The following is a 72089-nucleotide window of genomic DNA, read 5'->3' on the forward strand; positions in this document are numbered from 1 at the left end:
GGTTAAATAACGGTGTTTCAGGTCTAAATCAATGGAGTTAGGTATGATAAATTTAAGTTAGGAATATGATCACATTACCAAATTATGAATAAACAAACGGATTGAACGGTTTTATTATTTCCTCTTCAAAATTCCGTCAGGTGGAATGGGCAAAATTGAAATAAAGACGAAACACTGAATGATAGCGATAGAAGTGACAGATCTCAGCATTTGACATTTAGTATGGCACTTTGATAATCCTCATCTTGGCTGCATCACCATCTGGCATGAGGGCGGGGAGGAGGCACTGCTCAGCATCGAAATCAGCTGCAGAAAGTTGTGAACTCCATCATGGGCAGTAGCCTCCTCAGTATCTGGGACATCTTCAAGGGCCGATGCCTCAAAAAAAGCGGCAACCATCATTCCAGACCCCCATCACCCAGCTCATAGCTTGTTCGAATTGCTACCAGCAGGGAAGAGGCACAACAGCTGAAGGCACTCAATGATTCAGGAATAGCTTCTGCCTCTCTGCTATCAGATTTCTGAATGAACATTGAACCCATGAATACTACCTCTTTTTTCCCCACTACTTAATTTAACAAATTTCATGACATATGCCTACGATATTAAGCCTGATTCTGAAGACAGTCATAATGTGACAAAGGGAAATGGTGGTTACAAGGTAAATATTCCAGTAGGGTAAATGGGGGAATCAATTGCAGAGGTATATCTAGATTTTCTAAAGGCACTTGATAAATGACAGCACAAAAGATTACAAGGGTTTTAGTGACTGGGAGTACCACTTCATCTTGGTTAATAGAGTCATAAAAAAGGTTAAAAAAAAAATCAAAAGAGCTTGAGGTTGGCAGTTGTGCCATACATCTTTTTATTTGCATCAGCCAAATATAGGAATAGCAGGGTGGCATTGCAGGTAGTGAAGCTATCACAGGTCTAGGGCAGATTCTGATTTCAGGTGCCCTATTTGCATTATTAAAGATTAGGATCAGCAGTCTTCAGAGCATAGCTTTCACCTACAGAAATTAACAAGGTATTTTTCAATTCAAAACTATAGGAAATATTGCACTACATGAAATGCTGTAGAAAATACAAGCAAAACTCCCACCTTTGTTAGTTGTCTCACTTTAGAAAATTGCTGTTTCACAAGTCCTTCCTACCTCAGTTGGTTTGGTAACAGTGAAATGCCGCTAGTTAACCCTTAGTACGGAATGATACTTGAATGATTACATGTAGGTCTGAGGTCAATGGTAGTATAACCCTCAACAACTGCTCTAACTCATCCTTCCAGCCTACATGAACATACAAGTTAGTCTTTTCTGGGAGGAAAAAAAAAGACTAAATTAAAATTTAAAACATATGAACAGGTCTCCAGTGGCCAGCAAAATCACAAATGTTAGTAAAAGCATAGTATAACTTTGCTACTTCAGACATGAAATAGACAATACTGGCAACCATTTTTATAATTTGGGATTTGAAGGGAAATTATTACATACCAAGCTCTTTGTTCTGATGTAAAGATTTTTTGGTTAGAGTCTACAGATGGCAAAATTACTTCCTGCTCACCTTCAGGAACTTGAAATTAATTACAATAACCAAAATCAGACTATGCTGACATCAGCAGGATAATTAATAATTGAGCGTAGTTAATACAACATTCTTTGCATGTTTGACACACCAATCATTGTACTTATATACTTCAAACCTTTTTCTAGTATGAATGTTAAGAATGATAGTTATTAGTATATACTGCATATCTGTGTATACAAATTTCATTTGTCACCCTTGCTCACCATTACCCTTTTTAATTGAGATAGCAAATAAATAACCTCCAGAGTTCCTTTTGCAAATGTCTAGTTACAACTCAAATTTTATTTGCATGTAGTCTTCAGTCACATCATGTGTGCTACCCAAATCTTTAAAATAGTAATTTTGTTCATTATGCTCAAACTTCAGAGTATATTTATAAAGGGTACATCTTTTTTTTAAGAAATGTGTCTAGTGAAATATCTCACATCAGGTGCCTTTGATGAAATCCCAAGTAAGAGGTCAACATTTTAAAGTAATTGGCATGCCATTCTTCATGCCCAATGGGAGACAAGTCTGTCTTTCCTACAAAAGTATTAGGCAAGCTGCTTGCCATTTTACATCTTAAAATATTCAAATCCCATCTTTGGTATCCGACATATCAAATGCACGATCAACTCACTACTCACAACATGTTTCCAAAAAATTCCATACAAATTGTTTATTACTATGTACAGAGGCCTACAAAATTCGTGGGCCAAAACAATCTTACAAAGTCGTGATGCTTTTAAAATTTAAAAATTTATATCTTCAAGTTTTTAAAAATGCAACATGGTAACTGTAGAACACACATTTTAGAATAGCAAAACAAGAGAAAATGAACAAATGCAAGAATGAAAAAGTTCATTTCTACCTGTTTTATATAATTTTTCATAATTAAGTAAAATTTGAATCTTCATATGCAATAGTTTGCCAAACAAATCAGTCTCTTCCTATGACTGTTACATAATTTAACAGATCAAAAAGCCACCCAAAGTACTGGTAGTCCATTTATAATTTGTCTCCAGTCTGAATGGAATAATAAGTCTGATGTTTCATAGTACATCATAATAATGAAACATAAAAAGCAATAGTCACATAACTTATATGAAAGAAATATCTGCAGAGCAAACAGACTGGAAGCATAACAGCATGCTACAATAACTTAGCAATAGTTCCTGATACAGTTCAGCGCAATTCTCTGTGAGAACAGTTCGTAGCTTTTAAATCCTTGATGTTATTATGAATCAGTGATAAAATGAGCAATTCAACTTATAAATGATACAAAAATCTATAACTTCTTAATAAATTAAAGTGACTAAGCAATATTTAAATAGTTACCAAATATCATTTTCTATGAGTTACCTAAAACTATCTGCCAGCTGCAATGCTAGATTCATAAAATCCACCTTTGATGCTGAGCATTTTCTATTTAGGGAACTTTATGAGCTGTAATATTGATGCTGACCCCAGAAGAAGCACTGCTTTCATGAATTTGTGCATTTCAGGGTACCTTCACCTTTTCACAAAGATTGCATTTTCACTAGTCAGTAGGGTGTCATTGAACATGAGGTCTAGGCTTCAATATTAGTTTCCCAGTCTAGAAAGGGGAAAAAAGAAAGATAAAAAATGATTAAAGTGAAATACAATAAATTGCATTCCCAGAAAAAAAGCCATACACTTGTATAGTATATACTGTAAAAATGTATAACATCTGCTGCAGAATGAAAACTTAAAACAGGATATGGACTCAATACCTAGTTAATACAGGTCTACGTCATTATACAGTAAAAAAGCAAGTCTGAAATCAACTGATGCTACACTCACATGAAGATGTCAGAAGCATACCTGTCACATTGACTCAAAGGTTGCTTAAAGCGTCCACAATAAATGTAATAAAACTTGTGGATTCATTTATTCTTTTTAAACTTATTTGAATGGAACCCAGCAACTCTCAATATCTCAGGCTCCTCTTGCTAGACGTGACTAAATATTCAGTTGTTGCTTGCTAAGTTTCTGGGTACTGATTTCACAGGATTTGAAATAAATCTATGTAAAAACCACAACACAGACAACATCAAAAGGATAAAACTGTGTCCATTCCTCAATCTAAGGAACAGATTTATTATCCTGCAATAAAGTGACAGAGATGGTAAACCTCACAGATCATATAAAAAGCAATACAAGAGTAAAATTTCTTGCTGCGATTATACATGCCTTTGGTAAGACTTCATTTGGAGTACTGTGGGAAGTCAGCAGGTGTTGATTCACTAGTTTAATTCCTGTGACTTAATCTTAAAATACTGTCATATTGGAAATAATGACAGGTAATCTGAACAAGAGCCAAGAGGTAATGATATAACTATATTGGACCCTGGTCAGATCCCACTTGGAGTACTGTGCTCAGTTCCGGTCACCTCAAGGATGTGGAAACTATAGAAAGGGTGCAGAGGAGATTTACAAGGATGTTGCCTGGATTGGGGAGCATGCCTTACAAGAATAGGTTGAGTGAAACTGGCCTTTTCTTCTTGGAGTGACGGAGGATGAGAGGTGACCTGATAGAGGTGTACAAGATGATGAGAGGCATTGATTGGATGGATAGACAGAGGCTTTTTCCCAAGGCTGAAATGGCTGACACAAGAGGGCACAGTTTTAAGGTGCTTGGAAGTAGGTACAGACATATCAAGGGTGTTTTTTTTTATGCAGAGAGTGGTGAGTGCCAGCATGGTGGTAGAGATGGATACAACAGGGACTTTTAAGAGACTCTTGGATGGGTACATGGGTAACCCGAGGTAATTTCTAAACTAAGTACACGTTCGAATCAGCATATGTGGGCCGAAGGGCCTGTACTGTGCTGTAGATTTTCTATGTTTCTATTCTGAGAGAATCTGACAATGGATGGCAGGAGACTCATTTCCTTTATCTGAAGAACCTACAAATAAGGGATTGGTCTTAGGGTAATTGATTAGCCATTCACAGGAAAGATGAAGCAATAGTTTTAAACAGGGAATGAGAATTCTGCAGAACTTTCCACCCCAGATGGCTTTTGTTTTTCATTCGTGGAGTCTATGCAAGGTCAGAAAGATATTTTTATGGATATTAGGGGAAATCAGAGAATATGGTGGATTCATTTACAAAAGGGGATGATGCAAAAGCATAAATCATGATCTGATATAGTGTTGAAAAGCTGCAATACTTCTAACTCCAATTTTCAGTCATTCACCTGTTGTTTAAGTGATTTTCTAATCAGTGTCTAATTCATTATAAGCATCAGTTTAGGCACATTTCCACAGAACTCGGAAGGCTGGTACCACAGCTATGCATACCATATTGAGCATTTGTGTATTTTTTCTCTTAAAGACAGAAGCGACTGATGGACATCTGTGAAAACTGAACCCATTTATTACCCGTGGATAGCTGTACTTCATTTAGAACACCAACATTTAAAATCCAAGAATTAGTTATGTACATTTTCTTGGTTTTCTGAAAACAGATACTCACATCATCGCAAGACATATTGTACTCTGCCAAAACAGTTCGACATCTTGCAGCAATGCTGAAAGCAAATATGGTAAAAGAAATAACAATTCCAATTGAAATTAGTTGCATAATAGTTCACGTTCCTTGGGAAGTACCATGCAAAAAAGTACAAATACTGCAGATAATGTTCTCAACTTATCCAGAAGTATAGCAAAATCTAATAAATACAACCATACAGACTGTTAACTACTAGTATGTTCTGTATTGGTTAAATAATTGCACTCCCTTAATATTACAAAATATTGAAGCTCAAAAAAGATAAGGCTTATTTTCACAAAAGAATCAATTTTAAAAGTCAAGTATTAATTACAATTATCAAACACCTTTTTGTTTCTGCAAATCTCATCACTAACAATTTGAACAGTTCACACAAAGGATACATTGATGGTGCAACCACTCTTTTATGTATTCCAGCAAAGAATAAACCAATTAAAGTTATACAGCTGATTGTGAAAAATGGATGATTCCATAGTGATGTGAAAAATGAAACCTAAAATGACAAGGAAACAATTAAATAATTTTAAAATATTTTAACAGATAAAAATTAACTAGCATGTGTTAAAAAGACCCCAATTTTCTGAATTGTCAGCAACATTAATTAATATCAATGAAAAACAACTCACCTACATATTAACTTCATTTTAAAATTTTGCTGTGATTGGAAAGAGAAAGACTGTCCTTTCAAAATGTTTTACAATAAGACTCAAGTGGACTGTCTGGTTGCAAATTTTCTTTGAAATAATCAGCTTTAATTCTTTACTGCATAATTTTAATCATAGGAACAGCCAGTAAGCAAGTTTATTGTCAGGTTCAAGCCCAGTAGAATGTAAAAATTGCTTGATCATCAGTTAAGAATCATATTTCAAATACAAATTCCTAAATAGATACATTTTTTGAGACTAATTGCAAATTCATAATGGGAGCATTAAAATTTTAACATTGAGCACAAGGCAATTTCTAATGTCTGACATTCTGAAAACAATGTTAATAGCTTTGCAAACTCAATCCTGACATAAGAGTTACCTACAAGTTACTGGTATTTTTAAAACCTGAACAAGCACCTCTCAAAATTTTGATAATAGCATTTTATAAAAATTATTTGAATTTTAATTTGTCCATTTTGGATGGACTCAGCTATAACTTCCGAAGTGATTCTCCTCACATAAAGCCATTCATGTGTCGGTTATGCAGGAATGCCAGGTAGAAAATAGCTTTCCTGCATTTTTTGATAATGAATTCACTAAAGCATGGCAGTACAGGAAAGCAATTGCTCCCTGCAAAATGTTTTAAGAATTACTTATAAGTAAAAGCTTAAAATTACCTTTTGTGTTTCAGGATCTATTAACCAGTTCCAAGCACCTGTGGCTGTACATACTGAAACTACTATAAGAATCACTGCAAATAAAGAATAGAATATAAATTATTGAATTTTAAATGGATATTATTCACTAAAATTATTAATGTATATAAAGAGTAAAATTACAAATGTGCATTAGCTATTTTAAAGACATATTAGAGTCCAACTTTCACTGAATTCAATTCAGTCTGTACCTGACCAGGGAAAGGGCAAGAGCACAGAATACAATAAAGTCGGCGCATTTTGACAACATCATGTCTGTAGTAATTCCATCCTAACCAAGCTGTTCAATTCTAGCTAAGTACTGCTCTAACAAGAGAAAATCTGCAGATGCTGGAAATCCAAGCAACATACACAAAATGCCAGAGGAACTCAGCAGACCAGGCAACATCTGCAGAAAAAAGTACAGTCGACGTTTCGGGTTGAAACCCTTCAGGACTTTTGGCCCAAAATGTTGACTGTACTTTTTTTCTATAGATGATGCTTGGGCTTCGGAGTTCATCCAGCATTTTGTGTGTGTGTAAACACTGCTCTATTAGTCTTCCCTCAATATTACCAATGTGTTAGAAAGTGTTGTTGATAGTTGTATATAGTTGGGAATGGGTGAGGGAAGGGGAAAGTTGCACATCTATAGGTTTTACATGTCTACAAAAGTAGATCCGAGTCTGTCTTGACTAACTTCCCAAAGCTATTCCACCATGAAAATATGTCAGGAATGTGAAGCAATGGTCACTGATTGATCGGATGAATGCAGTTCTTGCAAAATGCAGGAGGCTTGACAAAATCTAAACGTTGGATTTGGCTGGCACCCATTCCAACACCATCACTATCCACCTGCAAGATGTACCTGCTCCAAAACACAACATGGCAATAAAACATTTTTTTTCTAGTTTGAATCATGCAATTCTATTTCTAATACAACCCGAAAGAAGGCTCATCGTTTGAAACAGTGCAGATATATATTGCACGTAATCAAATCTTAGTTGATTAGTTCACAAGGCCTCAATTCAGGTTTAACAAAATAATGCAAGTTTCTTTGTGGGAGATGTGTGCAGAGTAAGTAGGTCTTTAATATGTCTGATAAAACTGATGCTGTCCTGACTGATCTTATAAACAATTTTGTGTACATAAAAGGAGATAATTCACAGATTGAGAGATAATTCATCAGAGACTCTCCAATAAAAGTTCCGTCTCATCTCTGATAGCCACTGTGACAATGATTTCCAAATTTATTCCTGAAAAAAACACCTTTACCTTTTAGATTATCTCATCCAGTCAACCAGTTTAAATAGTTTATCTCTGATTAGTTCCCCATTGTAATTTGATAACTTTAATTTAATGATATTCCAAACATATGCATTCTAGGACATAACCCAAGGTTAATTACCCTTTCATTTAACCCTTTGAATCTAGGAGTAATTTCGGTAAATGCACTCACTTCAACGACAATAGAAGATGATCTCAAAGGGGCCCTTCAGTACTCCAGATATATATATGCATTATTTCAAACTATGAGCCTTCTTTTGGGGCACAATGTAGATAGCGCGAGGCAACAGACACAAAATGCTGGAGGAACTCAGCAGACCAAGCAGCATCTGTGGAAAAAACTACAGTCGCCATTTTGGGCCGAAACCCTTTGGCAGGACTCCTGAAATCTGCTGAGTTCCTCTGGCATTTTGTGTATGTTGCTTGGATTTCCAGCACCTGCAGATTTTCTCTTGTTAGAGCAGTACTTAGCTAGAATTGAACAGCTTGGTTAGGATGGAATTACTACAGACATGATGTTGTCAAAATGCGCTGACTTTATTGTATTCTGTGCTCTTACCCTTTCCCTACAACACCAACTGTAGTCTTCTCCATTGATGCCTGCTGAGTTCCTCCAGCATTTTTGTGGTGTTGCTGGGATTTCCAGCATCTGTAGGTTTTCTCTTGTTTGTGATTGGATAGTGATGGTGTAGGATTGGGAGCCAGTCAAATCCATACAATGACAGATTTACCTTCACCTTGTATTCCTTACATACAAAAGCCCCCATTCTATTATTTTTTAATATTTTCTGATTTGTTGATCATTACAATATACAGATAAAGTCTCTCTTTCCCAGTTATGAAGTGAATGGCAGTGTTCTGTCTTTCTCAAATCTAAAGCAGATGACCTTACACATATTTACACTGAAATTCCATTTCTTCTGTTTATCAATATTTCTGTTATTTAATGTACTTCCTGATAATATTGCTCTCTCTCTCTCTCTCTCTGAATTACTGGCAAATGTTGTATTTCTTCAAAGAAAAAATATTAAAGTACAAATATTTACAAAAATTGGGAAAACACCTGATATGTGCAGTCTAAAATATTAACATTGTACAAATTTATATTCTTATAGTTGGCCTTTAAGTCTTTGCATTTGGCACAGCAGTCAGATTCCACATGAATCTGCAGACGGGAAATACTGAATGCATACAAAAGGGTAGGTGTGGGGAAAATGTTCATAAGTGTAACTATAGCTTTATAATGCAATGATCTGCAGAAGTTTCTGAAACTTGTAACTGTGTTTGAATGATTTATTATGCCAATCTAATTGTGCAATAAAGCACTTTGTTTCAAATGGCACCGTACTGCTATTGGAAAATAATAAAGTTCACGACTTGTCAATGATAATAAACCTGACTCTGAAATAGAATTTCGACAGTAACATGTTCAAATCGGATGATTTATCAGCAACCAATTCTTTAACGCTTGGTGATGCATTTAGACATTATTAACGATAGTGATATAACTAACTAGCAAACAAAAAACCCATATTCACACCGGAACGATGGACAATAAAACATTCAGACTCCTAGTTACAAGTAGCCTCTTAATTTTTTGATGCTTTGCGTTTTGTTAGTTGTTGCCTTACTGACTCAGATGTATATTAGTTAACACAAATTACTTGTATATGATTAGTGTTCACCTGGTAATATAGCTTTGACAGTTTAGTACAGATAATAAAAAGTAGAGGGCAAACTGGGTCCCAGGGTCCCAAGTGCGCGCTGAGGGACAGATATTTGAAGTGCCTCCCTTTCAGGACCCCGCAAAGACCAAGCACCTCCCCGAGTTTGGACACTCACTCCGCCACCGCCCGGTCGCCGGCTGTAAGCAGGAGATGTACTCGGTCAGTCGCCTCTCGAAAGCTTTCAGGTCTGCAACACAAAAATAAGCACGAGTCAACAACAACGTGACCACAGCCCGCGTTCACCGCCTTCCAGAACGCCATCGGCTTACCCTCCGCTTGCTCCAGGGAGTTCATCGTCAGAATCGGCCGTCCGTCCGCCCGCCGCCGCCGCCGCTCTCGCCTCACGCCTTGTTACCAGACGCCACGGCCGATTGGTCGCTCGCAGCGACGGCGTCCGCGATGGAAGGGGCAGCCTGATTGGCGGAGAGCAGCAGTGACGGCGCGTGGCCAGTGCGTGCTTGTGTTTCTGCTTCCGGTGCAGGTTAGCAGCGAGGGAAAGGAAGCTCGGAAAGGTGAGTTGTGGTTTGGTTTCCCTTCTCCGCCCTGGACTTTTCTGCTTCAACAGCGCCCGTGGAATGGAGTCGCCTTCTTCTACCTGATGAACTTCGGGTGATTAGGTTTCTTCGCGGTTCGTTGTGCGCGATCTCGACCTGTGCTTGAGCCATAAACCTCCCTTTGTTGCTTTACATGGCGACGCGGCCTAGTTGCTGTTACCGTTGTCGTCGTAGAAGGCATCCCATTCTCCCCGGCCCCACGTCGCCAGGTCGGATCGGCCAGCTTTTCCACGCCCACGACCTCTCCCCATAGTCTTTTCGTGACCCTTCATCCAACGTCTGTGTCTGTTGGTTCGTCAGGCCTCTAATTCAATGTTAGTGAATCTGCTCACTGCAGGCGACATGTCGCTCTTCCTAAACCCGTGTTGTGAGAAAGCGGTTTTCAGCCGCTGTCATTTTTAAACTTACCTAGAACTAGCTGTTTTTTTTCAAGATGGTTTAGAAAAATAGGTTTTTCTTAAGGCTATTTATGACTGTTTATATAAATATCAACAGGTTCCCAAGTTCGGGACTTTTCTTTGGAAGACCAAATTCAGCATAGTTACTGAGTCAGATGAAATAGGAGCAATTGTACTGAAGTTCTGCACGCTGACTAGGACATCAAACCTGCCCCATCGTTTATACTGATCTATGCTGGCCCATCATGCACCATCTTAGTACTGCGAATTGTAGAGCTATAAAATTTACAGTCGTTAAAATAAAAGTGGTTAGATTTTCAGTAGGGCAGTCAGATTTGCCAGAACGGGTAAACTGTCCTTTCTGTTACCACTTTTAATCGTCTCAGGTCACTATGAGCAGTATTAAGAAGAGTTGAGGCTGCTGATCGGGAAGGTTATCATATTCAGGCTTTTAGAAGGTGAGCTCTTGTGGACGTAGTTATTTTATTTGCTGTTGCATAACTTTTTTATGGCAGTGTACTTTGCAGCCTTGGAGTTGTGCTGTTGAGTCAAATTTCACAATCGCCATGTTATATACATGACATAGTTATGTCATTTTGTTGCTTTTCCGTTTTTGAAGAGAAACCTTTAGAGGTAATTTTCTAGATGTTACAATGTTTAATTTGTGCTAAGTCCACTGCGGTGTTTTCCATTTTTACTTTAGATTTGCTGCATTTTATTTGCTTTTGTTGAGTTGTTACAGATTTCTTGGTAGTCTTATGGTAGGGAACTGAATGAGGGTACAGCTGGATCCCTTTCACCACTTGTTGCCGAGTTGCATGAGGAGAGTAATCATTTGGAAGAATGTACAGTATGTGGCCATTGTGCATTGGTGTCATTCGAAGGAACTAGATTGTGACATTGGGCTGGATCTACTATACAGCTAGTGGGCTTTTTTGTAAATAGATCTATTCATGTAATTTAAAAATAGCTTTCACTTCTAAAAATTTTCTAATACGTGTGGTATGTTCGTGTATGCATTTAAATACAGAATCAGAATTATGTTTGTTTTCACTGACATTGTGAAATTTGTATTGTGGCAGCAGTACTGTGCAAGATTTAGAAAGTTACTGTTAAATTACAATAAGAAATAAGAAGTGCAAAAGAGGAATGGTGGGTACATGGATCATTCTAAAATCTGTCAAAGGGAAAGAAGCTGTTTCAAAAATGTTAAGTGTATGAATTTGGTCTCCTGTACCACCTGCCTGATGGTATTGATGAGAAGAGGGTACGTCCCTAAATGTTTGATGCTGGATGCTGCCTTCCTGAGCCACTCCTTTGAAAGATTTTCTTGATGGTGGGGAAGATAGTGCCCAGGATGGAACTGGCTGAATCACCAACCCTCTACAACCTCTTCTGGTCCTATGCATTGGAGCTCCATACTGTACAGTGACGTAACCAGTCAAAATGCTCTCTATTGTACATATCTGCTCGAGTCTTACCAAATCTCCAAATACTCCTGATGAAGAACAGCTGCTGATGTGCACTCTTTGTGATTACATTGATATGTTGGGTCCAGGATAGATTGTTTGAGATGTTAGTGCCAGGAACTTGAAGCTGCTCACTCTTTTGACAGCTAACCCTTCAATGAGTTTGTGTGAGAAGCAGCATAATGGGAATAAAAATTGGGAAAGTGGAAGGAATATCTAGCAAGTTCATGGAAGAAATTGGTTTGAACATTAGATATTTCAACATCTGTAGCATAATTGAACTCTGTTTCAAGTCAAGTTTAGTTTGTCAAATGCACAAGAATGCTGAGGTTAGGTACAGTAAAAACTTGCTAACATTAGCATCACAGACATGTGGGTTCAGGCTACACAATAGAACATAAACATATAGTAATCATACCAGGTGGTGAACGAAAGGCTTTTCAAAGTTATTGAAAGGAGTACAGGTATAGTTAGAACAGATTTGGAATGCTGTTGGCCATGTGCTCATATTTGTCCCTTTAGTCTTTAATTTCCTGCAATTTTTTTTCTTACACACATGCTCACAACCTCCCGTTGATTCCTTTTGCCATGAACTTACACTACGGGGTATTTATTGTAGCCAGAGCAGCATATCTTTACAATGTGGGAAGAGATTGGTGCACTTGAGGAAATCCGCAATCGTAAGGTGAACATGCAAGCTCCACACAAATGCCAATCAAACCCTAGTTCCTGGAGCTCTGAGGCACTTTCTCCATCATGTACAGTGAGCTCAACATATAAGCTGAATTTGCAACATTATTGTAGAAGCAATCTGTTCCTTTATTAGAAAATTCCATTTACTTGGAATAGGAAAAATTTTTGGTCAGTAATTAAAGAGAACTGTAGCAATTTAAATTGCTCTAGCTAAAATGTGGCACAAGATTTTTTTTGTGTGAAGTTGCAGCAATGCAAATGGATGAGTCGGAACCGAAAATTTAAATTAATTTATTACGTCACAGATTTTGAATACAGTTAAAGAACATTTGCATGGTGATGTTCAGCTCTTTTTTGTGGCAACAAAATTATGGAGTTTTGTATTTGAAAAGCACTCTTTGGAGTTGTAAAATTTTAGCATCAGCTAGTCCAGTTACTCTATTTATGCAGTTAGTGTTGAAGATTAGCTTGCGTGATGTTAATAACTTTTCTTTGTATTGTTTAATTTGTAAAATTTGTGAGAACATTGCGCTGTTTAACATCCTACTAATGGCTCCATTTCCTTTTGATTTAAAATACCTCTTCTTTAGAATTGTAGTGTTGATGGAATGTAAAGGGGCAAAGCAAAGATCTAGGACTCTGAAAAATTCCAACCAAAATATGCAAACAGGTAATTTATTACTTGATGCTATTAAAGAAAAGACATATAAGTAATGCTTCCTCAACATTTCTTTTTGTAGGTTAACATGGCTACTTGGATAAAGCCTAGGGTGGCCCCAACACACAAACTCAGCGCAGATGGAACGTAAGGAAGGTTTAAAAATATTACCTACTTTTCCTGAAAAATCTGTATAAATGTCTGCATTCCTTTAGTTTTGGAGTTTTTTTTTCAGTTTAACATTTGCTTCAATCTTTAGAAGTTGGTTGAACAACCTAACATAGAAATCCCACCATTTAAAATGTTGCTAGTTTCCATTGGAGTAAAAGTGTACATCGATTGTTCTGACTGAAAACCACTGATCCGCTGGGTAGAGACAAATAAATACTGACCATTTTCAGCATGGTTTTTGTTAATTGCAAATACCTTGTTTTACACCTTTAGGCAGTGCGTAGAATGAGTATATTAAAATGGTTTCAGACCAAGTCCTGGAAATTGACTCATTTTGTTTTCCTTCTCTCTTTCAGTACATATGTAGCTGCAGAATACAATGTTCCCAGAGAAGCTTTGCAAAGGTATGTGAAAACAATTTCAGAAATAATGGGATAAAGATTATTTTGAATTTGGAACACAAAGGGTGAAAATGAAAGAACAGGTTTCCTGCATCAAATTGGATTCTTGAATTTTTACTAAGTGGAATGTGAATCTTTCTCTTTCCTGCCAGAGGGTTTGTACTCATGCTGGCTGCAAATAAGAACTTAATAACTAATTGTTGCAACAATATCCTTGTTGATGTGTCCTTGTTGTTTCCATCCTCTGGTTGGCCTTATGTGATTAGCATTCTTTTAAAATTGTGGAACTGCAATTTCAGAGTAAAATACAGAATCCATCAGTTACGCATTGAAAATGTTACTCTTTGAAAATGTGGTTAAATGGTAGAGGTTGAGAGGAAATTTGGTAGGTTTGTCGAGTTGGGGTATGAAGCTGATTGGATTGTTGTACTGGGAACCAGCATAGATTCAATGAACCAAGAAGCTTCCTTACTATAACAATTATGTTGTCAATGTCAAAATCAGCAAATGTAGGAGAATTGTATCAGGGCCTGATGTGCAGATCTGTGGGGCAAGAGGAAGGAAACAAAATCAAGTTCAAAAATGTCAAGGAATGGTGAAAAGCTTCAAGTCAGGGTAAATCAGGGTTCCCTACCTGGGGTCCACGGACCCTTTGCTTAATAGTATTGGCCCATGACATAACAAAAGGTTGGGTATGCATATTCCAAATACAGTCCTACCTGAAATTTCCAATATTTTCTTTTTGTTAATTTTGGATTTCTTGAATCTGCAGTTTCATGCTTAACAAAAAGTTTATCCATTTTTATCTAACTGTGGTACTAAAAAGATAGTCTTTTTCTGTATTCTAGTCAGTTTTGACAGCACTGCAAATTATATTTTGTTTCTGTAAAAATTTGTTAGAAAAGCCTTGTGTTGTATATTTTCCAGTGTCAACAACTTGATTTTAATAATGCCAGGTGCTTTGCTAGAAATCTATGGCTTGTCACGCCTGCAAACATGTCAATCACTACTGAAGCTGCATAATAATCAGGAGAGAAGGGCCATCTTGGCCATTTTTGCCATCTTAGGAAAATCTGGACAGCAATCTGAATGGCATGTATTTTCTCTTTCCTGCTGCATGTAACTGTTGGTTATCTTTTGTAGAAGCTGTGATCAGATAGTCGGATCAAAGCATTCTTGCATGACGCTGTAGTGTGGGGGGGGGGGGGGTGCCCTTTGAGATTATTGTTCCGAAGGAGTTGGGAATCCTACACATATAATGTTAGCTTTTCAGGTCTGAGTGCACAGCTTACTAATTGAAGAATGCTGTTAAAATCACAAGTAACCTCATGAACATTGCATTTCAATTTTAACATCAAGGATGGCAACTTTTTAAAAAATTCTCATCAATTTGTTGATTCTGTGTTGCTTGCCTTGGCAACAATGCACATTGTTGTGACAACTTTTCAGCAATGTGAATTTCTACACATGTTGGAAGCTTCTGTCAGTTTCACAGAGTAATAATGATTACTGTTGATAGTTTTGTATCATTAATACCATGAATTCCAGACATTATTTCATTATGAATACTTATTGAAGGGATCTGGTATTAGTATCAACACATTGAGATATACAGGAGCGTGAATGCTCATACTCAACAATTTAAGAACAGCTTCTTTTGTCAACGGTGATCAACCCGATGTAATGAAACAGGTACAACACTTGATTCTTTTCCGCCTTTATTAGTAGCAAGCTACGAGAGAGAGCATTCCATCTGAAATTTAAACACAAAATCAAAAGGAGTGAAAAGTCAGGAGAGAACAGCTGCTCAAACTGCAGCCATTCTCAAACCAGAATACACAGACTCAACCTTAACCATTATTTACAGGAATCCGAGACTCCCCAATTCCCTTAAAATTTTTATCACTTTCCCTCTACCATCAGATTTCTGAATGGTCTATGAACACTCTCATTACTCATTTTCTTGTGCTTATTTGATTTGTAAGTTTACAGTTTTGTGTCTTTGCATTGTACTGCTGATGCAAAGCAACAGTTTTTCATATCATATAAGACAGTCATGATAAACTTTATTCTGATTCTGAATCAGTCAGATTGGGAATATTCGAATATTCACGTCAGCTAAAATTGATAAACACCCTGTTCTAAAATGACTGAGGCTGCGTCCACACTAGACCGGATAAATCCGTAACTGAAGCTTTTTCTCTTCGTTTTGACCCTCCGTCCACACTAAAACGGCGTTTTCCTCCCCCAAAAACGGAGCTTTTCTAAAACGCCCTCCAGAGTGTTTAACTTTGAAAACGCTGGATTGGTTGGAGCAGTGTGAACGGGGTAACTGGAGAAATCTAAAAACTCTGTCATGACAGATGGTGACGGCAGTGTGCCATTTCATTGTTTTCTTGAACACAACCTAACAATTTCAGAACACACGGCAACGAGACTGAAGCCAGAAGAGTTAGAAATGTGTCCTGATGAAGGGTCTCGGCCTGAAACGTCGACAGTGCTTCTCCCTATAGATGCTGCCTGGCCTGCTGTGTTCCACCAGCATTTTGTGTGTGTTGCTTGAATTTCCAGCATCTGCAGATTTCCTCGTGTTTGAGAGTTAGAAATGTACTCACCAAATACTTTGACCCATAACTTACTGAATAATTAGTATACTCACTTAGCCCTGTTTTCTGTCCTTGCTCGTATGAAGGTGGTTTACCTATTTATGCAAGTACGTCTCTGACAATAGATGTGTAACAGCCTAATGTAACATTTTATGGAAATACAAGATAATACTGATGCAGACATGTTTTATACATTTAGCAAGGGGCTCTATTAATGCAACAGAGTTAGTCAGTTTTTCAATGTTCGTCGTCATTCAGGTCAATCTGTCCGTGAACTCCCTGTCGGTTGCCTCCATATGTTCCAATATTTGTTTTTTTTTTAGTTTTAAGTCCTCCTGCACAAGAGCCAACAGCTGTCCGTTGTTTAAGTTTTTCTAGTCTGTAACTGAAGAAACGCACACCAAGTCTTTCACGGCGAGATTCGACACCAAACATGTCATTTGTTTTCGGTAGATGTGTCCTGCACATGTGCAATAGGAGGAGATTCACAGAAATATCCATTTTAATGTGGACAGAAGTATTTTCAAAAACGCTTAGTGTGGACGCCTATCGTTTTTACGCAAAACCAGCGTTTTCAAAATTATCTGGTCTAATGTGGACGTAGCTTGTAAAATGCATATTAACTAATTCATGGCAAACTGCAGCTCACAGCATTTTGTTGGTGTTCTCTTGCTCAGAGAAATAGCTGTAGCTGCTGCTTTCTCTGCTTTTTTGAATAGACTGTTTTCTCAGACTCTGCTTTACAGTACAGTATATTGCTGTGAGTCATTTTTCCTCTCTTACACAACAGTGGCAGTGCAATCCATAATTAGTGTTTTACTCAATTATTAGCACTGTCAGCCATTTATCTCTTGGTATAAAACAAATCAGTTTAACCCATTAACGGTATGTTAAGAAATGTGAGCATCTTTCAATAAACATAGTATAATTTCTGCAAGAAAATTAACAGTTATAAAATTGTGGACAGTATAAATTTCAGGCACTTAAAACAATATAGATACTAGTCAACAACAAAATTATCAAATCATTTCTATCTAGTTTAGACAAAACGTCACCATCAGCAGATATTTTTAAATACTTGCCATGCAGTTGGTCTTAATTAAAATAATGTCAACAGTTGACCTAAGAAGTAGGGTTTGTATTTCAAAGCACCCTCTCAACATCAGCAAATCCAGAAAGAGACAATTACCTTTGGAGTTGATACTTACAGGTTTGAACTGACTATCTTTGTCTTAAGGCAACACGAGTGAATCTGCAGATGCTGGAAATAAATAAAAACACAAAATGTTGGCAGAACTCAGCAGGCCAGACAGCATCTATGAGAGGAGGTAGTGACGACGTTTCAGGCCGAAACCCTTCATCAGGAGACAGGAAACCCTTCCTGATGAAGGGTTTCGGCCTGAAACGTCATCATTACCTCCTCTCATAGATGCTATCTGGCCTGCTGAGTTATGCCAGCATTTTGTGTTTTTATCTTTGTCTTAATATGTCTTCCATAATTTATCCCTTAATTAAAACTAAAGCTCAGATTGCCATTGTAACTGTTGGGTTAAAATAGAATCATGAGGTTGCAGTCATACTTTACTTGATCCTCTAAGTATAGTTGTTTTCTCAGTCATGAAATGTAAAATTGCTAATTGTGCTTCCTAAAGTTGTCAGGTGAAGTTGCAACTTACTTGTTCAGAAGCAGAATTATTGTCAGTGAATAAGTTGCGAAGCTTACTGTAACACCTGCACTGTACTGCACAAACTTTGTTTGAGGCAGCAGTACAGTGCAGGCATTACGAATTACTATTAAGTTACAGTCAAAATAAATATAGCCTGCCAGAGGAACAGTGAGGTCGTGTTCATTGACTGATGGTAGAAGGAAGGAAGCTGTTACTAAAATGTTGAGTTGGGGTCTTCAACTTCATGTACCTCTCCCTGTTGGTAGCAATGAGAAATACATGTCCTGGGTCTGATGCCACCTTCTTGAGGTACAGCCTTTGAAAAATATCCTTGACGGTGGGGAGACTTGTGGTTGCTGTTAAACACCTCTGAAGCCCCTTATGATCTTGTGGATTGGCACCTCTACCAGGCAGTGATGGAGTCGGTCAGAATGCTGGCCACCATACATCGTTAGAAATTTGCTAGCATCTTTGATGTGACATACCAGATCTCCACAAACACCTTGTGAAGTTCAGCTGCTGGAGTGTCTTCATTGTCATTGTAACAATATAGTGGGTCCAGAACAGATCCTCTGAGAAGTTGGCACCAAGAAACTTGAAACTGCTCACTCTCCACTGCTGACCGGCTTGAGAGGATTCACCCCCTTGAAGGATGCTTTGACATCATCCTGTGAGACAGAGATCACAAGGTCACCAGATATCATAGGCATTTGCACAAGTGTAATTTTATTCTCCATTACAAAACATGCACTAAAAGCATTGACCCCTACCTTGAAGCATTACTGCCAATTATATTGTTAGGTTTCACCTTGTCAGAAGTAATGGCTGGTATGCATACAGCTGTGCTTCACATGGAGTTGCCTTTTTGCTGTCACGACAGTCTTCAATATGACTTGTTGAATGGCTATGGATCACCGGTCTTACATGCCATAGATGTGTACACAATTCTCCACAGGTTGTTGTAGCATGTTAACACTCAACAACTTGCTAAGTGTTGGTGCCCGACAAATGCTGACTTGGCCGATGACCCTGTATGAATCGTTACTCATTCCAATTCTTTGCAAATTTGCTATTTTGTTTATCTCTTGGCCCCATTCTGTACAAACTTGTACTTCATGGTTTCAAAAACAAAAAGCTGCAGGTTCTGGAAATCAAAATAAAACAGATAATGCTGGAAATGCCAGCCGGGTTAGGTAACACTTGTGGAGATTATTCTTCAGTCTGATTAATTGTTTGAGGAAATACACAGCCACATGATTGATATCCCCTCTTGATTGTAGTATGTTGCCATTGATTTTCTCTGGACGCAGATACTGTGATCAATTTATTTGCTCTTTGCTGCTGCTCTTCACCCATTCCCAGTCTTAAAATATCCAAAAGTTAAACAAATGTTTGACCCCCTTGATCTCTCAAATTTTCAGATTCATCTGTATGTAAGTACTTGTTGCTGAAGAGAATGGAAATGCTATAGAGATTGTTGAAAAGCTTGCATTGACAGCTGTCTTATTTACATTGGCTTTCTTGCAATATCATTAGTTAACTTCAGTATTGTGCATATTTTTGGTAAGTGTAACTTCATTTTATAGCGCTGGAATTTATCCTACTTCTGTCCTCTTTTAGAACTAATGAAGTTGTGGAATATTATGGTGGCTATCCTGAAGGTTACACTGCGGAGGATTACAACTACACCTGGAGTGGTATGATTAACTATTAGGCATCTACCTATTTGTAGCATGCTATAAGTATTGGATGGAAAATTAATAAGTAGCAAAGGAATAATTAGAGGAGGCATTAGGATGATGGAAAAGGTTGGGTGGTAGTCTAAACAACATGTAGGAATCAATACTACTACCTTCAACACACCCGACCTTAAACCAATGTTCTCTCATAATTTCTCCACGTAATCACTTCTCATCTTCTGTGTTCACTTTTCTGCTTGGTCACATGCACTTGAGTAGTTTTATAATTACAGGTAGAAGATTTTAATATGCCGAGTATTAGCCTGCTTGCAGTAATGGGTTTATTTGCAAGGGTACTTTCTTGGAGGTAAATGATTACCTTAGGTCAAAGTACTAGTACTGTATTCCTGTTATGGTGAAAGATGTGCTATTGCAGAAGCTGGATTCACTTAGTGGTTTGAATACAAGTTCAGGGTTTGCGAGATCAGGTGAAATTCAGTTATTTTGCTCTCAGAATCTGGGTTTTGCTAGTAAGACTTAATTGTCATTGAGACTATGGTAGTTGTGTTCCTTGAACCACTATGGTTTTTTATATGGGGAGGGTACTCTCAAAGTACTCTTTAGTCGATAACAATTATGGAGGATTGAAGTCAGAGAAGTGTGTCATTTGAAAGGGAGCCTACATATGTTTGTATTCCCGCATGTCAGAAGCTTTTCCACTATTGTAAGTGGTGCATTCAGAATCATCTGGACAAGTAACAGCAGTGTATTGTGTATGTGGCACATTCTATAAAAAGGAATAAGTGTTTAGAGTGGGTTGTATTTTTTGTTTGAGCAGGCTCCTATCTTTCGGGTGGTGTTGGTTATAATTGTTGGAGCTGACCTCTTTTAGGGAGTGTCATTAGACTTTTTCTTGAGTCTTATAAATGGTGTAAAGGCCCTGTGTTGTCAGATGGTGAGACATTTGCTCCAGGTTCCCAAACATCTGACCTGTTTCTGTGGTACTGGTGGCCTTCAGGATATTGGTTTGGTGGCGGGGGGTGGAATTGGTGGTACTGCCATTGAATGTCGGGGGTCAAGATTAAAGATTAGCTTTATTTGTCGCATGTGCATTGAAACATAGAGTGAAATGCATCATTTCCAATAAAACAAAGCAAGGATTGTGTTGAGCAGTCTTCCAAGTGTCGCCACACTACCAGCTCCAACATAGCATGCTTACAGCTTACTAACCCTAACCTGTACATCTTTGCAATGATAGGAAACTTGAGCACCTGGAGGAAACCCACATAAAGTTAGTTGACTGGTACATTTCTGGCACAAACATCTTTTTAATCCCTGCCAAAATTCTTGCCGCAAGAATGCATGTACTGTATCATTGCTGGGGAGATGCACAATCTGCACTGTATGTCTACAGTTCTGACCTTGTGGTGGAAAAAGAAGCCATTAATGAAGCAACTGCATGTGGTTAGGCTGAGAGAATGGACATTCAACAACCAAACCTACTTTCATGCGAGACATGAGTTCGGCCATAGTGTTTTTTTGCCTTGATGTACATTGAATGCAGAGTTGAGACTTCTTATCCCACACTTGTCAAGTGCTGCTCTTATGTCAAGGGCAGTTGCTCTTGCCTCTCTTCTGGAATTCAGCTCTGACATTTTTGAACTTGGACTATCATAAGGTCAGCTGAGTTGTTCAGCAAAAGCTAAGCTGGGCGTATTGAGAAAATTATGGATAAATACTACTTGATAATTCTGCCGCCTTTCATTTTTTTTTATGTTAAGTAACTAGATTCAACTTTTTCTTGATCTTTAGCAAATAGTTGGTTGGGTTGGTAACTTAGGGAATTTCCTTTCCCATACAAGATTCAGACCCAGGTATGCGTTAGACGCTATTTATGTGACACAGGGAGCAGTCCATTTGGAGAGAACAACACCACTTACAATCAGTGTAAGTGATTGTATCTTTATGGTTGATTCTAACGGGTATGGTTTGTTCAACTTTGCCATATTTGGTACTGCTCTAAGCAAGCTAGAATGAAAAGTCACATCACCTCGTGATGTACAGGTGTACACCTAGTGGCCAACATCAGGTATACTTATGTCTACGGCAGCAGGCTAGAGGGCAGCACCAGGATTTTCTGCTGATTCAGGCATTAAGCACAATTCTGTAGTCTCGCAGAGTATTCACCTGACCCCAGTTGGCTGAAATCTTCCACGGTAACAATGTTGTAACTGCACTGAAATAGCTTGGCTGGAGGCATGGCTAGCTCTGCAGTGAAGGTCTTGAGTTCTGCATGTGAGGTGTTATTTGGGGCATAAAATCGAGCTTCATCCAGCTTTCTCAGCTGTTCTTGATGTCATATGAAGTAAATCATCTTGACCAAAATAATAGTTGGGTGCAGGAGTGGGAGTGAAGTTGGAATGTGTCAATTCCTCTGTCTCCTGGTGGCTTTTTACTGTCCCACCACTATCAGTCAAGATTAAGTGTGGTAGGGTGCAGGTCTCATTTTATCCATTGGTTGAGATTGCTTGGCCTCCTTATTTCAGTATCTCCTTATGAAGAGCTAAATGACTCCTTTTCAGACAAGACTAGCTCACTTACCCAGTCTCTTAACCTGGTCTTCCCATATTCACATCACTTCCCCAGCAGTCACAGGTGAAAGTCCACAAGGACACAATGGAGATTGGAATTGAGCTTTAGTTGCTGGAGCTAGATGCAGCAGCTATACACCGCTACATGCTGTTTAAAATTATTTTTCTATGAAAAGGCTATACTTGGATAGCACATGCATATGAAATATATACAGTGTTATGTGCAGATGCAAGTGTTGGCTATTCAAAGCGAATAAAATTAGAAATAATGATTTGAGTGAGTAATTAGAGAAGAATTCATTTGAGGAAATTCAAGCAAATGATTTAAAATTAACAAAAATATGAAAGTTGAAAGAAAAATTAAACTCAAGCAAAGAGCATTACAGGTGGTTGCCGTGTTACCATGGTGGTTAGCACAACGCTATTATAGCAACAGAATTTGGAGTTCGATTCCGGTGCCATTTGCAACGAGTTTGTATGTTCTCCCCATGAGTGCGTGGGTTTCTCTGGGTGCTCCGGTTTCCTCCTCCAGTCCAAAGATCTACTGGTCCGTAGGTTAATCGGTCAATGTAAATTGTCCTGTGATTAAGTTAGTTTTAAGTAGGTGAGTTATTGGGTGGTTCAGCTCATTGGGTCAGAAGGGCTTGTTCTGTGTTCTCTAACATGGAAAGGTGATATAGCAGAGGTGCCCGTATAAAGTTCTGATACTCTGAAACTTTTGATTTGTTAAGCTGTGCACTGAGCCACCTGGTGGTTCGGTCATGTAATTACAATATAAGTTTAGGTTGACTATGCATGGTTTTAAATACGTATTTCTATTAAAACTTCTTGACAGTGTTGGGAAGAAAATGCATTAGGATGTATGACCGGATGAATTGCAAATTGTTTTGAAATTAACCATTACTTTAAAGTTGCTTGAAAAAGGTTAGTGAAGAAACATTTTTCATGACTTAAATATGAAATTGAATTGAACAAATAATGCAGCACTTTATTCAAAGGTAATATTTAACAAACTATTAACTACAGCAGTAATTTAAGCTAAGTTTATTTTTTCCCTCCAGGAGGTAAGCAAGCATACTTGGAGCATTGTTGGATAGAGAAAAAAATGATTTAATCCCTCATTCAAAATAAGTAATTGTGTTTTCTTGGTCATTGAAGAAGCCTGCAGACCAGATGATGGGCGTCGAGAAGAGCTTTATCAACAATTCTATAAAGAATTAGAAGATGACTACAATAAAGAAAAACATGCTGACTGTGTTGTCATAGCCTTAAGCAAGCAACAGGGGTAACTTTTTATCAGAATATTTTTTACTTTTGTTTACATTTTAGTTGGATGAAGGGCAAAAATGATTACAAACCCATCATAACAGTTCATGCTTGATTGCAGTTTATTGTATAACCTAAAAGAGCGTGCATAAAAATTTCCATATTGCACAGTACTGTAGTGATTTTATGTTTTGCGCTGTACTGCTGCTGTTTAAAAAAAACAAATTTCATGACCTATATGAGTGACCATAAACATGATTCTGATGTGGGTCTCTATTGTGGACTCAAAGGGGAATCATGGATGGGAGAGGGAAAGGAGCAGGAAGTACCAGAGAGGCATTCTGTAATGATCAGTAAACCAATTGTTTGGAATCAAATGACCCTGCGTGGTGTGTGCACTCGTGCCAACCCCCACCCTCGGCACTCTGCCACCTGTTCCACAACCCTCCCCTGGTGCTCCACCCTCGCCCAACATCCCTTGCTCTTGCCAGGTTTACAAAATTGTTCTACACTCTCTGTTGACAAAAACAGTAGTGCAAAAGTCTTAGCCGCCCTATATATATATATATATAAATAATATACACACACACACACGTATATGTTTCTAAGATTGTAAGAACATTAGAGCACCAAAATAAAATCACCATGCCATTTTAAGGGGTAGAATTCTTGATACATTGTTTCAGCCTTTTAAGGTATTAAAATAAATCAAAGCTCAATTTATTTCAATTCTTTCCTTCACATGTTTCCCAGAGGCTTTGTGGTTGGAATTGGATAGTGGGGTGGCAGAATGTTAGCATAATTGAGAGCCTGATCTTTTCCAGTTTCGAGTGTACAAGATCAAAATTGCAAAAGATATCCTGTGTGGAAATTTGAAATCTGCTTTTATCTAAAGATGTACAAAGATTGTTATCACAAGTGTTCAATTTTTGTGTCTATTTAACACAACTGATAAATTCTGCTTTTTTTTTTAAAACTTGGCTGCTTCATTCTCAGTTTTTCTTTAGCTGGTCATAGAATAAGATCCAGATTGCTGCATAGGTGCAAAAGTTATCCTTTTTTTTGCATCTATAATGTGAAAAATTAGATTATGCCTGTCTTTTCCAAACCTTGTGTGTGAGAAGTCATAGCATCTTCAGACTACAATATTACATTGTTTGACTAGCTAACCGGAAAATATTAATTTGTTTCATTTTTAAGGGATTATGCTAAACTAGTAGGACGACGAGTGCAAGAACTGGGCCTTCTCGTGGATTTGTTATATCTTAAATTAGAGTTGGCCCTTGATACTGCACTGAAAGATGTTCGTGAAGAAGGCTCCCCGTTTTGTGTTGTTGTGAGTGGAGAACATCAGACTCTTTCATCTTGCACAGTGATTATTTTGTATGCTGGCCACAAAGGTACATTTTCAGCTTCTATAAATATTGCACTTAGCATTAATGAGATGTACATTTCCAGTGATGCCACCAAATTATATTGAAATCTTGTCATATGTGACTTGATGTTCTTGATCTGGATTGCTTTACCCTTGATCCAATTGTCGCGTCCATGCCAATATTTTTAAAGGGCTTTGTTGCAAAGTTTCTCATAAAGCTATTGCCTCAGAGCTTGCTATCGATGGTGCATCTGCTATGCTTATTAAAAAAAAATTTGACCAACTGCAGAGGTAATCCAAAACAAATTATTTAAATAATTAATATATTTTTAGAATGCCATAATTATTTTTAGTAAGTAAATTACTTAAACGACTCACAGATATAAACAAAGCACTAAACTAAACTCAAATGATTGTGGTGGGGGTATAGAGGGGAATGTGGATCATCTTATACGTGCCGCACCCTCACAGCAGTTCTTCTCCAGCCGAATTCACAGGCTTGCTTTTCCTATGCTGGGTTTAAATGCCAGAAAATTAGTATCACCTGATATGTTATAAATCCATAAGCAGCTAATATTCTCTATCCCTTGCATTTTTTTTGTGTAAATGCACACAACTAGCAAGTCACAAGTCACCAGAGTTTGGTGCACTGTCAAATGAGTTGGTTACCTTATGATGGAATTAAGATTGGTGATGGATATTTTATTTTTATTTTGAGGGTGGGAAATTGTTCTCCAGGTACAGGGTGCAAATTTTAGTGGAATTTACTTCACCTGAGAAATGAGTGTGAATTGATTTGTTGAGTTATTACGTTCATAGTGGGCAGCTCTAAAAGGATGTAAAAACAAAGTTTGGGCAGTCAGTATTCTGTTTTGTACGTTTTTTAAATTAAGATGAATTTGACTTCAATCATAGTTTAAAATTTTACATCATATCTAAAAATTGAAATATTGTATTCTAATTCTTAGTTTCCTTAATTTCATATAATTGTAGCAAAGTTTTTGAAATATTTTATTAGTGATACAGGCAGACCTACATTTCACAATAGATATTCTCACCTTGATCAGTAAAGACCTTTATCATTGCATTTGTGGAATAGCAAGGTAGCAGTGAAACCTAGATCTCCATGTTGAAATGTCTATGTAAGAGATTGCTTGACTTCATGCTACAGTTTTGGCAAATGCTGACTGTTGTGTTGGTGCAACTTATTCAGCTGGAGACCACAAACACTGCAAGGCTAATGAATCAGTTGAACTTGGTTCCAGGTCGTTGAAAGTTTGCTCAATGTTGGTAGGCAGGTGAAGTGACTTTGCAGGCCATGTATGGATTCTGTAAATGGCTCAGAGCCAACTGACTTTGGGGTTAGTCAGTGTCACACAATGAATGATTTGAAATTCAAAAATAATTTATGCAAGGTTTATCAAATGAGATAATGGTCAATTAGGTAAGAGTCTTAAGATCTGTGTCATGTTAAGTGGTTAATTGTACCTAACTGAGCCTATTCTTGAAAACTTAGTTGTGCATTATTACCAAGTACGCTGAAGAGAAAGATCTTTGATCAAAAATAAAGTTGCCTCTATTCAACAGAACATCGTAATATGCCCTTGGAAGACGCTTTGGACCTGATTTCACGTGAACATCAACGTATATTTGGTGAAACTTTGGAAAAAGAACGACTTGAAATTGCACACAAAGCGGCTAATTTGGCAGATGATTATCTTCATCGTGAATCTTACTCTGAAAGTCATGTTGTGCCGAGCACCATCCGACATCTTCTATTTCTGCTTGGTGATGGAAAACATCTTTATGCTGAGGAGCTGCAAGCAGTTATTGAGTACTTGAGCAAACGGAAAGAGGATGTTGAAGCTGGTTAGTTCATTATTTTCTGTTTTCATGGGATATTTTGATGAAATAATTGAAGAAGCAGTTTTCCTTTTTTTTTTAAATTAGTTTTTACTGTGGGCGTTTTTAATGTTGAAGATGGCTTACCTTAAACTATTCTATTTTTAATATTTTGGCATTAATGGAAATATTCCATAGATGATTCACGTGGATAACTGCATGCCTTCTCTTTTGCCTGATTCTCCATTTTTATGTATGAAAAGATTCAAAATCTTCCTCTGTCTTTGTGGTGCATATCATTAAATATTTATATTGTTCCAGTCTCCTTATTCAGTTTCATTACACACATTCAGCTTAAAAGATTGCTGTACGTGAAGGCATGGCTGTGAACGGTAGATTGGTGAAATGCTGTGGATGAAACATCTGGTTTTTCATGCAGGTCAAAGACATTAATTTTGTACAAGAATCATCTAAAGTTGATAGTTTTGTTAACTAATTAAACATTCAAAATTTTACTTAATGGAAAGACTTGCTTGACTAAAATACCAGTAAAAAAAAAAGCCAGACAAACCAGGAGATATAAACACAAATAATATTCAGTTTTGTCATCTTTGGAAGTCAATGCCGAAGTGTTTAACCACAAGTAGCCTCAGGGCCGGAGTTTAAACACTTTGTAGTGCAACACAGGGGAATCCATTTACTTTGTGATACTTTGTGATCTAGAGCTTGATTTGTGCGCTTTTTTTTACCTGTACAGGTATCAAATTACTCTAAAATTGTAACTGTCTTAATCTGATGTATTTGTCTTGACAGAGGTGAACAATACTTGGCAAAACTATCAAGAAGAGAGAACCGAAGCGTATCAATGGCCACATGAAGGTAAATGAGCAAAGTTCAAGATTTCAATATTGTGTTCTACCCTAACAAAAATTTTATTCAAGTGATAAATTATCTGTTTATCACATATAAATAAAATTGCTGGCCTTTTGCCTTCAGGTCCTGCCAGTAACTCCAAAAAAAAAGGTCTGTGCACAAAGAAAGGAATTGTGAATAAATAAGATCATGATGATAGGAAGTAGAATTTTAGCAGTTAAAATTTTAAATAAGTGTATGTCTTATTTTTATGCTTTAAAGTTGTTTTCTTTATTTTCCAGCATCTCTTGTTCAACAAGCTACTGGAACTGAGAGTTACTATGACGTAGGCAGTGTTTCACAAACTTCCAGCAAGCCCAAGCCCCTCCTTCCAACACCAGTCAGGCCTCCCCTTTTGGGCCATGCTCCTCTTTCTCAGAAAAAAACGCCTCTTTTGGGTGATCGTCCAATTAGGGCTCTTCTGCCTGCTCCAGGTTAGCATTTTTCCCCAAAACTTAATGCATTCAGCAGTCTGCCACTCATTAGTTTGTAATGCTCAGTTGCCTGCAAAATGGTAAAAAAAAAGTTTTAAATGAGCTCAAAATGCTTCATCTTTGTTATCTCTCTTTCTAAGCACAACTTCTCAGGTTATTGAACTTTGCATTGCAGAGATGACTTTCATGGTTGCATGTTAAATAAAAGCTAATTTTATTCAGGAACAGTGAAATTTCTTGTATTTTTCAATATCCTTCTCTGTAATATGTAGCTCTTTTTACAGTTCTATAAGAAATCTCTCCTTTACCAATGCCCTTTTGCAGTCAGTTTTGCAGTTCATTTTGCGGCATACTAGCCTGAATCAGAAGGTTTTGGGTCCACATCCCACTCCAGAAATTTGAGGATATAAATGTATAAATATAAATTTGAGCCTCTGTTGTGGTACTGCTAATGCCACACAGCTGCAGATTCAGACGAAATTTTTAAAGCAGTCTCCTCTTGTCTTTGCTGAGCATCTAAATACTGGCATGGCATCTTTAAAAACCACTGGAGAAATCCCAGGTGTTCTACCCAAAACTCGGTCCTCAATTGATTTTACAAAAAGAAAATTGTTTTGTGATGAATATCTGGCTGTATGTGCTAGCATTCCTCACAAAGTATTAAGAGAAGCAGAAGTAGGCCAAACAAACCCTCAGATGTGCTTACTATTGAAAAGGATTGTGGCTGACTTGATTTTGGCCTCAGCTCAAATTTCTTGCTGTTCTCGTTTACCTTTTGAATTCCCACTAATCTCAAAATCTCTTTGCTTTGATTTTTAATTTAATGACTTGGGCTGCACTATTACTCTTGGGGTAAAGAATTCTGAAGATTCATAAATCTCCTGAGAACAAGTTCTTGCTCAACATTTTTTTTTAAAGTGGGATATCCCATTATCCAAATCTACATGCTTAGTTCTAGATTTTCTGATGTCCTCCATAAAGGGAAGTGTCTTTTCAGTATCTACTTTATCAGATTCCCACAATCTTGTCTTGTTTCTCTGAACTCCAAAAAGAATAAACCCAGCCCAATAAACCTCCTTCCTAAGACAGTGCCTTCATTCCCAAAACCAATGCAGTGAATTTCTCTGAATTGCTTCCAATGCAAGTGTTTATGTCTCCTTAACTACATATAGTACTTTAGATATGTTCTCACGAGAAGTCCTATACAGTCATCACCAGCTATCTCTATGTTTGCACTTCATCTTGTTTGTGGTACGGATCAGATGACTTGTGATTGTGAGATACTACATGAATGTTTCTTCATGTGCCAAGAGCCATATTTCAAATTTTCAATGCTTTTTTTGAAGTTACACAGAGGCTGCAGGCAAATACAAATCCAAAGACTGTAATTAATAGTTAAACAGATGTGACTATGATCAGATTAATGAAAAAAATTAGAAATGAAATCAGGGGGAAATTCTAAAATGAAATTGGTTCTTTGGGATGGATAGAGGAATATGAAAAAAACAGATTGAAATAATGATCAGAAAACCAATAGGTATCTAGTGGAAAGCATTATTCCAGAAGTTTAAAGAAAATTCCCTGACAGTAAGAGTTCAGTTTAAAAGGATTGTCAGTAATCATATTCTGGTTAGCAATTGCAAGACATAGATGCTACAGGGATCAGTCTTGGGTCTCAAAAAATTGCAATTGTATATTAATGATTAAACGAAAATCACTGATTTAATGTAATTTGCACCATTTTTTGTTCTATTGTAGGTCATCCATTAAAATTAGGTGCTAGACTCCAGTTGCAGTAAAGAATAACAACTTGAAAGCATTGGAATGCACACTGCATTGGAATAGAGTTTGTATGTTCAATACAACATTATTTGAAGAGCACCAGAAGTATACAGCACCATACCGTACTAATACCATGGGATACTTTGATGAATAGTCACAGACTGTGAATTGTAAACTGTAGTATTTTAGCATTTTAGAACGATCCCATTGTAAGTTCAAATTTCTTTTAAAGGTGTATGCCAATGTCATGTACAAGGACCATTTTTTTTTGTAATTTATCGACGTCGCCATGAATAGTTTTGAAAAGGTTGGGAAAATCCCTTTGATAATTGTATCTTTTGCAATGGTTGTTTATTATTTCATTTGTTGGATTGCTTGTTCAAAAATTTCCCTTCTGTTAAAAATCTCTTTTTGCAAGGTTTTATTGTATGGTGATTTTTTTTTAATGGCAACATAAAATGTAGTCTCCAATGCCTTTGGACACAAACTCCTTCCATGTGAGTATATCTTTGAAAGTAAATTGATCAAGTATCACCATACAATATTATCTTGGCCAGATTTGTACAACTGTTCACTTGACTGCTTTTTTGTACTGAGCATTGTAACAGTGCTGCATTAATTTGATGAGAAACAATATGTTCAGTAGATTCCAATTAAAGTAATTAAATTTATTTAATGTATTGAAATGCACCTCTCTTAAATGAAGTTTCTAATTATTTTCAAGGGCTGCTGGAGAGGGGAAACTAGAGAACCATTTCAGAAACCAGAGTTTTCAGAGTTACAATGTGAGACTATTTTAAAGGGATGTCTTTTGTAACAACTGAAGAAAAAGTCATTATTTAAATGGAATAAAGGTTCCACTTTTTCTTCCTAATACTTTTATTTAAACCTGTAAGTTATTTGGTGCCACACATTGAGGTTTTATTTAAAGCAGGAAGAAAAGCTTTTTATAATCCAGTGCTGTTGGTTCTTGTTTTCTTGCACTTGCACTTTATTAACAAACAATATTTTGTTGATCCTTTAAATTCTTCCCCTCAGTTCTAAAGTTGCAAACATGCTTAAGTATTTAATACAGCAACATATGCAAAATGCTGGAGGAACTCAGCAGGACAGGCAGCATCTACGGAGAGAAATAAACAGTCAAAGTTTTGCATTAGGACCCTCATTCAGGACTCAAAAGAAATGGGGCAGAATCCGGAATAAGAAGGTGGGTGGGTGGGAGGGGAAGGAGTACAAGCTGGCAGGTAATAGGTGAAATCAAGAGAGTGAGAAGGTGGAAGATTTAAAAGGCTGAAGAAGAAGCAGTCAGATGAGAGGCGAGTGGACCATGGGACAAAGAGGAGGATTTGTCCTGTTTGCAGGAATAAGTGCCAAGAGGCAGATCAATGGGGAAGGAGTAATCCTATGAGAATCAGACAGTGGGGAAGGAGGAACGATGTGATTAGTGGGAGGATCCTGTTGTGGATGTGCTGGATATGGGGGCACGTGGGGTGGTATGTAAGGACAAAGGAGTACCCTATCCATGTTGTGCCAGAAAGGCAGATATGTGGAAAATGGAGATGTGGGTGAGGGCAGCATTGATGGTGGTGGAAGGGAATCCTTGTTTCATTAAATGCTCCATTTGTGTTGTCTATACAATATGGTTTTAAAAACTCACTGTACTATCTCACTGATATTTATTACCATAATTATTGAGCTTCTCATATTTCAAATAATTTCCTTTTAAGCATTTTCTAACCACTTGTTATGTTGTCCCATTTTATGGGTTTTTACCTGACCCTCAATCTCGATGCTTAAAAATGTGGATCCAGTGTTTTTTTAGGAAATCCTTTCAGTGAGGTAAGTAACATCCTTTCCCCTTGCTTTAACCCCTATGGGTAAATGACTATATTCTGTTATATATACTAAAAGTTGGATGGTTAGAATTTTTTTTGTTGTCCAGCAATAATTTAAAAAAAGGATAATGTCAAGAGTTTTGTCAGGTAATTAATTACATGTTAACTAGCAAAATAGTTTTTTTGTCATACTCCTAAAGTTAAGAAAATATTAAGGACATTTGAATTACTGTTGCCATCCATTGTATCACCGTGTGATCAATATGAAATCATCATGAAGTTTTTTAGCAAGGGCAAGCATAATTTTGTAAAATATTGCTTTAAAGGAGTAGGGAGGTGCTCTTAACTTTGATGATAATTTGAATGCTGTTGTCCAAGTATACAGGTAGCTCTTTTTTTTAATTCATAGGAGACTGGAAATTTAAGAGTTCCTTACCAGTGTGACTGCAATTCTGATAAGGAAGTCCAGAAGGGTTTGGCCTGAAATGTTCGCTGTTCATTTCCTTGGATGCTGCCAGACCTGCTGAGTTCCTCCACAATTCTGTGTTTTGCTTTGCATTGCCAGCATTTGCAGGATTTCTTATGATTGCAATTCATGCTTAAAAGATGAAATGGAGAATGAGATTATTGTATTTATCCCTCAGTATCAAAGTTCTCTACTAAAAAATATAAACACATTGGGCAAGTGTATTAAAATAATCTTGCATTTTAATCATATCAGAATACCTCAATTTTGTTTGTTGTCAAGAGAAGCAAAAGAAACTTAAAAGTAATTGTCTGAAGAAGACTGAAGTGTGGTTAGATATTCTGTGGTCCAGACATGAACTGAGTTTCCATGTTCAAACGTCTTCCAACTTATGAGGCCCATCTCTAGGATGTGGAGCCCCAGAATTATAAGAACATGAAAGGAGTAAGCTAAGTCCATGAGAGTCTTTGCAAGAGCAATCCATTTAGTTTTAATTCTCTGATCTGTAGGGCCCTACAAATCCTCCTGCAGACAATTGTCAGCAGTCTTTTCAATTTTGTAGTTTTATCTGCGCTGTTTTTTACAATATTTTTTTAATGTCTCGGATCACTAGGTCCTTCTGATTGTCTTCATTCATCTCTAATACCTGATTCTTCCAAAACATACAAATATTTCACTATCAATTCTGTCCATACTATTTCTGATTTTAAGTACCTCTGTGAGATTTCCTAGTAGCATCAACTTGCATGAACTCCAGTTTCTGTCTTTTATTTTACTGAGATACAGTGTGGAATACGTTCTTGAGTCGTGCTGCCCAGCAATCCCCCGATTTAATCCTAGCCTAATCTCAGGATAATTTACAATGACCAATTAACTTAAATTTGTGCTGTTGAAGCCCTGTAATTCTTAAAATCCTTCATGATAAATCTCTTCTGGGCCATTTCCAAAGCCTTCACATCTTGTGAAAAACACAACGAAACACAATATTTTGGCTGTAGCAAAAACAATGCTTTGTGAAAGTTCATGAATTCTGCTCTCATTTGCTTTTCAAACTGCCATTCACTTTCAGTAAAGTTCCACCTCTATTCCCAAAGGTCTCTGCTTACGCATTGTTCTTAGAATTATGCTTTCAGTTGAAAACATAAACTGCATTTCTCTGTTTTAAATTTTGGCTGTTAACCATCCCACCTGCCTATTGCATTTCCTGGAAGTCTATATATTTTCATGCACCTTCCAAGAAATGTGTTGAGTGTGTATTTGGAAATTATACCCTGCCTAGCTAAGTCCAGATCACTAATAAAGCAGTGATCCTAATACTGATCTCTGGGAACTCTTCAATTTACCACTAATTCAAAAACAAGTCTTTAATTCATTTCTCTCTGTATTTAGCTAATGTTTTATTCATATTGCATGGAGCCTTTTATGAATACACTGTCTTTGATGACATGTTGTAAATAGCCTTTTTTTAAATAACGAGATTTTTTTCATGATAAGCGTAACATATTCTGCAGATGCTGGAAATTTTGAGGAACACATACAAAGTGCTGGAGGAATTCAGAAAGTGAGGTGGCATTTATAGAAAGGAATAAAGAGTCAACATTTTGGGCCAAAATCCTTTATCAGGACTTTTTTTTTTAAATTTAAAAAGTCATAGGGTAATAGTAAAGTTATTAAGCTTCTGGAGATTAATTACAAACATTAATATCAAGTGTAAGGAACAACTATTCACTTTTTTACTTAAGGTCAGTGAACCTATTCGATCCTTTTAACTTCAGCACCACATACTGAAACATTGAAGTCAGATACCAGCTGGTCCATGAGGAAGACATAGCCAATGGTGAGCATTATCCAGCCCATTTTGTTATCAGGTAGCAGGTTTTGTAAAATAGCAAAATACCTATGTGCATACAAAACAGTTGCATACAAAGGCTGGGTGCAGTATTTAAAAATTCTATTTAAACAGTTTTAGTGCTTCAGAGGATTCTCAGCCCATGTCATTGATTTATTGAGTGAACCATGTTTTAATTCTTTCAAGGCCAGTAAGAAAGTCAAAACGTATGGACTTACCAGTGTGCATTAAATTTTATTTCTCTCCAAGCCCATCTAAAAAGATAAAGTGCAAAATCTGAAATATCCAGGTTTATTCATTGAAATGCACATTGACATTCAAGATGAGGTAAATAGATTAGACATCCGTTCTGTGAGAGAAGCCAGAGTGCTGGTGTACGGTTTACTCCCTGAGTGGAGGCCCGTGACTAGTGATGTGCCCGGGTCCATTGTTTGTCATCTATATCAAGAATCTGGATGATGATAATATGGTAAACTGGATTGGCAAATCTGCAGCTGACACTAAGATTGGGGGTGGAGTGGACAGCGAGGAAGATTATCAAACCTTGCAGCTGGGTCTGGACCAGCTGGAAAAATGGCAGAAGATACTTACTGCAAACAAGAGTCAGGTGTTGCACTTTTGGAGGACAAACCAGGGTAGGAAGTACATGGTGAATGGTAGGGCACTGAGGAGTGAGGTAGAACAGAGGCATCTGGGAATACAGATCCATAATTCCTTGGAAGTGGTATCAGAGGTAGATAGGGTCACAAAGAAAGCTTTTGGCACATTGGCTTTCATAAATCAGAATACTGAGTACAAGAGTTGGGTTGTTATGTTGAAGTTGTTTAAGATGTTGGTGAAGCCTAATCTGGAGTATTTTGTGCAGTTTTGGTCACAAACCTACAGGAAAGATGTCAATAAGATTGAAAGAGTGGAGAGAAAATTTATAAGGATATTGCCAGGAGTGGCGGACCTGAGTTATATGGAAAGATTGAATAGGTTAGGTCTTCATCCCCTAAAGCTTAGAAAAATGAAGGGAGATTATGAAAGATATACAAAATTATTAGGGGTATAGATAGGGTAAATGCAATCGGGCCTTTTTCACTGGGTGAGACTAAAACTAGAGGTCGTGAGTTATGGGTGAAAGGTAAAATGCTTAAGGAGAACGAGGAGTAACTTCACTCAGAAGAGGTGAGAGTGTGGAATGAGCTGCCAGTGGAAGTGGTGGATGTGGGTTTGTTTTCAACATTCAGAGAAATTTGGACAGGTGCATGGATGGGAGGGCAGGTCAATAGGACAAGGCAGACTTAATAGTTTAGCATGGACTACGTGGGCTGAAGGCTGTTTCTGTTCTGCAGTGTTCTATGATTATTAAAAGTGGAGAATAATCAGAATGGAAACAATAAATGATTTGGCTGTTGCATAAACAAAATGCTCCTTTCAGTAGTGAATAGTACTTACTGATCCTATGATATAATGCTCCAAATTTTCCTTTCAGTTCAAAGGTATATTTAGTGTCTGAGAAATGTATACAATATACATCCTGAAATTCTTTTTCTTCACAGCCATCCACAAAAACAGAGGGGTGCCCCAAAGAATTAATGACAGTTAAATGTGAGAACCCCAAATAGAAAACTAATGCAATACTGTATTTGCAATGCGTTTTAAGGTTTGGGTCTTTTAGTCTGTATTCATGGATTTAAATGATTATTTAGTCTTTAAAAAAGATGTACTTCCAGTTTCACCTCAAATTTCTGCATACCTTCTGCTACAAGTTCAAATTTATCATCATTCAATCATAAACTGTACCGCCAAACAAATCAATGGTCCTCTGGACCAAGGTGCAGAACACAGTGCATACAACTCACACTAACACAAAGTAATATTACCACAAATAACTTAACAAATAATAAGTTTTATTTATGACACAAGTTAAAAGTAAGCATTAACACTTCTGGCACTTCATTCATGACGAGACTTGGATAGTGACAGGGAGTTCAGTTGCCTCACAGCCTGGGAGAAGAAGCTGTTTCCCATTCATACCTCTATATCATTAATATATAATTCTGATGAAGAGTCTCAGTCTGAAATGTCAACTGAAATTTCCCTACATAGATGCTGCTCAACCCGAGTTCCCCAGCATTTTGTGTGTTATTTCTACATCACTATTATTATTATATCACGTGAAAGCTGCATGCAGTTCTAAATGTAGTCCAGCCAATGTTTAATACAGGGTTAGTGTAACTTCCCTGGTTTTCAGTTCTATCCCTGCAGAATGATATAATAATTATATCATTTATCTTCCAGATTTGCTAACCTGTGGCAGAGCACTGAGGTATTTGCATTATGGGATTCCTTTTGTTCCTCTACCTCTCCTAGTATTGTGATCTCCCTTGTTCTTTTCTTTCTTATTACCAACATGTATTCCCTCTACAGTGACACAGAGTCAGAAGCTGTTGTTAAAAGATGTTACAGTACGACACTTAGAAAAAAAGAAAAAGAAAAAGGATGGTTTGTGGAAGAGGAGTCTGTGAAGCAAAAAAAAATCTCGATCAGTTAGGGAGTTGGGCTGACAAATGGGAAAAGGATTTCAACTTCATGTGAGCTGATGCATTTTGGACATTCAAACCAAAGTAGGACTTTTACAGTGAATGGCATGGCACCGACAAGCCTTGTGGAACAGAGGAGCCTGGCCGTGCAAGTGCACTGTTCACAGAAAATGCCTGCACAAGTGGACAGGGTGGTGAAGAAGGTGTTCAACACGCTGGCCGTCATCAGTCAGGGCTTTGGGTTTAGGGTTTTTTAATGTTACAGTTATATAAATTGCTGGTGAGACCGCACTGTATTATGTACAGTTCTGATCCGCCTGCTATTGGAAAGACATAGAAGTTCATAAAGTCACAATGGGTTTGGATAAGGTGGAGAGTGATAGTCATTTTCCCACCATTGGGGAATTGAAAACTAGAGGGCACAGATACAAGATAAAATGGGAGAGATTTAGAAGACCAGAGAGGTAATCGCTTTACACGGGGAGTAGTGAGTACCTGGAATGAGCTGCCAGATGAAGTGAGTGAGGTGAGTACTATTGCACATTTAAGAAGCTTTTGGACGGGTACGTGGAGGGGAAGAGCATTGAGAGTTATGGGCTAAACACAGACAACTAGGACTAGTAGGAAGTAGAAACATGGACCTGTCAGGCCAAAAGGCCTGTTTCTGTGCTGTATAACTATGTTGCCTGACCTGCAGAGTTTCTCCTCACATTTAGAATCAGAATCAGTTTAACGTATCTGGCATATGTCATGACACATATTTTGCAGCTGCAACAGGAGTCCATTGAAAATGGAAATCTATAAATTACAATAAGAAATCTGTATTACCTGCATCTATATGTCATTTAATTTACCAATTATATTCTCATTCTGCAAATGGTATCTTCCTGTAATTTGTTGCAGTCCCCCGAAGTATTGAGTACTTCCTCATTTTATATCATATGTAAATACTTAAGGTGTATTTTTGATTGCAAATAGGAAAGTGTTAATGTAACTTATGAACAGCAGAGGTCCCAACACTGATTTTTGTAGATCACCATTTCTGCTGTGATTAACTACTTCACTCCCACTTTGTTTTCAACTTAAAGCTAGTTATCAATTCTTCTTGCTATTCATCCCATGATTCTGTATTTTTTTCTATCTGTTAGTCTATTATGGGGTATCAGATCAAAATGTTTCTCTATTCAATAAGGTTTAACAGGCAAGATTTTCTGCTTTGAAAAATCATGTTATACTTTACATCACTGGATGTTTTCTATTATTTTGAAGGGATTCCATAAACTTTTCCTGGCAGTGCTGTTAAGCTGATTGGTCGATAATAGTTTCGACATGTACTATTCTCTTTGTCACATATAAGCATTACATCAGTCATTTGCCAGTTTGCCAGGCACAAAGCATTTTCTAATGAACTAGTAAATACACACAGCACTATTCACATCCTCTCTTCCCTTGATTCTCTGAGGTAGATTGTCTACTCTAACTCTAATGTCCACTTAGTTTCTTGATGATTGGAATCCATGCTGTGATTTGGGCAGCAGACCCTCCAGCCATAGAGAAAAGCCAGTTGAGGAGATCATCAATGAAGACAAGAAGTAAGCCTCTTTGCAATTACTATGTTAAATCTGTTTTACATGTATGAAGGTGGTATTTATTATAGCAGTTCATTAAGTTTGACCTAGCTGGGGGTGGTTGTAGGGATAAGCTCCCACTACCTATTAAATGCTCCCAATGGTTTGCCTCTAAAAATAGCTTCTGACAACCAAATCCAGCTCCTGGTCTTATGGGGCTTAGCTACTAAGCCCAGCAGAACCATTTCTAAGGACAGGAGAAGGGACAAAGGCAGGATACTGGCACTCTAAAATGAGTTGCTTTGGGCAGATGGGGCTCATCAGCCATGGTTGGCAGTTCATCTCGGAGAAGGAAAACTTATGGTGGGCTTTATCTTTATTATGCAAAAAATATTAAGATAGGCTATAACTGTACATTGCTTTTTTTCAACCTTACAGAAGCCTTTGACCCCAACAATTAGGAAGCACCATAGAAAATCCTTCTCAAATATGGTTGGTCTCACTATATTCCTTTTGTTTTTTGCTTTCTACTTGATGGTAGTATGCAAGTCAATTGATAGAAGAGTGGGAATAAAGAGGGTCTTTTATGGTTGGCTGCCAGTGCTCGAGGGTCGATGTTGTCTGCTACTCTTCATGATATAGTTTCATGATCTGGAAGATAAAATTGATGACTTTATGGCCAAGTTTGTAGATGATACTAAGATAGATGGAGGAGCAGGCAGTGTTGAGGAATCAGGGAGTCTGTAGAAAGATATGGATATATTAGGAGAATAGGCAAAGAAATGGAAAATAGAATACAGCATAGGAAGTGTATGGTCACACATTTTGGTAGAAGAAGTAAGGAATTGACTGTTTTCTAAACAGGGAGCAAACTTGTGCAGGATTCCCTAGAGGTTCACTTGTAGGTTTAGTCAGTAGGTAGTTAAATGCAATGCTAGCATTCATTTTGAGAGGACTAGAATGCAAGAGCAATAATTTAATGCTGAGGATTTAAAAGGCATTGTTCTGACCACATTTGGACTATTGTGAGCAATTTTCAGCCACATACCTGAGGATGAATGTGCTGGCATTGAAGAGGGAGAAGATGAGGTTTACAAGAATGATCCTTGGAATGAAAGGGTAAATGTTTGAGGAGCATTTGATGGCTATGAGCCTGTACTTGCTGGAGTTCACAAAATACATGTGTGGGATTGGGGAAAGGGAAATCTCAATTAAACCCACTGAATATTGAAAGGCCTGGATAGAATGGAGAGGATGTTTTCAAAGTGGGAGTGTGTAGGACCAGAGGGTACAGCCCCAGAGACACCTTTTTAGAACAAAGGTTAGTGAATCAGTAGAATTCATTGCCACAGGTGGTTATGGAGGCTGAGTCATTCTTGTTGATAGATTCTTGATTAGTAAGGGCATCAAAGGTTACGGGAAAAAGGCAGAAAATTGGGTTTGAGAGGGAAAATCTACCATAATTGAAGACAGAGCAGATCTGATGGGCCAAATAGCTTAACTCTGCTTCTATGTCTTATGACCATTTTTTATCCAATGGATGCCAATCTCAATTCATCTAAGGCTCTTCTCAAAATCTCTTGCTGTAACAATGTAATTTGCCTTCCACATATTTCCCACTGGAGCAAAGTTAACCTATAGTGTTAATGGATAACCTCCACACCATAAACAAAATCATTCCAATTAAGTTGCATTATTGAGACAAAATACATATTTGGAGGTTAAGCTATAGACCACCATTGACTCCATAAACCATAAAGGAGGACAGTTTTACTCTAACAAATACAAGCAAAGGTGTGTTACCAACCTATCCCGATACTATTCCATTACAATTAAGATCCACAATGGGACCCTAGAAAACGTGTACCACTTTGCACTGTCCTTTGCTGCTATTTAAGGGAAATTCCAAATATGAATTGTTATTTAATGGGTAAAGTCTGTCTCATCAGAACCATCTTTTTCTCCACTTCGATTCTAGTCCAGATGTTACTTTTAATTATTTATCTTCATTTGCATCAAGATCCAAAGTATCACAAGAACTGACTAAGTAAATTATCTGAGTTAGCTAACTAATTAATGCTAAATTCGAAAAATATTGAATGGCATACTTGACCTGTGTTTTCTATGTTCTTGCTCATTATAAGTTACCAACCAATTTAAACTTTAGAGCTTTTGGATTATCCACTTAGTTCTATTGCCATTTGATGTCAGTCCCTTACCTCAGCAAATCATTATTTGTTGTCTTACAGATACCATTTCATGAGTTCTTGACTTTCAGATACACTCTTCAAGAACTGACAAAAGACTGTGAAGACAATAGTGAATTTGATCATTAGTGCCTGCCTCTGTTGTCAGAAGGCTCCTGAGATATATGAAGCAGTCCTTGCCACGAAGCTTTAATTTTGGGGGCATTGTGGTACAACAGGGTAGTTGAGCATCATTGTCCTGCAGGTGTTTAATGTGAGCTCAAACTTTCATACGTTTTAACGAACAAGTCAATGATTGCTTTGGTACTTGGAGTTTATTGTGCAGCGGTGCTCCATGCCTTCCTAAATGCCTCTGAGAGTTGGATCACCTACACTAAATACTCTGAGGCACTGGAAAGGTACTAGCAATAGAATCTCCATAATAACCTCTAAATTCTCGAAAACACAAAGCCAACCATTGTTATTGTGGTCTCCCAAGCCAATATTGCAACAATGGGGTTTTAATTACATTTGGTCATCTGTGATAGTCATAGATTTAAAAACAATGATCTGAGAACAAAATAATGGACAGTTTTCACTTGGAAGTTACGACATAGAATGGTAGTTAATGGTCTCTACATTCTTTGAAAGCCTCAGAAGTATATAAGATGGGATAGATGATAGTTATTTAATTGAAGGAGTAAATCCTCAGGTTTGATGAACTGGAACTGGTCCAGCATGAAATAAGGAGGTCATCAAATTGTCATGAGGTAAGAAAGAAAGGATCCACATGGCATTTCCAAGGCATTTAAGGCCTCAAAAGAAGGCAGAAGAACTGGTTTGGGAGGCACAGTGGTGCAACCCATAGAGCTGCTGCCCCACAGCTCCACCAACCTGGATTCATTTCTGATCTCTAAGAATAGACAGCATGTTCAGATTGGTAGGCTAATTAACCACTGTGAGTTGTCCCTAGTGTGTGGGTGAATTATAGAAAATTGATGGAATATAGGAAGAATGAAATGGGTTTCTGTAGGGTTGCAGTTAGAGTTACTGGGTAGACTGAAGAAATTGTTCAGAACTGTATTGAGAACCTTCTTGTAAAATTGTAATATTCCCACTAACTCCTGGGAGCTTTTGGTCTATGACAATTCACAGTGGAAAAATGTTAAGAGTAGTATTGAGTTCTTGCACCAGCAACACACACTTGAGAAACTACCCATCCTTCTGCCAATCAGGCATTTCCCATCCTACTTGTGCAAGACTCTGTGGTTCTCACCTTGACCCCATAGGTCACACTAGACTCTACAAATCTGGTGTGGGAGTAGTCATCGTGTTCCTGAGGGATTGTCTGAGGAACTTGAGATGACGTACCCTGAAGAATGTCACAGTTCGGCCATCATAACAATAGATAACCAATAAATGCACGTTATATGTATGTAAATAGCAATTATCGTGATCATGTGGAAAACTGGAAAATATAAGTGTGCTGATGCAGCTTTTTAAATCATCTTTTGTCTTTTAACAATTATGCAATGCTATCTCTCATGCCTTTCATGCCTGCAATTTTTGCATTTTACTGTGATCAAGTTAACAATGAACCTAAAAATTGTAAAATTCTATATTAGAAATTACACACATAAACACAATTTCAATTATATATCTAACAAATTAAGAGTACAATACTTATCATCAGAGTCAAACAGACAGAGAAATTACAACGTACAGTATAATTACAAAGTGAAAGGAAAACAAAAGCAGCATCTGTGGAGAGAGAAGCAGTATTAACATTTCAGGTCAATGACCTTCAATCAGAACTAGGGGCAATCTGAAATAAAATGAAAACTTCAATGTGCAGGGGAAGGAGAGAGGAAGAGAGAATAAAAAAGGCATACAACAAGAGTGTAATGTATGAAAGGGTAATAGTGCATGATGAAATAAGGTGAAATGAGAGAATGAAGCATTAGTCTGGTGAAGGTATAATGTAGAATAATACTAAGGTCAAGTAAGTTTTGGAAACGTCAAATAAAAATCGATGAAGTGCTTATTATCTGACATTGCAATACTAAAATTTGAGTATGGATTGAATAAATGATTTAATCAGTAGATATTCCTTGAGCTAACACTGATCTTCAGTGAAAGAATGTAGGAGGCTAAGAACAGAGTTATCAGAGTGATTCAAACAGGGGAATGAGATCAAAAATGAACATGAAGAATAACTGGAAGCTTAGGATCATACTTGGCTGCTGAACAGAGCTGATGCACAAAAAGGGTCACCCTTTCTACGTTTGGTTTCCCCAATACTCATTAGGTATTAACAAGTCCAGGAATCTAAACAGAACAAAGTATTAATAAGAGAAAAGTGTGCCTGAGATTTTACACAGTGCAGGGGGGTGGGGGAGGTAAAAGACTTGCAATTGCAAAGTAAGACTGTGGGAACAGCAGTGAACATCAGGATCAATATTTTGCCTTATTGTCTACAGAAAACCAGATGGGATTAAATCTATTCTCTTCAAAACTTACAAAAATCAGTATTTTTAATTAACTAATGAAAGGCTAAAAGGAAAGTGTCATGTTTTGCAAAATATTTTCAACTCTTTAAATCTTCTCTTGTGATAGAAATGATGACATCCTGTCATAGTTTCCTGATTACTAAAAGTCAAGAATCAATTTTAAATTTGCTTTGAATTCAGATTTTGACATATAATAAACTGCAAAACTTTCTGGTTGTACACTCCAATCCTGATATTTTCCTGTACAGGTTCTCTTGTGCTTACACAACTGACCCTACAAAGAGCCCATCCAATGTCCGTTTATTAACAGAGCAGCGTCCACTTTATCGCCCGTTGCACAAACAAAGTTAACAAAATTCCAGCCTATTTTAATAGATTAACTTTGAAGAATAAACCCAACTTAATGGAAATACACAAACTTTTATACGGCAGTATTCTAACAAACTCAAATGAGTTTTTTTTTAATACATTCGCTAACCCCAGCAGCATATTCCATATAATAGCGCGCTGCATCACCAGAGGGGATTTAATTTATTTTGTCTGGAAAAAGTGAAAGAACTATTATATTGGATTAAATGTCATTCCCATTTTCTAAGGATCATGGAATAAGCGTCTTTTTTTGAGTAACAACTTTTGCATTGCTACTAGTGCGTTTTTATTTTGTTGTTGATGTTTCATGTGGAACATTTGTAACCAATCATGACAGGAATATCAGCAAGGAAATGCCGGAAATACTCGTCAGGCCATGCAGCATTGTGAAGAGACAGACCGACCAAACGAGAGCTGTTTTTGCAGTAGGAATGAAGGATTTTGTTTCTGCACCATATAAAAATTCAGTGTTCTTTTTTATCCACATAAGTATTTCTGAACATGCTAGTGTTCACAGTAAAATGAGATGATGGGGTCTGTAATTTAATATTTTCAATTCAGAGAACTCATGCATATTACACACATCAGTTCCTAATCGAAATAGTTCTAAACAAAAGGCGAGATTAATTTTGTATGCATGCATACCTGACAATATGTAAACTCCACTGATTTTAATTTGTAAGAGCCAAGATATGCTTTCTCCAGGTTTGTTAAATATTTTGATTTCCACCAATTAACTTTCAACACTCTTTGAAGTATGAATCGCAGTAAAAGCTACCATAATCAACTGCATTCCTACTTTATTTTTTCTGTATGTTGGAAGTTCGGTAATATCAGGTTTCTGAATGTGGATGTAAATAAACATTTCCTTCATTCAGGACTGGTCATCTATTATTTAACTAAAGTCGCGTTCCGTATATTAGAAAAAATGACGACTAGGTAGTTATCAAGAGTAATTATTTCCCGCTCTGTGGGTCGAATATGTTCATTTTTACTCAAACCCATCGATGTAATGTCATACTTCGAATCCAGTAGATATTTACATGTTGCTACATAGTTTGTCGAACATTTTAAATTTGTGGATGCGGAGTCGGTGCTTACCTGCATTTGAAAAGAAAACGAGTATGACAGAGATTGTTTTAAGATTTATTTTTTAAAAAATCAGTTGTACCGTTCTTAAACATTTGAGTTTAATGTTTAATATAAAAACAACAGTGTATTGAAATGGTTTTCTCAAAGCTGTCTTTAAACTGCAAGTGGTAGCAGAAATCAATCCAACACCGCTGGACATCATTTCATGAACAAAAGACACAAAACGAATGGGAAAATTCAAAATTATTACTAAGGACAATTCATCTTTACCTGTTTAATGCAGCGAATCACTCATATTTTTTGGATAATTTTGCATTTAACTTTTGATGATTCTCCAGACAGGTTTTGAATAGACACAGTGTTGGAAATAGAGGGAATATTAGTTGTGAAAATATGGCATGTTTTTGGTTCAGAACTCCTATTTTAAACATACTGGAACAAAAGCAAATATTATGTATTTATAGCATGTTCCCCATGGTCAGCAGGATTTATCGAAATAATTGTGAGTGCAACGAAACGACAATGTTTTACCGGATTAGAAATAATTAAGAGTTTTGAGATAATTCCAGGAGGGGGCGCAAGTCTCCTGGCCAGACAAAAGGAACCGTGCAATAGGGAAAGGGACGAAAATTTAGCTCTGCTCGACATTACATTGAATGCTAGAACAAAAACTATTTAATAGCTCTCCGCAATATCCAACACAAAAACAATTTGATTATAAAATCGCTAAATTAAAATGAAACATTTTCATTACTTACTGCATTTTTTATGTCAAATTCGGGATGGTTTCATGTTCACTCGTAACATTTATCCCAGATAAACAACATATAAATCGGAAAATGTTGTTATTAATGGAGCTAATTTATTACCTTCCTCAAAAATCTGCCAGACTTCCAACCTGTCCTTTGCTCATTCATTCCCCCCACCCCATTTCAAAATTGTATTTAAAATCACAGAGGTGGTCTAACAACGTCTCAGCACACACACATTCACATAAATAAATTCAAACCGATTATATTTGTTAGCCACATAGGCATAATTCCATCAGTTTATAATTAGATGTAAACGAATTACTAACACTAATACCCTTTTAATTCCACTGTATCATTACGGATATTTTTGAAATTCACTGTGCCCTGCAGGGAGTTACGTGCTGGAAGCTAAAGAATTTCCATTGTTCGGTAGGAATTAGGTTATTAAAAACTGAGTGCGAGATTGCTTCTGCGAATCAAAGGAGATGTACAGTAATGGCAACATTAAAGCAGTTTGTGGTTCAGCTGGAGCGACTTGCTTAAATGGACAAGAGTCTGGCGCCTTCCACTGCCATTACCGTTTTCACCAACAGTATATCATGGTTTTGGACTCGGTTTTTGTTTTATTTTCGTATTTATTTAGGCGAATCGTGCAGTAACTTGAAATAGCTGTTCCCAAATAAAAGCGGAGTTTGCAGGCGACTGTTAAGTTGTATTATTTAAATAAATGACGCCCATCTTTTCCGTATAACGTTGGTCTGTGTGTTGTAAAACCAATTAGTTTCTCTCAGGAGCTCTGTAATAGTTTGATGTAGTTGTTCCGTTCTTTTAAGAAGGGGAAAAGAATATTAACGAAAAATAAATAACATTTTGCATAAAGTCGATCTAAGGGTGCCAATTTCAGAGAGTGTTTCAAGCTTGTATTCGCAAGCTTGAAAAAGCTGTTTGCAGCACTTTTAGCTTAAAGGATAAGTAAGAAGAGGCACAATGAGAGCGGCATTGTGTGCGCAGTCCAATCCAGGCTTGTCCAGAGCTCCATGCTTTGGGCACGATCGCACACTCAGATTTTTCATTATTCACCATGCGTGCTCTGCACTTGGACAGCGATTTCCTCCGTGATTACGTGTGGCGCGTCTCCCTGCGGGAAAGCTCCCCCGTGGAGAGGTCCTGATGGGTTTGGGCCTTACTTGAATTTCCCAGCTTATTATGTGTCTGCACTGCGCGCTAACGCAGTTCCTAGGAAGCCAGCTCGTCCGCTCCCGCCACAAAGAGCCGGCTCTGCTGCCGGGCGCCAAAGCCGGACGGCGGTCATGGCACAAAGCGGCGGCAGCTGCTGCCCGCCGCCACCGACACCCTGCTGAACATCTGCGGCACCCTCTGGCAGCCCGGTGCCCCCCTGAAGCAAACAGCCACCTTGTTGTTTCTATGTGTGTGCCGAGCAAGAGCGGAGCGGGCCACTCTCGGGGCAAGAAAAACAAGGGGCGCCTGGCCGCGCCGTTACCACATTTCTGGCTAAACAGGTGATCCCGCCGCCAAGTTTTTGCCGCCGCTGTGGCGGAGGGAGTTGCACGTCAGGCTGGCTGTTGGTTTTGCGGGCGTCTTGTTTTGTTTTGTTCACTTTTCTCCTTTCTTTTCGGTTGTTTCTAAGGATACTGCGTGCTCTTCGCTCAGTCCTCGAGGTCGCCAGCGTTGCTCGAAAGCCGGAGCTTTCATCATTTACTGGATTTCGCGCAACAATAGGAAAAAGGGCAGCGGCACATTTCACACACCCCCCACCAGCGAGCAATAAGCCTTGTGCAAAAAAAAAAGCAGCCCCCCTCTCTCTCCCTCCTTCCTTCCACCTCCGCCCCCTCCTCCTCCCGGGTCCCGTAAATAATCACTTGTCTTCGTGCGGGCTGCCTGGATCCTGCATCCAAATCCACCAGTTGCAAAGAAGTTGTGTGTGGGTGTGTGTGTGTGTGTTGGAAACAAGAGGAAAGGTGGGGGGGGGGGAATAAACACTTGACTGAAATCTAGTTTTAGCACCACCGCGAACAAAAAAAAGTACGAAGGAGACGTCACACGTAGTCCACTCCGAGAGGTTGAAGTTGCCGCATTGCAACGGGCAGGAGGAGGGAGAGAGAGAAAGAGAAACAGGAGATTGATGTTTGGAGCTCCGGTCACTGGCCCGGACAGCGGCGCCCAGGCAGTAGCTTCTTCCAGGAGAGCGAGGGACTGGACATGTCCAGGCGAAAACAATCCAAGCCTCGGGCTGTTAAAGGTGAGCCTCTCCTTGTTTTTTTTCCCCACAGGTAGGGAGAAGGGGGAGAGAGGAGGGGAAGAAGGGGGCAAGTGATTTTAAATCAGAGGAGCGGGAACAGTCGCGGTAACGGACTTCTCCGCGCGTGCCGCGCCGCTCTCTCCGCTGCTGCCCAGTTGGAGGAGGCTCGAGGCGGCGGAGAAGAGTGTGCGCGCGCACTGCCCGCCAACCAGCAGGGGCGGTGTGGGGATCCGCGCGCATGCACGCACGCGGCCAAGGGCGGGGCTCGAGGCACGAAGCCCGGGTGCCGGCACCTTTGAAATCTGTGGTTTTTAACGGAAGGAAGGGAGGCGGCAGTGGCCGCGCGCGGGGGTGGGCTGCCCCGCAAACCCCCTTTTCCACAGAATAAGTTGGCGTTTCACACTACTGAGCAGTATAAACTATGCCCATCACACATTTTTGCTTGTAATCTGAAGTGCGAACTTCAGGTCGGCGACTTTTCATCACAACCGAAAGGCTGTGGACCTGAAACGGCAACTTTGCTCATATCTGCACAGACGCTGCAGGATCTAATGAGCGTCCTCTGTAGTTAAACTTCATGCCAATTACAGTGTATTTTGAGAGTGGGTTAACTAGACATGTAATTGACCAGGAACACGTCAACAGTTGAAATTCAGCAGCAGTATCCCATCCACCTGTTACTGCCATGTTACACAGTGTTATCTAAATATTATAGTGCAGTTTTAAGGAAAATTGACATGTTTCAGTTTGCCCAAGCTGTAAGGTTAAATGGACAGTGGGGGGGGGGGGGAGGATATGTGTTTAATTCATATGATAAAAGGTCATCAATCAACTCCTGCAAGTTGTAGACAAAACCAATAATTTTGCAGTATGCTAATATTGAAAGACAAGGTTTCTTAGTAATGTCAGTAGAATATTTTGACTAAATTTCCCGAACTCTATTCTTACTTATTCATCGTGTCAGTGATTCTGGAACAGCTGCACAAAAAGCAATGCCAAAAGAAGGTGGTGATGAAAGGCCATAGCAAGGTTGAATCACATTAGTCCCTGGTATACATGGTATTAAGTTTTAGAGAATTTCACTATTTTAATAAATGAAGGAATAATCAAATCTCTTGAATTAAGCTGAGTGGTCCACATTTGGTTTCATGTTGGTGTTGGATCAACAGGATGTCTTGGGGACAATACTTCCATCAAGCTGTTAAAGAAATTGGAATTAAATAAAATACGAAAATATTCGGCATGTAATTGAGAAAGCAATCTGTTTGAAATATCATGTAATCCACTAGTTTACAATTTGCTTCATAGCCATTTAGATCCTGAGCTGGGTTTATTTGCCCTGGTATTCACTTGACTTTTCGATGCGTATATGTGTACTTACAGTGTAATTTTTCAAGAGTTAAATTTATTTATTTTGACTAGCAAAATAATTGGGATATATTAAATCAAATTTCAACAATTATTTAATTATTATGACTGTCTTAAGTAATGTTAACTTTAAGAAGAATGCTGCAATAGTTGGGGCTTTCCCTGCATGGGATGACATCATAGTTTTTCTCTCTGCTGCTCATGTGTGAGGTTCTTCACTCTGGTTCCTCCAGCTGGATCTCTTCTGCACTTTTCCGAAAGTCTTTACCTCTTTCCAGATGTGTCATACTTAGGGTTGTTTTTTGTGAACTGAACAAATGATTTGTAAACTTCTGGCGCAATGCCTTTACTTTTCTATTCTGTTCTTTCATTTATGACCCCAGTGACCCATGTGCTTTATTATCAACTGTCTGTGCTTTGAAAATTTCTGCATATGGGTATCAGTACCACAATACACATACTTAAAAAAAATCATAGTTATAGAAAAGTACAGCATAGAAACAGGCCCTTTGGCCCATCTAGTCCATGCTGAACCATTTAAACTGGCTACTCCCATCGACCTGCATTGGGACCAGAGCCCTCCATACCCCTTACCATTCATGTACATCCAAATTTTGCTTAAATGGATGAAATCGAGCTTGCATGCACCACTTGTGCTGGCAGTTCGTGCAATAATATCATGACCCTCATGTTTCCCTTAAACTTTTCACCTTTCACCCTTAACCCATGACCTCTGGTTATAGCCCCATCCAACCTCAGAAACAAAAGCCTGTTTGCATTTACACTATCTATACTGTATAGTTCTATCAAATCTCCTCTCAATCTTCTATGTTCTAAGGAATAAAGTCCTAACTTATTCAATATTTCCATGTAACTCAGGTCCTCCAGACCTGGCAACATCCTCGTAAATCATTTATACTGTGCTGTTTTTCAAAATTCTTAATTATTCCTGATGTGTTGCCTCATGTTTCTCTGAATGGGACATTATCTGCCTTTCTTTGGAACCAATCAAAACCACGTCCTTGTTATCTGAAGTCTGAGGTCTTTTTACCTCAGGTAAGTTGTACTTGCCTGACAATGAGGGAGAAATTGAAATTTGCCAAGTTTATTTCAAGGATAACTCATGTACAGTATGCCTATTAGCTTACTGTCATATATTAAAAACTTCATACATTAACAGGAAAATACAATGTGTGTAGAATGTATTATTTGTACATAATGTCACTCATTTTAAAAACTACAAAATGGAGCAGTGAAATTGTATGCTATTGGGCCCAATTTCCCTGGAATTAGAAGAATGAGAGATAAATTAAGTGCTTAAAGGTATAGAAGATGTCTGTTATGTCTCTTTGAGTGGTAGAATTAGAAGTCATAATCTCAGGACCAGGAGGAGATGAAGAGATATGTATATTAGATTATAGTCTTTTGGTTAATTTCTACAATTTTCTTAATTTTAGAGTGCAATGCTTGCTGATTATTTTTCTGTTTCTAATATAATTGATTTAGAGTCACAATATACAGCAGTGAAATTTTATTCTTAATGAAGTAGCAGGTGAATTTTTTCCAGACATACAAACAAACTTAATGTTCCTAACTAGTGGCATACGTATATATTGAACAAGATTTGGGGAAGGTTCAAAGATGATTCCATTGTATGAGAAAATATAACTCATTATAGCAAGGCACTTGGAAAAATTGAATGTAATTAGGCAAGGTCAGCATTGCTTTTGTGAACAAAAAGTCATGTTTGATCAATTTGTTGTAGTTCTTTGATAAAGAATGTGCTATACTTGGATTTCCATGAGGCACTTGATAAGATACCCCATCAAAGGTTATTGTGGAAGATAAAAAGCGCCCAATATAGGAAGTACTATATTGGTCTGGATAGAAGACTGGGAAACAGGAAACAGAGTTGGTATCAATGAGACTTTTTCTGGCTGGCAAGATGTACAGTCGTCCCTCCTTATCCGCGAGTTCCGCACGCGCGAATTCAACCAACCGCGAATCGAGAAAACCCAGAAGTGCTCTTCCAGCATTTGTTGTTCGAGCATGTACAGACTTTTTTTACTTGTCATTATTCCCTAAACAATGCAGTATCACAACTATTTTACATAGCATTTACATTATATTAGGTATTATAAGTAATCTAGAGATAATTTAAAGTATACGGGAGGATATGCGTAGGTTACCATGGATCGGGATTGAAAAAAAATTGGAAGTTCTCTTACTAAGTAAGTCGGAACAGGTACATCCGGTATTATTTAGTGTAAGTTAGTCAAACGTTTGTCTTAGTATATAGTATATATTTTACCTTTCTATGCATATAAAACACTTAAGAATGTATGTTTCAGTGCTGGGCTCGGGAATAGAAGTTCCCGAGTTCGATCCAGTGACAGACTGCTCCCGAGTGCACTCTCCATCTGTGCCTGGTTGATATGGAGGATCAAAATTCTAAAACCCAATAATTAAACCACCGTTTTGCTTAGTAATAATTGTAGCTTTCATCGGGGCAGGGCCTTTCTCACTTTATCCTTTAAAATTGTTCCGATCGTTGACCGACGTAGCCTAACGCTTTTCCGATGACCGATGACGTTTCACCTCTTTCCGATTGCTTTATTATTTCCACTTTATTTTCATCGTGATCGTGGTTATTTTTGTGAACAGAAACACTGTGGATTCAGAGCTCCGCTGTTGAGTCCTAATGTCCACCGCAGAGACAGGTTAAATAAGGGACTTGAGCATCTGCGTTTTTTGGTATCTGTGAGGGGTCCCGGAACCAATCCCTCGCGGATAAGGAGGGCCGACTGTATAATATAGTGTGCCACAGGGATCAATGCTGAGGTGTCAATGTTTTGCAATTTGTATAAATTACCTGTTGGTAGGTACCAAAATAAAAAGATTCAAGAATTTGCTGAAAACACTCGGAGAGGCTTGAAAATGTGTTGTAAGGAGGAGAAGAGGCAATGAAAAGATATCAATAAGCTAAGTGAGTTTGGAAAGATCTGTGAAATGTAGCATAATATTGGAAACTGAGATTGTCCTTTTATCAGGGGAAAAAAGAAGCACTTTATTTAAATGGTGGAAGATTGCATGGCTGTGGACCAGGTCTGCTCAATCATGATAGGCACGGAGAGAAGATTTTGAAGATGGCATACTGTCCGTGTAGTACCTGACGCGGAAAAGGTATCCAATTTCCCTATTACAAATACACCGTATTATCCTCTCCATTACCACACTCCCAGATGTGGATCATATTCCTGGCCATGAATGGTAGTTGGTTGATTTCTCAGAGTCTGGTGACATCTTTAAAGAGAAAATCTGAAGGATTTTTCATCCGGTGTAGTTGTGTGGTCTGAACAATGCTCCCAACAACACCACAACTCTTACACAGTGTTCATTTTGATGCAGTGTTGTCACTGCACAGTTTATTTGGTGACCTGATATAATTTTCAACCCTGACAGAAGATCTATTTTTGGTTTTATTTGCACTCATTACAGTTGCTTTTTCTTATTGAATTAATTTATTATAGCTTTAAGTTATGTAAATAGGCAGTGGTGTGTTTTGTCAGTTGCAGCCTCAGAGAAATGGTTTCCACTTCACTTCTTTATAGGACCAACAAGAGATCTGAAGCTCTGTGAATGAGTTGTCTTATGGAATGGCTGCAAATATTTGTCATCATTCTGTTTGCTCAAAAACAGCATTGTAGACACTGAAAATCTGAAAAGGATCTCATGTTTTAAAATGTAGGATTTAGCAAATTAAGTGCGTTTCTGAAAAGAGAAGCCAACTTAACCTTTTACGTTTTGATGAAATGTCACTGACCTGAAACATTAAGTTACTTTTCACTTAAGAATTCTGGATCTACTGAGTATTCTCAGTATTTTGATGCTTTCTCATTCAACTGATGACTGAGAAGAGGTTGACAGAGTGCACTTTTTCATGGTTCTGTTTCAGTTAGTTTGTTTACCATGCAGGCCATCTGTGGAAAAAAGTAAACAGTTGAAGTTTCAGGCCAAAACCCTTCCGTAGATGCTGCCTGGTCTGCTGAGTTCCTCCAGTATTTCGTGTGTGTTGCTTTGGATTTCCAGCATCTTCAGATTTTCTCTTAGGCTGGAACTGTATCCTCTAGGGCAGGGGTTCCTAACCTGGGGTCCCTGGACCCTTGGTTCTTGAAAGGGTCATGGCCTAAAAAAGGTTGGGAACCCTTGCTCTAGAGTTTTGAAAAATGAGATGAAATCTTGTATAAATTGGCAAAATTATTACAGGGTTTGACAGGTTTAAATGCAGGGAGAATGTTTTGCCTGGCTGAGGAGACTTGGAACAAAGGGACACAAACTTGAGCAAAAATTTCTTCACTAAGAGAGTGCTGAACCTTGGTAATTCTCTACCTTTGTGGACTGTGGACTTTCATTATTGTGTTCATTCAAGCAGAGATTGACAGATTTCTGGGCATTGAGGGATGAGTGGGTAAAGGAAAAATGCTGGAGAATTGCACTGAGGCAGAGTAAATTGTCTCCTGATTTGGCTAGGGTTAAATTGTGTGATGGCTGGGTGGTGTGGCTCAAAGGGCCAGAAGGAAGGGCCAACTCCACGATCTATCCATAAATAATAAAGATCACTTATGATCCCTAAGAGTAGTTGAGGAACCTGGAAGAGCCAGCTGACCTACTCTTGCTTCTATTTCTTATGTTACGTTCTTTTTTGGAGTGATGATAGGAACTTTGGTTTCATGTAGGAGAGATACCAGTTGAAGAATTGATGGAGGTGTTCAAAGAATCTAAATCTAATCGAGTAAATATGGTAATTTTTTTTGCAGAGTGGTGAGTACTTGGAACACCCTACCACAGATGGTGGTAGAGGAAAATATATTAGGGACATTTAAGAAACTCTTAGATAAGCACATGGATGATAGAGAAATGGAGAACTATGTAGGAGGGAAGGGTGAGATTGATCTTTTAGCTAAAAAGTCAGCACAACATTGTGGTTTGAAGGGCCTTTACTGTGCTATAATTTTCTGTGTTCTACTGTATGCAAATTGCAAAGAAGATGACACAAGGAAGAAACGTTAGGTGGCAAGTATCGACTCTTTAAGTGGGATTGATACATGGAGGTAAAACATATACCATTCTCCGAGAGAAATGAGGTGATGGCCTAATTGTATAGATCTTCCAAAGTGCTATCAGCAACAGTAGATTGAGAGGCCTCATGTTTGGTATCAATTTACTGTCAGTAGATCATAAAAATACATTATATTAAATACATAGTTTTGTTATATGGCACTGCCTCCACATAACACTTAACATTTAAATCTGGGCAATCATACAAGACAATGGACCATCAGCAACAGCAAGATTATAAATTCCCAGAATCTGCAAACCTATGGTCCATTATATACCCGCTGCTGTGCTCTTCTTCCCTTAGGCAAGCCCTAGAACACATGACGACTGCTTTGTACTTGAGTTGTGATGGTTCTGAAGTGGCTGATACAGTCACTACGGGATCTGTAGACTCTACCAGGAGTAGCTAAGTATGACATTTGGGAGATGTGCTATTTCTGCTATTTGTTCTGGGGAAACTAGGATTCTTAAGGAAAATATGAAAGCTGCTCCATTTTGAGTTGTCAGGACCAAACATTTCCAAGTGTTGGCGGGGTTGTTACACTTCAACAAGGCCTTCTTGATCTATCTCCTCTGTCCACCTGATAAAATGTTGTGAAAATGAAGCACAGAGAAGAACGTCTGTTTTGGTAATCTGATGATAGACTAGTAAATGAGTGTATTTAGGGATCTTGGCCTAGGGCTGGGTGCTAAGATATATCTTAATGGATTTGGAGGATTTTTTGAAGATTGTTATGCTTATGGTGTCTCAGAGATTCTTTGACATGTTCTCTTCTTCTCAGATGTGGAAAATGAGGTTGTGAACTTACAACCAATAAGTTGAGAATTCCAGCAGGGGTGCTGCCTGCCACTGCCATCTTATTTTGTAGCTGGCATGTGGTCTTTTTGACTTTGTTGGTCAGGGTTAGCAGTGAAGATGAACTGGATAGTTGGCTATAAAATGAAATTGTGGACAAAGGCCTTTGAAGTGGGCCCTGACTCTTAACAGGATGAGCCCTACGACATATACAGCACGTGTCTTGTGCACTGGACTGCACTGAAGAATCCTGAACACATTGGTTTTCTGAGATTTGCCGAACTTCCTGTACACTTTCCACTCAGGTTTCATGAAAAGTGAGGTGGAGATGGTGGCTTGTTGATGTGATCTTACCTCTTGCGTCCATTTACTGGGAAACAACAACCTGCCTTGGTAGACTGATCTACCTACTCCATTGCTACTATCATCAAACAAGTTTTGGATTAACAAATGTAGATGAAAATGATAAAGCAACCTATGAAGCTCCAGTAAATATATCATGGAATGTTGTTGCTCATTTGGCTCATCTCACCCCTGCCAGCAGTTTGAAAATCCATTCTAGATTAATTTGAGTTGCCAGTTTTTTTTTTCCACCCCTGTTTTACAAATGAGTCTTTGTATCTACTTTTTTTTGAAAGTTAAGAGATTTGATTGAACTACACTTTCAAGTTGTAATGTCCAGATCTGAGTAACTGTGTGGAAAAACTTTCTCCTCATTTCCACTTTTGTTCCTTTATGAGCTATTTACTAAATTGTAAATGTGGAGATGCTCCAAGGATTCTTGGTCAATTGTAAAATAATTTGGGAGGTTCTAAAATCTCTGATTCATAGTTACTGACCCACTTGCAAAAGGAAATCATTTTCTTCTGGTTTTGTCAATACTTTATAATTCACTTTATTGATCCCCTTTTGAACTTCTCGGCTTCAAGGTACTTGGGAAAGGGGCATGACACTTCTGTTAATGGGAGGGTCTTAAATGAGTGGACAAGAGTTAGATGATTAGGAGGTGGGAGTTTTAAACTTGGACTACACAGGATCAATTCACAGAAGGTGGGGAATCCCAAGATTTTTCCACCCTGGAAGATTATTGAGGCTAAATCATTGGGAGTATTTAAAGAGGAAGAAGAGAATTTTTGGAAGTTGGGGAAATTGATAGCAATGGGATTGGTCCAGAAGAAGCGGTAAAGCATAGGGCAGATAAGACATGCTCATATTAAATGGCAGAAGGCTAAATGGCCTACTCCTCTCTAGTTTCATAGTTTTCTTATGCAAAAAGAATCCTTATCTGTAGTTCTTCCATTATCCCTGGTTTCAGAGCAGGTAGTCAGGTAGCGAAGGCAGCAAATGCATTGCTAGCATTCATTTTGGGAGGACTAGAAGGTATAAGTGAAGATGTAGCATTTAGCTTTTATAAGGCATGGGTCAAGACTGCATTTGGAATATAGTGAGCTATTTTGAGCCCTATGACTAAGGAAAGATGTGCTGGCCTTGGAGAAGGTCGAGAGGAGATTCACAAAAATGTTCTTATCAATGAAAAGCCTAACATGATGAGCGCTTGATGTCTTTGGGCTTGAACTCAATGGAGTTTAGAAAGATGAGGGAGGAATCTCATTGAAACCTACTGAACACTGAAAAGCCTGGCTAGAGTGGGCGTGAAGAGGAAGTTTCCTTTCGTTGGAGAGCCTAGGATACAATGGCACAGTCTCAGAATAAAGGGATGTCCCTTTAAAATCGAGGTGAGGAGGAGTTTCTTCTGAGAGTGGTGAATCTGTGGAATTCATTGCCCTGGAGGACTGTAGAGGCATTGGGTGAGTTTAAGGCGGAGATATTAATTTCTTGATTGCTAAGGCAGGCGGTGGGGGGGGGGGGGGGAGGGTTAAAAGTTATGCAAAGTAGGTGACTGAATGGGGATTAAAACAGCCATGATGGGATGGCTGAATACATTGGAATAGGTTGAATGGCCTAATTCTGTCCTATACTAGGGTCATTCTGTACCCTGTTGAGGGATCTTAGTGTACTCAAATGTTCGTGCCCAGAATTAGGTGCAAAAGGCTCAACCAAAGCTTTACAAAGAACCATAGTGACAGACTGACATCTGTGTTCAAATTTGCAATTTCCAAAAATCCCCTTTGTTATCTTATCAACTTGTCATGCCACAATCAAACATCTGTGAATTTGCTTCCTCTGATCCTTCTGTTCTTGTATCAACCCCATGCCAGCACAATCATTTTGTCTCAGATTGTTCAGCCATGCATGTTATATCTACCGAAGTACATTACCTAGTGTCTATATGCATTATTAAGCATCTCCTATATGTCCTACAGGTCAATTCATTACATTGGTTGTCTTAATCCCACTTGCCTGCCATTATCCTGTTCACTATTTACTGCATTGGCAAACTGATAACAAAGCATTATTGTATGCAACAAGGAAAGCAATGGTCCTAATACCCACCACTGGGATCCCACTGCATCATTCTCTCCAGTCAGAACAACAGATATCTATGATAGTTTTGCTCCTCCTATACATGGAACAATTTATATATTAAGTTCCAACTACTAGTATGGAAAATATTGGAAATGTCAGGTGGCATCTATAGAAAGAGAAACAGAGTTAATGTTTCAGGTTGTCAATTGAAGTATTGACTGCATTTCTCTGCCTGACCTGTTGAATATTAACAGCAGTTTTTGTTTACTATTTCAATATTCCAATATCTGCAATAATGCAAATACTTTCCTATTTAATGAATTAAATTGTCATGACATACTTTCATGATTTGTCTTTGAAAGTCCATAAACGCAACATCCTTTGGCTACCTTTATTAAATCTATCCATAATTTTATCACTTAATTCAATCAGTATAATCTTTAGTTAGTATGTTTAGTATAAGGGCCGTGCTTTCATGTTCTTCAGTGAAGGAATCGTTGACCTGGAGCTGCATTTTTATTGTAATTTGATAAATGAGGTTGGGTGAACTTGGTTTTGAATTGGAAACAAACTCTCCTCTTGCAAAGATCATGACAATGCCTCAGCATTTTAAATTTCTATTGAATAAAGGAACTCCAGTAAAACTGACATCAGTGGCATTTGTGACAGAAAGCTGTGAAACTTGACAGAAAGGAAGACAATGTGAGACCACTTCTCAGCTCCAGGATATTTCTGCATGAGGTTGTGAGGAGAGGATCCAGTGCACTATCTTTCCATGTGTCATTTATTATATTTTATCCATTTTGATTTAAAGTTAAAGTTTGTCTCGAGCCTTACAGGCTCATCAGGCCAGTGCTTATGCTGGTTTCCGTGGTGTGAAGTGATTGAAAGTACGAGACTCCACCCCCCCCCCCCCCCCCCCCCCGCTGGATAGGACGCCCGTCCAATGCCTTAACCACTTGGCCACGTGCCACACGCTTATCCATTTTGAAGTCAGAAGTAAAGATTGCCTGGAGTTGTATGGTGTCCATAACTATTTGAGTTACTCAAATAACTGAAGAGTAAGATCTGGACATCATCCAGTCTTGGGCAGATAAGTGGCAAGTAACATTCATACTGGGAGTGGCAGCCCCACTCTGGGGATCAAAATAGACCTTATGTTTAGTGTGGTTACAGTATCCCCCATCCTCAACAATTTGCAGGTTATCAGAAACCTGAAACTGGACCAAGCACTTCGATTATAGTGATGATATATGTCTGTCAGAAGCTGGGTGTCCTGGAGTAAATGGCTGTTTTCTCCCAAAAAAAAACCATGCTAAATATTTGTTCCATCTACTGTTTTGCACTGTAGTTATAACATCCACATATCAAGACTCCTCCAAATTACAATGCACCTCCCAGATTCTTCATTTGTACAATTCAGGCGGAGAAAGACTGAGGAACACAAAGCAAGACCATGTTGAAATATTCCTTACACTTATAATACCTAGATTTGGACACATATTGCCATCACTTCATTATTGCTGTTCAAAATTTGAAATGACATGTCTTAAACTGTGGTAGAACTATTAACACATAGAATATACACTCATAGGCGACTTTATTAGGGACAGAAGTGGAATCCAGTGTGGGCTTCCTCAGCTGTAGCCCATCCACTTCAAGCCTTGACGTGTTGTGTGTTTAGAGATGCTTTTCTGCACACCCTTGTTGTAATGAGTGGTTATATGAGTTACTATTGTCTTCCTGTCAGTTTGAACCAGTTGGGTATTTCTTCTCCGATCTTTCTTATTAACAAGGTGTTTTTGCCCAGAGAACTGTCACTCATTGGATATATTTTGTTTCTCGTGCTATTCTCTGTAAATTCTAGAAACTGTGCATGAAAATCCCAGTAGATCAGCAGTTTCTGAGATACACAAACCACCCTGGCACCTTGGTCATTGCCACTCAGATTAGATTTCTTCCCCATTCTGATGTTCGGTCTGACCAACATGGAGCCTGTTGACCATACCTGCACTGAGTTGCTGGCATATGACTGGCTGATCAGATATTTGCATTAATGAGCAGCACGTGTACAGGTGTATCTAATAAAGTGGCCACAGAGTGTATGAGTTTATTAGGAAGGTAGCTAACTTGAGAATGAAGAGATAAATTGTATTTATTCCAATGTTTTCCTGACAAACATTTCATTCACTACCTTAAATGAACTGCTATATCTGGCTATATCGTAATGTGTGAAACATCTTATTCACATGTGTGAACAAAATCTGGAATTCCAGATATTCCTTTACTTTTTTTTTGCTGTCATGAAGGTGAACCCTGAAAAATTTCCCTGCAAACTACTAAGGTTAAGGACATCTTACGACTAGTTGCAGGAGGAGGATTCTTTTTATTGTGGTTCCCATAGGAACTAATGAACTAATGAGAAATGCAATCTTGCTGAAAGAGTTAAAGGAATAAAAGCAGAAGCTGTAGAAGTTATACATTTGTTTTTGGGGTAAAAACATTAAAAGAGAAGGAATCCAGCTATGAGTAATCGGGATACTATTAGATCTGAAGAAAAAATCATAACTAATTCCAAGTAAAATGAACATGGGTCAGGATTAGTAGCACTTTAGAATTCAACAAAAGGACCAGGAGACTGACTAAGAGTGAGAATAGGATATAAGATTAATTTAAAAGGAACATAAAAGTGAACCGTTGAAGTTTGGGAAGATTGAACGCAAAGTGTAGGTTCTTTACAGTAAGAAAAAGGATAATGGGGAGCAAAGAAATGGCTGAATAATTAAGCGATATTTTTGTTCTCTTTCATGGAAGACGAAAAAATAACTTCCCAGAAGTGTCAGGGAACCAAGGTTGTAATGAAGTGAGGAATTAAAGAAAATTAATATTAGAACAAAAATAGTGTTGAAAAAATTAATAGGACTGAAACCTGATATATCCCCAGGGTTTTATAATCTGTATCCCAGAGTACTAAAAGAGGTAGCTATGGATACAGCAAAGGCTTTGGTTGTCTTCTTCCAAAATTACATAGATATGGAATGTTCTTTGCAGATTGGAGGTGTCAAATGTAACCACATTACAAACCATCCCAGGATAACAAATAGGTTCCATTTTTACAGATGCCTTTAAGGTGATTTTGCCTTTTAAGCCAGAAAGTACATGAAAATCACTTGACATTTTTAACCATACCTTCATAGTAGTACAATAAATGACATCAAAAGCTTATAAGGCTGAATTTTTTTTTTAAAAAAAAAAGCAATAACTAGAAGTGGAGAGAGACTGAGAGGAAACTTGTTGTGCAGTTCATAGGATTGGAAGTATTTACATGTGTTGAACTTTGGAGTATGGTAATAGGGAAACTTGTTTGCATGTGCAACAGTCTATAAATTGACATTTGTGACCTGAAGATGGTCTGTATTTAAATGGGAAGTGAGAGGAAACAGGTAAGATAGGACTAACTACCAGGAAAAATGCTTTTCCCCCTTATGAAGGATTTAACAACTAAACATTTAAACAATATCAACAGGATACTGAAAGTCAAAAGCAACACACATAAAATGCTGGGGGATCTCAGCAGGCCAGGCAGCATCTATGGAAAAAAGGAAACAGCTGCCGTTTCGGCCCGAGGCCCTTCGTCTGGATGGAAATGGGTCTGGGTGAGCACGTGATCGAAGAGTTGGAGGGCTACACAGATCACCGAGGGAGAGCAGTGAGAGAGAGTATATTGAACTCCCGCTGAAGGGAAGATATAACTTATTCCGGGTAGGCATCCCTGGAAGAGCCTTCATAGTGTAGTGGTAGGATCCTGATGAAGGACCAAACATCGACTGTTCACTCTTTTCCATAGACGCCTCTTGGCTTGCTCAGTTCCTCCAGCATTTTGTGTATATTGTTTTGGATTTCCAGCATCTGCAGATTTTCTCGCGTCAATGAAAGTTAATGTTGACTTGCGATAGATTAATCTTGTTTGATAAATATATTCGGCAAAACTGGAGTTATTTGAGAATGTAAGTGGTACAAGAAAAAGGGGGCAGTTTGGGTATATGGGGCTCGTCAGCCATGGCTGGCAGCTCATCTGGGAGAAGGACAATTCTGATCTCAAACCTCTGCTGCCTTGCGACTATATGCACTCATGGGGAAGGCTTCGGGAGTAAACCCTGAGGAAAAATCTGGAGCTGGAGTTCCTAAGGCAGTCCTACGTGAAGTTCAATGCCGACAGGCAATTCCTGCGACGCCACTGGTGCCGAACTATATTGGTCTCTGCCATACCTTGGCAAACTTCTATAGATGAATGGTAGAAAGTGTGCTGACTGGCTGCATTACTGCCTGGTATGGGAACACCAATGTCTTTGAGTGGAAAATCGTGCAAAAGGTAGTGGGTAAATCTCCCCCAACCATTAAGCATATCTGTTTGAAAGGTTGCCATAGAAAGGCAGCATCCATCATCAAAGATCCTCACTACCCAGACCATGCTCTTTTCTTGCCATTGCGATCAGTTAGGAGGTACAGGTACCTCAAGACTCACACCACTAGGTTCAAGCACAAGTACTACTCCTCAACCATCAAACTTTTGAACAAAAGGGGATAGCTACACTCATTTCAACACTCTGTTATATTGTTATTTGTTGCTATTTATTTAAATTCTGCATTTGCACAGTTTGTTTACAGTTACAGTTCTATAGATTTGCTAAGCATGGCCGCATACTCTGATAATAAATTCTACTTTGAACGTCATACCTTTCATCGGCTGTGTGGAGAGGTGGAGCCTGCACATGTGCAACAGCTTGCCCTCCAACTGCCCTGGCTTGTGTATCATGTAGACAACTGGGACGCAACAATCAAGGTCAATCCTGACCAATGGAGGGCCTCAAAGAAGAGGAAAATTTGTGAATGTGTATTTGGATTATCTGAAGCCCTTTCATAAAGTACTACATTAGAAGTTATTTTGCAAAGTTAAAGTATATAGGATTGGAGTTATTACAATGGCATTGAATGAACATTGCTTGACAGGAAACAAAGCAGGAATAAATAGGGCTTTCTTAATGTGACAGGTAGTAACTGGCCTAGTACCACAGGGCCTGAGGCTTGGGTCCCGGCTATTCATAATATTTATCTGTTATTTGAATGAAAGAACTGAATACAGTATTTCTCAGTTTGCTAGAGGCCTGAAGCTAGTAGGATCGTGAGTTGTGAGGAGGATTCAAAGAGATTTCAAGGCAATTTGAATGAGTTGTTCAAGGGACAAGTGTATGGAAGATGTTGTATAACATGGATAAATGTGTATTTATTCACTTTGGTGGGAAAGCGGAAAGGGAGAGTTATTTAAATAGTCATTGATTGTAAAATGTTGATTTTCAAAGAGATCTTGGTTTCCTTGTGAATTAGTCACTGAAAGCAAACTAATTGGTGAAGCAAACAGTTCAAATTGACATATTGGTAACCATAGCAAAGCACCTCTTGGGCAGCATCCTGAACTACTTTCCTGAGAACATTGAATACTTTTTCATTGTCTTCCATCACTTTTGCCATCAATCCTGAAGTCTTCTAGCTAGTGCTTGAGGAGGCTGATGATTGCTCATGTTATACTGCAATTGTCCCCAGTCATATTGTTTAAATTGTTGAAGTCTCTTTGCATCTGTTTGCAAATCTTGATACATGCTATAATGTAAATAGCTGAGGTCAACCACTGATCCCTGTGGTATGTGACTAAATCTTGGTAATTGCGATGAAACACAATTGCTGAGATTTAGTCACAAAGCACAGGGCCGTGAGATTTTCTTGGGACTCCTACACTATAAGTTTTATCACAAAGATGAGAAAGTCTACAGATGCTGGAAATCCATCCTGCCTGGCGTGCTGAGTTTCTCCAGCATTTTGTGTGTGTTACTGTAAGTTTTGTGTCCTGACGTGGATGGAGTAAGTGGGTAAGTATTGGGCAGTTTCCACATTATCTTGCTGTTATATTGAATTTACCAAAGTCTGATACTAATAATTACAGTGTGACTTAACGTTAATACTTCATCTATCATAGACTGTACCTACTATTGTTTCTGAAAGCCATACCATTGTCTGAAGCTAACAGCTGACCAGCTTTTTAAAAAAAGGATAGATTGTTCACAAGGCACCCATCAAGCATCAACAAAGCAACAAACAAGGCATCCTTTCCCTATCTAATTAACAACTCTGTCTCTGAAGATTTCTCAGCACATCCATAAGAATTATTTAATCCTTTTATCTGGCACCCATGAGAATTCTTACAGAGAAGTACTCTCACTGAAGTCTCCATATTAGATACTAGACTATCGTGCATCCTGACAACTGTCTTATCTCAGTACTGGTCAAGCCATGAAAGCACTAAGACTTCAAGACAGATTCTGCTGTTGCTTTTGCATGTTATTTGCCTAGCCACAGGGGCATAGTTCTGAGTCCAGAGAAATCTCTGTTTTGAAATGAATGAGATTTTGTATTAATTGGTGACCATTGTAAAATTGAATTGGTACATTGTGATAAAAGGCAATGTTCTAGTCTTGTGGTCTGTTATATAAGGAAGTGGGCAAAATCTTGGCCTTCAATAGTCCAAGGAATGACAAAGAATTTCAAGCTGCAGACCATCTTTGCAGTGTACTTTGCAAATATTGGGCTGGCTTTAGAAATTGCTCTGCTTATTTTAATTAAAGGTCCAAAGATTGCACTAAAGCTAAAGAAGCCTTCTCTTTCCTTTGAAACACCCACTTGAGAAATCTCTTAATGATTTTACATGTGTGACTGAAATGATGACTTGACCTTTGAGTAGTGAGAAAATCTAAAAATGTGTGCTTAGCATAATGCAAATGATTCTACTTTCCAGTTGCTCTGAGGCACACTGCTGATCACCTGACCATTAGGATGGCTTCTTTCCAAGACCTCCGTTATTGATTATCTGACTTACCCAGAAAGCATCTCTGAGTGAAGGAAAGATGCTGCAGCATGTGCACCCTCTGAGTGGCCCTAAGAAGTCAGCTCCAGAGGAAAATCAAAGTGCAAAAATTGCTTTAACTGAGATAACCTGACATTATGAGTAACTGACATTAGTAAAATCATTTGAATTTGATTATCTTGTACATATCTGTCAAAAAACTCAGTTCACCCCTGCACCTGTTCCATAAACTTGTGGAAAGGAAATGCAAATGTATTTCTAGTATTTATCACAATGTATTAAATAGTGAACTCCATAAAGTTTTGTACACTCATAACAAAATAGAGAAGTTGGCCTGCTTCCCTACTGTATAAATCTATAAATCTAACTGGTATTTTGTTCTGGAGCTGAATTGTTAGTGGCGTACCTCTTTTGTAGAGGTATGCCATTTTGCTTCTGGGTGACAGAAGGAAGGCTTTGATAACACTAGCTTGAGGCCCTGCTGAGAATTTGGATGTCTTCTGTTTGTGCCTTAATGGAAGCAGAAACCTGCTCCCTCAGATGCTGCACTGTGACTGTCAGTGCTGGCTGAGATTCAGCTGCACCTAATTTCCATAATTTGTCTTTTTTCCTCTTCCCTTCTCCCTCCAAGGTGGTTGTTTGGCATGGTTAGTTAGAGAAAGAGACAGGGCAGAGCCTAGGCAAGTGGACCTATGAGGTTGTACAAAGTCAAAGTTGCTTTTATTGTCAATTGCACAAGTTCAATGGAAACTTACTGCAGCATGTCACAGGCATGCACAGCGTTTATAAGGAGAACTGAAATTAAACATATCTTATACAAGATTATAAAAGAAAGAAAATTAGAGCAAAAAGAAACCCCAGTGGCTGCAAAGTAGTGGTAATGGTGCTTGCTGAGGTTATGATTTGCTTTGTGCAGGTTGGTTCAAGAAGTGAATGATTGAAGGGAAGTAGATCTGCTTGAGCCTGGTGGTATGGAGACTTCAGGCTTGTATACTTTCTGCGTTATGGCAGCTGTGTGAAGATGGCATGGCCTGGATCGTAGGGATCTTTGATGGTAGATGTTGCCATTTGAGGGAGATACTTTTGTTGGTAGGAGGGGTCTGACTGGGTCCACTTTTTGCAGTTCCTTGTTTTCCTATGCATTTGAATTGTTGTAATAGACCACAATGGAGCCAATGAAGATTCTTTCAAATCTGTAGAAGAATATTCAGTGACATAATCCTTCTAAGGAAGTGAAGGCACTGATGCATCTTCCTTGTGATGTGCTGGGCACAGCATACGTCAACCAACATGTTAACACCCAGAAATTTAAAGCAGCTTACCCTCTCCACCACCGATCCACCAAAACAGACTGGTGTATGTTCCCCTTCCTGAAGTCAACAATCATTTCTTTACTTTTACTGATGTTGACTAAGAGATTGTTGTTGTGGCAGCACTCAACCAGATGCTTCTGCATGCTGATTCATGTGCATCGTAGAAAGTAACCTGTCTGGATGCTTAACAGCTTGGTATGGCAACTCCAATGCACTGACTGCAAGAGACTGCAGAGGGTTGTGAACACAGCTCAGCACATCAGGGAAACCAGCCTCCTCTCCAGGGATGCTGTCTATGCTTCTCGCTGACTCAGTAAAGCAGCTAATATAATCAAAGATCCCACCCGCCCAGGACACACTGTCTTCTCCATTCTTCCATTGGGCAGAAGATATAAAAACCTGAATGTACATACCAAGTCCAGGGATAGCTTCTACTCCAGTGCCAGAAGACTATTAAATGTTTCCCTAGTATGACAAGATGAACACTTGACCTCCCAGTATACCTCATTATGATCTTGCACCTTATTGTCTACATGCATTGCACTTTGTCTGTAGTTGTTACATTTAGTTTTCTGCGTTGTTATTGTTTTACGTTATTCTACCTCAATGCACCATGTTATGGTTTGATCTGTATGAACAATATGCAAGACGAACTTTTCACTATATCTCAGTATGTGTGACACATAAACCAATTCCAGTTGATCGCCACTTAAGATTTGTTGACCAAGAATGATGTTCTTGTCAAATTTGTGTATGCTATTGGAGAAGTGCTTGGATACAAAGTCATGTGTAGAGGGAGTAGAGGAGGGGCTAAGCACTGTGCCTTAATGTGCACCAGAGTTAATGGTCCGTGAGGTGAGACCGCTGATTGAAGTCTGCCGAGGAGGAAGCTAAAGATCCAGTTGCCGATTACGGAGTCATCAGGAAATGTGGAGACTTGTGTGGGTGTGTCATAGTTCTTTCTACGTAAACATACATAAAAGACAGTGAACTCATCTGGGAGTGATGGGTCATTGTCACTTCTGCTAACTGATCTTGCCCTGTAGAAGTATTACTGTGCAAACCCTGCCACGCTGTTCAGTGTTTGTCCGTGATTCCAGTTTAGTAAGAATTGCCTCTCTGCTCTTGCAGTGACCTTCCAGAGGTCATACCTGGACTATTTGTATCGCTCTGAATTGCCAGCCCCAAATGTCACAGATCTTGCCCTCAGTAGATTGTGAATCTCTTGTTTCTGTGAGGAAGATGCGGAATGTTTTTCTGAGTGTTGTTTACCATTCTAACTTCTAGCTAATCCAAGGATTTGAGTATCATCTCAGAAACCTGAATAGATAGTACAATGCAGAGAGAAGGCATTTAAATATTTAGATGCCGCTCTGTGACACTGCTTCAGTGCTGTACTCCAATTGGTCCCATTCCCTTTTGCCTTGTATTTTTGACCCTTCAAGTATTTGTCCAGTTCTCATTTGAACATTATTACTTAATATGTTTTTCCCATCTTTACTGACAGTGAAGTTAAGATCACAAGTCATTTTTCTCCTGCCTCCAATTGGGATAAATATATAAATTCTGGTTAGAAAGAAAAACCCACAGGAGAGAATGTTTAAATGCTGCGCAAAATTAGTCAATTGGAAAAGGTAATACCTATTGTGCCTACCAAAATTATCTTTAATTATATTTACTTTAATACCATAGTGGGTAACCAGTTAAGAGTTTTAAGGCAAACCTTGGAAAACTGAAGATAGTCTAGTGACTTCTAGCTTCAAAGTATCAACAGTCTTACTGCAACAAATACAATATGTAAATATGTTCATTATTTTAATCACCCATTACATTTGCTATTTTGCTCTGTCATTATGCAAATTAATTCATTTTATCAACTATCTTCCATGTCAAATCACTTCTCAAAAAATAGTTAAAAAATGGAAGCATATGATTGAAAGCTGGGGCTACTTTATAAACAAGCTCTGACCTTGGGTTTGGAAAGTGTCCAATTGCATTAACTAGGCTTAACCTTCCTTCCTTGTGAAATATTTAGAACACCTTTGGCAAAATATAAACATTTTAAGTTTGTAATGCAAGCCATCGACAAAAACAGTCAGTGCTCAACAAAATACCTGCTTGTTGTGTTCTTTTAAACGAAAGTCTTGCAATTCAAAATCACGCATGCTGATGAACTAAAAGAAGAAAGGGTATCGAATTTTTTTTTTTGCCATCAGACCTGTCCAGTGATGGTAAATAAGGTGATACTGTAGATAGATAGATAGATAGATAGATACTTTATTCATCCCCATGGGGAAATTCAACTTTTTTATACATAAATTTTTGATTTAGATTGTTATTCTCAGCCAAGTTGCCTGTCACAACACTTGGCAGCAAATATCTAGGAGTTCATTTGGAGAAATATGTTATTTAAAAAGTCACTGTACAAGACAGAGAGATGAGATGGAAAATGGAGAATGGTGGGGGTGCAGACAGATAGAGGGAATGGGGAAGACAGAGGGTAAAAGAGGTGGGTGAGACAGGGAGAAGGTGTGAGGCAACAGGTGTGGGGGGGGGGGGGGGGGGGAGAGAAAGTAAGGAGGGAGAGGATGTATGCCAGACTTAATTTCTGGACAGATCGGTGTGAAAGGAAGGGAAGTTAGACCAAATCTGTTATGAAACGTTGGTTGTTGTTAGCATATAATATGCAGACGTGAGGGAGAGTGTAGAAAGCTTACCAAGATGCCAGGGACTGTATCTCTACTCTCTTGAGAAAAGAAAGACGTGGATTGACCTAATAGAAGCTTTTAGAATGATAGTTTTACACAGTGTGAATATGGAGGGAATGTTTCCACTTGTGTATAAGTGCACAACTAGAAGAAATTAATATGGGATAGTCACGAAGTGTAGCGTTCAGAAGAATCTTCTATTCGCAGACTGATGAGAATGTGAAATTTACTACTGTAATTAATGGTTCGAACGAATGTTATATCGGTGGTTGGACAAGCAAATAAGGTCAAAGAGTGTCATGCTGATGGTAAACTAGGACGAACAAACGCAGGACGTGGTTTGAGGGGAGCGCAGGCGTGGACTGGTTGAATTGAGTTACTTGTTTGTGTGCTATATGTCCCAAGTAATCTCATGTTTCCTTTTACGGTAAATCTTCCTCTTTTGCACACCTCATTAATTCCTTGCAGGGATTCGTTGTGCTAATATGACAAATGATCAAACTCTGAACTTTGAATTTATTCTCCTACACACGTCTAGTCTAGTGTCAGAGTGACCGTCTCACTGCCTTCACTGTGATTATTGTTGGTTGTTGAACATAACATCTTCATGATTCTGTAACTTGCCGAATAAGCTGCTTGAGAAGTCAGGGAAATTATTGGCTCTTCCAAATCTTTATTATTTTTTGCCCCATTGTTATATTTTCAGGTACGTTTGATTTAAAAAAAAACAGTTTAGTGTAGGTAAATTTGGAATGGAAAATGTTTCCCTCAGGACATCAATCTCAATTGCACAATGCAACCGAGAATGACTTCCTGAGGGAAAACACTTTCCATTACTAAAAGGCCTGTTGTCTGAATTACGCACAGTATGGAGCACGGCAGGAAAAGTTGGCTTGAACAGGTGAATTAAATGTGACTAAAATAAAAGCAGTCATAAACTGAGGTGCAACATTGCTGGTTGTATAACAGATATACATCAAAATCTTTATCCAACATTCTGAAGTTAAAACCATTTCAAGGGTTCAGAGACCATCATTTCTTCTCTGTTTAATTGGAATGCTAGCTTAACACTGAAGGAAAAGCCTGCTTCATGACTGGCAATACAGTAAACATTCTAGTGAAATTTGATGTAAATTTGTTTATTTTTACTGTTAGAATCCAGTAAATAAAACACCAACAAAATTGGATTTTTCATGTTTAACATGCTTGATAGCAAATTTATTCATAGTGATGAAAGATAGTATGGAAAATAGAAATAAAAGGTTGTGCAGAATTTGAAGTTGAATGAATGGAAGTCACGATGTAAACAAAAACAAATGAGAAGATGAGTGTACTGTTGGGCTAATGTGATCTCATGAGTTGTCATTGTACGATTTAAGACTCACCCTTTGAGTCGATTGATACCAGAACTCAGTTGAATTAAAGCATTTTTAAATGCTTGAAGTTATATTCTCACTTGATTCAGAATACACTGATTATTATACTATATGAACAACTTACTGACCAAATCTGTGTTGAAAAATGTTTTCAGTCTCTCATTCTTGTATATAAATAACTTATGGGTTATTGCTGACTGAGAAATAAATGCTTTATCACCTTCTTGTATTTGGGTCAGACAAGACAATGGAAATGAGAATGGGTTCTGGAGCTCAGGCAAACTAAGGAAAGGACAACTGCATACTCTTTCAGCCTTGCTTCAAATTTCACTGGTTTCTGTTGCTGTCTAGTTTTTGCTGGTTTTGTTCTTCTGGTATGTGCCCAAAAAGAACTGGTTCAAGCTCTTCAAACTTATTTTCCCATTAAAATCTTAAAGGGATCAGAGAATGGAAGCTTTTATTCCAACCTTCTGGAATCTGTTTAATGTTCCTAAGGATAAAAGGACATTGTGTAAAGCAATCCCTTTCCCATTGGCACGTGCATGCATTCCTCAATAACTCTTAAGTAGAATAGCCGTGTGGAAGTTTGTGTAGCCATGGAGGGTGATCTTTTGTAAACCAAAGAATGGAGAAACCCTATCAGCAGGGATGTTCTCCCTGCACTTTTCCTTTATCTGAAACACTGATGTAGAAATGAATTAAAGCTAGCTTGTAAAAGCCTTACTACATGTAATGGTATTCTTTCATTAAAAAGCAAAAAAAACCCTGCAGATACTGAATATCTAAACTAAATGTAGAAAGTGCTAGAGAGACTCAGCAGGTGGGCTTTCCTGTTTTTAATTTTAGTTTTGTTTTATATTGTGCTCCATGTTTTGCTGCTGATGGCTAATATGCAAAATACAATAGATTTTTGGTTGATCTTTGTAGGATTCTTATTGGTTGTGATCTAAAGTTTTGTTTTCATTATTACCAATAACTTTGAAGTAAATACGGATGTAAATATTGTAACCTTGGATTTAAATTAATAATGTTAATCTGAAGGCATCAGTAAAGATAAATTTGGATTTAAAATCAGTGGTGTTGTACACAATAGCTTGTTTATAATTGCTTCAAGATTCAGTGTTCATGTAGAAGCTTTTGCTTTAAGTTTGAAGTTTTAGAATAATTGTAAATGTCAAGAAGCATTTCTGTTCCATGATAGCCATGGTAAACCTCATAATATGACAGCCATTCTTCTGTGTTCATATTTTAGTCATTTAGAATTGGGATGGTACAGTTTACTAAATTCCATTTGACACACTTAATGAACTTATTTGTTTGCCACTAATAAATTATTTTTTGAATTTCTTGTGTTAAATCTAGAACAAATTACTGAGGGTTGCTAATACAGTGTTCACACGTGTAGTCGTTTCAGGGTACAACCAACAGTCTTCTCAGGGGTGTCTTCATACTATAGCTAAATCTGAGCTGAACCATGCTGCCAGCAGGTAAGATCAGCTTATAAACTTGTGTAGGTTATTTGGCTATAGTTGCTTGCTTGCCTTTGGAGTTGAGTGTGGTACCAGAATGATTTAAAACTGAATTTCTTCTGAATTTACTTTGCATTTTCTGAAAATATGGCAAACAGGACTAAAAGATTAATACAAACCCAGATCACTGGAAGGATGTTGTGGACAGGCTTGCCTTCTAACTACATGGATGAGATTAATTTCAACTCTGACAATGTGTTGAATTCACCAGAACTATGGCTGGCTCACTCATCCCTTTTTGCCATGTTGAAAATTTGGTGCTTAACATGTGGTGCAGGATTGGTATTGGGTTTAAATGGAGCTCCTAACTGGGTTTTGGAAGACCAGAGTGGATCTAAAGCTAATGCTATCCTTTTATTGTAGTCATTGATAAAGCAATAATTTTATCACTTTAAAATGCCAGGAATCATTGGTCATCTTTTGGAATAAATTATTAAATATTATGATTTCCACCTAAAACTTCCAAAAAACCATCATAGGACATGTGTTACAGTTAACAATGTGAATGCAGTCTGGTTTTCTTTTTTAAATGAGAGTAAATTCTTTCTCTACACTTTTCAGTTTATCATTGTATTCTGAAATAGTGTCTCAAATAATAGAAACATCTGTTTAACCTAGAAGGTGAAGTTCTGTTAACGTGCCATTCTGGAAGTGACCACTTGTAATCTTTTGATTACTATTTTTCAGGTTAGCTGAAGTTGTCCATAAGTAACAGGACTATTGTGGAAAAGTTTGAGTAACCATTAAAATTAGCAAGATTCAGTGTTACAGTCATATTTCTTAGTGGAAAGTTATTTTAAATCTCTTTGGAGATTATTTTCATTGTGGAGGGACAGTAGCTCTTCAGAACAGTTTTGAAGTCTGACTATAGACAGTAACTGCCTTCAAACTGTTTGCCTGCAGGAGGGCTTTACATGTGTCTCATCTGAAGATAGCTGCAGGACACTCGATACTACTTTAGGTGAGGTTGTTGAGGAGATGCCAAGGATTAAACTCATTGTTCTGGAATGATTAGTTCAGCAAATAATAGTAAATGGTTTTGCTTGGATATCTCCATTCTACTTTTCTTTAATATTGAACTTGCGTTCTATTTGTATTTGTGGTTGGATAGAGTTTTTCCTCTGACCTTGACAATTTACTTGCAAATGCTTCTTCACTTTACGAGAAGACCTCAT

The 72089-nt window shown here is 38.2% G+C and overlaps 3 protein-coding genes across 8 annotated transcripts in view; 2 read left to right on the top strand and 1 right to left on the bottom strand.

Moving 5' to 3' along the window:
• Nucleotides 1–2216: 2216 nt before the first annotated feature.
• Nucleotides 2217–9852, bottom strand: cnep1r1 (CTD nuclear envelope phosphatase 1 regulatory subunit 1). Its single transcript, XM_073070058.1, has 6 exons — nucleotides 9720–9852; nucleotides 9566–9637; nucleotides 6422–6495; nucleotides 5481–5590; nucleotides 5062–5116; nucleotides 2217–3160 (listed from the first exon to the last, which is right to left on the bottom strand). The coding sequence occupies exons 1-6, from the start codon at nucleotides 9742–9744 to the stop codon at nucleotides 3119–3121; spliced, it is 378 nt and encodes a 125-aa protein (XP_072926159.1). The 5' UTR covers nucleotides 9745–9852; the 3' UTR covers nucleotides 2217–3118.
• A 120-nt stretch (nucleotides 9853–9972) lies between these two features.
• Nucleotides 9973–30638, top strand: LOC140740665 (nuclear receptor coactivator 5-like). Its single transcript, XM_073070056.1, has 10 exons — nucleotides 9973–10059; nucleotides 13305–13369; nucleotides 13750–13797; nucleotides 19688–19764; nucleotides 23496–23622; nucleotides 24804–25003; nucleotides 26566–26847; nucleotides 27634–27699; nucleotides 27975–28166; nucleotides 29925–30638. Exons 2-10 carry the CDS (start codon nucleotides 13311–13313, stop codon nucleotides 29963–29965), a joined length of 1092 nt encoding a protein of 363 aa, XP_072926157.1. The 5' UTR covers nucleotides 9973–10059; nucleotides 13305–13310; the 3' UTR covers nucleotides 29966–30638.
• Nucleotides 30639–46194: 15556 nt separating this feature from the next.
• Nucleotides 46195–72089, top strand: part of znf423 (zinc finger protein 423) — a 383906-nt gene continuing 358011 nt past the window's right edge. For 3 of the 6 annotated variants that reach the window (XM_073070049.1, XM_073070051.1, XM_073070050.1), the window contains exon 1: nucleotides 46195–47363. In XM_073070049.1, the coding sequence (XP_072926150.1) occupies nucleotides 47324–47363 (40 nt within the window). In that variant the 5' untranslated portion in view covers nucleotides 46195–47323. Of the gene's footprint in view, nucleotides 47364–68842; nucleotides 68911–70765; nucleotides 70873–72089 lie in introns of those variants that run through there. The other 3 variants (XM_073070053.1, XM_073070054.1, XM_073070052.1) reach the window with 3 other exon arrangements.

The sequence above is a fragment of the Hemitrygon akajei genome, chromosome 17 (assembly GCF_048418815.1).
Source record: "Hemitrygon akajei chromosome 17, sHemAka1.3, whole genome shotgun sequence".
In the NCBI taxonomy this organism is placed as follows: Eukaryota; Metazoa; Chordata; class Chondrichthyes; order Myliobatiformes; family Dasyatidae; genus Hemitrygon; species Hemitrygon akajei.

What these genes read in the sequence shown, in the direction of transcription:
- cnep1r1 (XM_073070058.1), bottom strand. Translation starts at nt 9,744, where the DNA reads ATGAACTCCCTGGAGCAAGCGGAGG. An exon ending in CTCCCTGGAGCAAGCGGAGG is followed by an intron (nt 9,638 to 9,719) that starts GTAAGCCGATGG and finishes TTTGTGTTGCAG; the next exon opens with ACCTGAAAGCTTTCGAGAGG. An exon ending in GGCGACCGGGCGGTGGCGGA is followed by an intron (nt 6,496 to 9,565) that starts GTGAGTGTCCAA and finishes CTTTATTTGCAG; the next exon opens with TGATTCTTATAGTAGTTTCA.
- LOC140740665 (XM_073070056.1), top strand. Translation starts at nt 13,311, where the DNA reads ATGGCTACTTGGATAAAGCCTAGGGTGGCCCCAACACACAAACTCAGC. An exon ending in CCCAGAGAAGCTTTGCAAAG is followed by an intron (nt 13,798 to 19,687) that starts GTATGTGAAAAC and finishes GTCCTCTTTTAG; the next exon opens with AACTAATGAAGTTGTGGAAT. An exon ending in GCCTTAAGCAAGCAACAGGG is followed by an intron (nt 23,623 to 24,803) that starts GTAACTTTTTAT and finishes TTCATTTTTAAG; the next exon opens with GGATTATGCTAAACTAGTAG.